The sequence below is a fragment of the Peromyscus leucopus genome, chromosome 3, assembly GCF_004664715.2.
Source record: "Peromyscus leucopus breed LL Stock chromosome 3, UCI_PerLeu_2.1, whole genome shotgun sequence".
Taxonomy (NCBI): Eukaryota; Metazoa; Chordata; class Mammalia; order Rodentia; family Cricetidae; genus Peromyscus; species Peromyscus leucopus.
In genome coordinates, this window is record NC_051065.1 from 132817450 (window position 1) to 132889538 (window position 72089).

The 72089-nt window shown below is 43.1% G+C and overlaps 1 protein-coding gene across 2 annotated transcripts; it reads right to left on the reverse strand.

Moving 5' to 3' along the window:
• Positions 1-8875: 8875 nt before the first annotated feature.
• On the reverse strand, positions 8876-51050 carry Aebp2 (AE binding protein 2). 2 transcript variants are annotated; one of them, XM_028872230.2, is made up of 8 exons: positions 50329-51050; positions 39018-39225; positions 24991-25098; positions 18252-18438; positions 15602-15646; positions 15118-15242; positions 11041-11108; positions 8876-9563 (listed from the first exon to the last, which is right to left on the reverse strand). In XM_028872230.2, the coding sequence occupies exons 1-8, from the start codon at positions 51000-51002 to the stop codon at positions 9446-9448; spliced, it is 1533 nt and encodes a 510-aa protein (XP_028728063.1). In that variant the 5' UTR covers positions 51003-51050; the 3' UTR covers positions 8876-9445. The 2 variants fall into 2 exon arrangements, with proteins under 2 accessions (XP_028728063.1, XP_028728064.1); XM_028872231.2 differs by lacking the exon at positions 15602-15646 and having other exon boundaries at positions 8880-9563; positions 50329-51048.
• Between the last annotated feature and the right edge of the window lie 21039 nt (positions 51051-72089).

The window sequence follows — 72089 nt, forward strand, 5'->3', positions numbered from 1 at the left end:
ACATTACAGCCTAAAATGTCCAAAGTTACTATCCAATCAGATTTGAATGTTTAAATATGTATACATACAAGTTATAAAACTATCTTGCTTTACTTCATATTCTTTTCGGTGTGCTAGTAACAGTGTCAAACCCAAGTCACACCAGAAGTAAAGGGACCAGGAACAACTGAGTACTCCAAGGCTAATCAACAAGCAGCAATGTGGATGTTTTTGACATCTAAAGGTTTCTATACAGTGACAATGACCAATTTGTTATCTGTACACCTACAGAAAACGTTGGATGTGTATTTATTTCCAGATGTCATCTTAAAAAATTAAATTGAATTGTTACAATTTGAAGCTAAATGTGATTTGTTTTGTTTTATTAGAAAAAATATTCAAGCAAAGTCTACAATCATCGGTCAATTAAGAATGACTTACAAGAACATGAGACAGTAAAATAAAAATACAGGTACAAACTCTATGTCTGAAACACTTCTATTTGGCAATGTTATAACAAACCAAAATTTAAAAGAAACAAAGGAGATTGCAGAGTACTTCGCAGGTATAGAATAAAACAAATGATGAAGTGCTTAAGCAAAGGAAAAAAAGATTAAGAACACACTGCTTTTCTTCTTTTGAAAATAGATTCCGTTTGCTACGAGCACATCAGCCACGTGTCCATTCCAGATGTTGGTCTCTCTATTGCATTGCTTTCCTCTTGTCCCTTCACGTCCATTGACTCACTCCTGTGTGTCCTTCTGCTTACCCCCTGCTTTCACTCCCACACATGCTCTGTTCACTTCAATGCTCAGTACCTTCTCTGTGTGTGGTTTCTCTTTTTTAAACAAAAGAGAAATGATCTATGCATCATGGAACCTTTCCCATTTTGGAACCAAAGGTTTAGTTTTATATTTTTGTCTATCTTTCTTTAAAAAATTTTCAGTGTAAAAACTCGCTGGCTTTTCCTGTCATGAGTAAGTGAGAAACTCCCTGTGTGTCTAGAGTGCTTTTTTATGCCAGTCTGACTGCACATGTTCAAGCACATGCTTTCCAGATGTGCTCCCAACAGTAAGGAACAACTACTCAGTCACTGTCAGCAGTGTGTGGTTCAATAAACTTCCATTACGGTCTAGTGTTCCTCCCTCAAAGAACTATCCTGAGAAGGATGATCTCAATGCTTTGTTCTTAGACTAACATAGTATCACAGTCCTTCATGTCTGAACAAAGACATTTCTCTTGATTAAAGGTGCTTTTAGTCTAATCCTCTGACAGAAACTCTTAGTGAGTTACAATTTACCTGTCAATAGTATTTCTACCATAATATATACATGACTTGTCATGCCTCCTAGAAAAGCATCTACAGACAGTTTCATAGAGAAAAATATATTAAAATCGCGAATTATTTACAACAACACTCTATATCTCTATTTTGCGACATTGTCTTGACTGCCACAGTCAACTGACAGTTTGCACATATTATCCATTTGCTGCTAAAGTAAAAAATCCAATGCTATCTTGACGGCAACAAAAAGAAATTATAGTCTATTACTCGTACAAAAATAAATATACACTATGGTAAACACTCTTCTCACACTCGATTTAAGGTGTTTTTCCTGCAAATAAAAAGTAATACTTCCCTTGCCTCATATTGATATTAATGATATATTGGTCAACAAGTGATACTATAATAAACTAAATACAATATACAATTCTATTGCTTCTATTTCACCATCAACAAAAATAAATATGCCTCTAAAAAGATATATCCGCAAGGACACTTGGGTAATTTCGCAAGATGGAAAAAAATAAAGCTTACCACAGTGCCTGCAAGTATCTGAACAACTGAGATCAGTTAAGAGAAGTTATACCTATAGTGCGATAAGAGAGAGAGGTCCAATGAAATTGTTATGATTGTTTGAAGGTTCATGTACACAAACACCCTATGTAGCCCACTCTGTTTACATACTAAATGACTAAATGGGGATTCAACAGGGCTGATTTATCTAGCTATACATTCGAGCTAGAGACTAAGCCCTAAGAAGAGACTACGGACAAGTCGCAACTCCTGCTCGACTCATGACATAAGATCACCTGCTGGTATTAATGCTCCCTAGTCTACGGAGACTGAGAAAGACGATCAAACACAGAAGTAAAACCGGTACATTAATAATGTCTGAGTTTTTTTAAGGCGACGTTGAACTACATAAGTCTACACATAGTTAAACTAACAATGCAGAAGCAGCCCACAACAATAGTGTCTGATTAGTAAGGAGGTTGATAGGACAGGTATAAGCGATGATGCACAACTATGCTGTCACTACGGATTAACGCGCTAGTATGACAGTTAAATGCTCATAGTCCAACATGCGGTAGGAGCATGAAGCTCAGCGAAGTCAAGACATGCACGCTCGAGCTCGGAACATGCAATACAAAATCGATCGACGATTCAAGAATTCACAGTTCTGTCTGATAGATTGGCAGTCAACTGTGACCAGGGCCAACCGAAAAGATTGTCTCAGTCACGCACGAACGCGGGGAGCTGTGGTCATAAGACATGCTAAGAGTGGCAAAGCACCAGCTTGTCTGTGACTCATGATGTCCACAGCCCATCCCATATTGCTTGAGTGGAGTATGGCTCGTAACGGATATATAATGCCTCCCATGATTTAACGATTGCCAATACAGGCGATATAGATAGTATATTACTCTAACTCACAGGACCTGTTCTCCTCAAGCAAAAAGTATATATAAAAACAATGCTTGAACTGAATAACAAGACCCCGAAGGTGTAGAATCCTGTCCTCATTTGGAAAAACTTGAACTGACTGAAGTCACCTAAGCGAGTTCATGTTTATCCATAAGATACAAGGGCTCATGAGACCTTTGACTTTTATAAGTATAAAGTTAAATAAGTATTTCTTGAATTACTATTACTATTTCAGGCAATTACCGAGGTCAAAGATACCTCTCTCACCACAAATTTCCTTTACAGCCTGGAACATCATACCTGGTCAATCACAGCGTTCCTCGCAGAAATCAGGAGATGCATGCTCGCTAGTCCTCGGTTGTACCCCCGGACACCAAGGCGGCCCCCTAGTTCTTCCACCACCCAGACAGACTACCCCGAAGACCTCCCTCTACTGAGATACTTCATTAACCCTCATCCATCCTAGACGCAGACAACGATAAGCAACCGCTGCACCCTCGATAATAAACATTCCAACACTCTAGATTGCCCGTATTAGAGAACGATCCAAGCAAATTATATCACACACTACTGATATCTCCCGAAGATTGACCACTATGAACCAGTTATCAAATATATTCAGTGATGAGCTCGAAACCCATCGGGAGAATTGATTTGCGTGCGAGTGGTCTTCAGACAGAACTCGCCATATACCGAGCTAAAGAAACGGTGACAGACACTGTCAGAAGAGGCCCCACGGGAGGCAGTCCCTCGTGCTTGGACAACGACTGCGGGAGACAACATGTATGGGACAGTGGTATTGCACTGACAGAGAGAACAGTTGCCAGTGACCAGACTGGCTGGGTTATAACCGCACACCCAACGCTCGCGTCTCGTCTAAGAAGTCATGGCTGGTGTTCAGAAGGTTATATGAGGTGTGATAAAGAATGTGATAGTTGTTAATTACCCAATGTGTCTTGTCAAAATATCGTACTTCGGTCATGAAAAATGTCGAGAGACAGCATTCCATCGTAAAAAAGAGGATATAGACGGTAAGGATAAAAAAGAACAAGGATAAATATTAGTGTCGTATAATTCAGCTTCTGATCCATAAAAAACCACTGAGTAAGGCAAAAGAACCTGATAAAAGTGATCCCGTATTAAGATAAAATTTATTTGAACAATAACATTTTGATAGAGTAATATCTGTCTTTATGGATGACTTGCTCTACATGTACACCTGGCATTGCCAGAAGAGGTGCAATTACCATCCTAGTATAGATGGTTCGGTGAGTTCACTTACTGTGGTTGCTGGGGTGAACATTCAGAACTCAGAACCATGCTGAGCCCAAGAGCTTCATCTCAGTGTATTACACTAATAACAGCACTAGTATTACATCTCTGCTACAAGTCGCCACTAGATAACAATTCTTAAATCTACACTTAGCTCTTGATCACAATATAAGTCTAGCCCAACTTACCTCACTCATAGTACCACATAGTGCTACGTGAAATGCGCTTATAAAACACCAATCAAACTCATCTAAGTACTGGTGCGAGTTACCCAGAATATACATGACCCACATTAAAATTTACTATGGAAACTTTAACACATCTTATAGAAAATACAGAGAAATAACGCCTGGGTCACATTAAGAAACCCAGATGCCGCCTATTTCTTTGTATTGACCTCATGCGAAGAGCCAAACAACATTGCAGATTACTCGAGATCCCTGACTACATGAATCTAGGAGCCCATCCACATATGAATAAAGAAGCATATGACTTCACAATCCATATGATCTGTTATAGCTGTGCTTATACGAACTACTACAGCGCTAGGCTCTACTCTCTTTTAGATCTAGAGACAGACTGCAAAAAAATCTGGCCAGATCATAAACATCTCATAATTTGCCTTCAAAGGAGTTCACAGCTGGTAGAAACAATAGCAATTGTTCTCAAACTTTCACATACTACTTTGATTTAACAAATAGTGGTCTATATGTACTATAAGAAGTTATAATGGAGATATCATTAGGCGAGTCTGTGCAGATCTCTGTGCAATTTAACATGTGGAGACAACAGTAGAATTGTATCTCCATGGAAACTCACAAGATTATATGGTAGCCTCAATACATGCTAATACGAGGCTGACTATGAGTAATATAGATACAATATGGCGAATCATATCTTTACCATATGCACAATTCAAAAAGCCAGCCATACATTCCTTTCACCAAATACAAGACAACAACCCGAGCGACGAAATAACCAGAGCTACACAATCATTCACCAGATCTCACAACATACACATCAATCTCTAGGCACCTATCCTCAGACAGTTCTGTTCTTTAGTACGCAACCTTAATGATCATACACCCAAGGAAATAACAGCATTTCAATCGTGAAGGCGCAATTTAGAACCTGGGGTGCCGATACCCTATGTGAAGAAAAAAACCCTAATGTACCCGAAAAAGGCCAAGTTAAGACAAAAGTTCGAGATCGTCTTGCATAGAGTGTGCGACAAGAGAGTCGCCCATGTTCATGAGCCAAGTACTTAAACCTCCTGATTGCTTGAGCAAGTCAAAACATAGAAAAGGGCAGAAAACCCTGAAAGGCCGTCCCAGAGGACAATGTCGGCAGGGCAGGGTGGTGATCCCGCGCCCAAACCCACACCCCGACGAGCGCACTGAATCCAGCCAAGCTCCTCAGAAGCATGCCTCCAAGATCAGATGCAAGATTCCACGGCAACTGAGATTGCATGTGGTATTTATACAGCTGTATAAAAGTATTGGAGGCAGAAAGTAATCCAAGAGGCCTTTGTGAGCGCGTCCAGTCAACATCATGCTGTAGAGCACCATTAGAGGAAACATACTCGTAGGCTCCGTACTGTCCCACTAAAGAAAGCCCTAATTTTGAAACTCAAAAGCTATGGAAGTTAATATAACCTTAGATTCAGAATTAAAAGACTCATAGCACCTCAGAGTGCTAAGCCGCTAGACATTGGTGGGGAACTGCAAAGAGGACCAAACCTCGTCTAATATATTGTACAAGAGTCACCCCTAACTAGAATATAAGACGAAGCAATTAATCTCAGAGATGTAGTGCGGAGCATGAGAACCTAGAAGAGATCACACACACACCTTTACTGATAAAACACTACGCTTACTCAATTGTGAACGAGACTGCATCTTTACTCTAACCATAAAACCTCAAAATCCTCCGAAATCTATGCCACATACAGGCGAAACGAATAAACTACGCACGGCAGGAGAACCCATTACGCTCATACTTTTGCGCCCAGATTCCCTCAGCTGACATCCCTGCACTCTATGTGCAGAGCAATATTTCATCGAGGGGATATACGATAAGCACTCCTCGTGAGTGGACCTTAGACGGAGGAATCAAAATCCCTTGCTAACTGTAAGATCATGCTATAGCATCAAGACAATACCTAGCAAGGAGGACCAGGCCCAAGCACTCTGACCGTTCCTTCAGAATGAGATACTTATCTCTCACCAGTATCATCGTGTAATCCCCTCCACATATACCCTCGATAGCTGTCTGTGTCTCTCACTGCTACTCCCAAGCAATGCTGCCTCTAACCCCATCCAGCATACAAAAATAAGTAACCACTATGCCACCATAGAGTGGACGCAACGCCTAATACTCAATCATGACTTTACCTTAATAAGGAAGTAGAAGGCGCAAGAGTCCAAGATCCTATCTTAGGCCTAAGGCATACGGGGTCACACACAAAGCACCCAAACGACTGCATGAGAGAGAGCAGATATAACATCATCATCATCAACCGAAGAATTCTTAACGAGTGAATTTCTTCCTCCCTTATGGACGCTCGCGGTTGCGCTTGTTCCGGCTCGGCTTAACGGCCATCCACTCCTCGCTCGTGCCACTCTCTGCACTCCTGTATTTGATGACAAGAGCTAAGGCCTCACGCTCATTCAAAGAACTTCCACTTAGCAAGACAAATAGGTGCTCTTGGTCTCACTAGTGCTAGCTTCCATTAAGTGCGCACAGATTATAAAAAGAGCTCTCCAGATGAGGAATTAGTCAACCGCTTCCAACACTATTTTGTCCTCTAATGTGTCTACCAATATCTCTACATAGCGTATAAAAATTAACATTAGAGTAAATAGAAGCATAGTAATATATCGCCATAAATATACGAATGATATATAGTCAATTATAGAGGATAAATCCATATGCCGAGATTACTGCACAGGTCTCTACCTTGCAGAACTATCATGCACCACAAACCGTGAGACATGGATCGAAAATTCTCGCAGTAAGACATTTAGACCTGAAGCCTGACGTATGCTCCCTTGCATGGGCTGATATGACTACCAAAGCACCGAAGATTGATACACAACTGCTCTAAAGGAATTAAGGATCAAAGACTAGTGCCCTAGAGGAGTAGTGAGCGCGCAAGTACTCGCCCTTAAGGCAAGTCCCACATACCCTGTCCTCAGTATGCGGTCCCGTACCATCCAGGAAGGTGACCCTAAGCGAACGACTTCACCCTTCATATTAGATTAATCTTCAGCATCTAGCTAGCCGAATGAAAAAAAATCTTTCTCCACGGCTCACAGAAATTGCTCATCAACAGCAGCGCTATTTCCCATCTCTAACATACAAATATGAGGAAAAATGAACACAAGGATTTCTATAAAGAGGGAAAAGCACACACACGGTAGGGTTAAGGGCGGAAAGAGTACATTGAGATACAAGTATTAAAGAACATACTACTGTTCTGCACTGTACTCATTCATGACGAGAACTGCAGTTCCCTATGCACCAAGTGTTAACATTTATAACACCTTCGCAATGTACTGGTTAGTCTTCCTAAATAAGACGATGCAGTCGATCCTCCAGGTTAATCATCCTTATAGCCCCAATGGATGCAGATGTATGGACCACAAGCTGGACTCTCCGACAACAAAAACAAGAAGCCACATGAGCCATAGACGAGTGTGCAGTGTTTATTTGTGAATACACTATCTTAATCATCCCTCCAGGATTATTTTCTCTTGTACCATGTCCCACGGAACTTTCGTCGATCGTCTCATCTGAGAGAAATATCAACTAATTTCTAGTTTACGACACTACTCTAAAAGTATCCTATAAATTGCTGAGGAGAGGTTTATTCCCCTACTATGTTAATACATCTCGAATATAGTAAATATTAGACAAAACACATGATAAACTGCAAACCTATAATGACGTGTATTTCGCATTCAAACATAGAGAGATGAGCAATCTGATGCACCGTGCCATCTTGAACGTTAGCAAACGTTAGACTACTCGAGCGATTATACAACCAGAGCATAGCCAGTAGAGTACTATTTCGTAATTCACACGCACCCTAATGATGGTATCCCTTCATGCGAGACATTCCTCAGCTATGGGTCGATATGAAGCAATCACACAATCAAGTGACTGCAGATCTATACTTCGATAGGAGTACAAAATATATGGTCTCGATATATATCTCCGCATAACCAGATACACAGCTGATAGACCTCGATCTCAAATAGCTGGTGCATCTTATAGACAACACGAATGTTGGCATATCCATGTACACAAAAGCTATGCTTTTCAGTGAAATTCTCACCTTATCAAGAACATGCGATAAAGGATAATTAACTTAAACAAAAGACCAGGCACTATGCTGTACGTCTATAACAGTCATATACGTTGAAGTGACTTTAGTAAAAGATTACCACTATCCGTTCTGCCATGTACAGTATTAGTATTGTACAATGTTATCTCGAGCTACCCCTAGATCTGGTATATTGTAGGATACCACAAGTGTATCTCCCTTGGTCTGACTCTCTATCTCAAGCCCCTCCGAAGTATCTTTCCCATTTTAATATTAACACAAGTAAATAACGCAATGCCTTATCTGTGAAACAAGAAATCTCATAGAAATAGTGCAATCACGTGTCAAGAGCCCCTGGTCCTCTAAGGCTCCTCTCACAAAGTGCATACATATGTATGCAGCATTTGAGTTCACACATATCATAACCTTCTCCTGATGGAGCGCTCTGACTGGAATGAATAGCACAATGTGTACTGGTGCCTATGAAGCCAGGAAGTGTCAGATCCCCTATAGCTAGAGTTACAAGCTCATGTGGGTGCTCAGAACTAACCTCAGGTCCTCTGCAAAAGCAGCAAGTACTCTTAACTCCCAAGCCATTTCTCCAGCCTCAGAATCACATTTTAAAATAATTTAAAAATATTGGTGTTTCATAATTTAAGCAATCCAAAATAAATCTAGAACTAAACTTGCATATAAACTTTATCAAATATTGTTTCTGTATCCTAAGACTTTTAAAAAGCATCGAGTGCCAATGTGCTCTAATGCCCCAAACCCGCATGGTCAGGCAGCACTGACCACACAGCAAGTCTGGGTAACTTGAGCTACAGAAGATCCTGTTCCCATAAGCCCCTCAAAACAAAAAACAAACAAACAAAACAAAAACAATTTCTAGAAAGTCTACTGGACAGAGAAATCCAGCACAAGTTGATTGTCTCAAGTCCAGCAATCTAGGTAATTCTGAAGGTAGAATCAACATGATTTTGAGCATTCTGATCAAGAATGTTGAATTAGTCATGTCTAGGCAAAAACAAAACAAAAACCCAGCATTTTGGATAAAGAGTAGTCAATATGTACTGAAAAATAAATCCCAACTTACCCAAAATTTAGAAAATTTTAAGATAGCAATCAAAATGTAAAATATACTGTCATGAAATAAATTACCTGTAAATGTTTGGGTCCAACAGCAAGGCAGTATCTTTGGGTAGCTTTGATAAATGAACTACTTTAGTTTTTAACTGATGTCGTTCACTTTCATTCACCCACACATCTGGCAGACTATGAATTAAAGAAAAGAAAAGCCAAGAATTTATAGTTATCCTCGACTTGTTGTTCCCGTTCACACTCCCCAGCCTTCTCTGACAGGACACCTGTACGCTTCTGCAAAGACAGATATGTCAGGCAGTCTATTCCGGAGCCAGACACAGACTGTAGCACATGTTCAATTTGGGGTGTGGGGTGGACTGGGAATTTGTATAGCCTGGCTTCTAACTAAGTGAAATTAACGAAAAGCTAACTTTCTTCACTAGCAAAGGGAAACTCTATCAATCCATGAGCTCTGGAATACAATGAATACCAAGAGTACCAAGGAGGGGCCTCTCATGCAACTGAGCCCACATGAAAGGAAAGAAAATAAAATGCATGTATGTGACCAAATTCTGAATTTGAAGATATTTAATCCTACAGAACATTCAAAGTACTTTGATATATCTGTATTGGACAATTTCCACAATATTGGGATTACAAAGGCATTTAAATTTGACGTTCTTTTAAAGATTTGTTTTTTATTTTATGTGCATGAGTGTTCTATCTGAATGTATGTCTGTGTACTATGCATGTGCCTGGTGCCCTAAGAGACCAAAAGAGGGTGTCTGGAGTTATAAACAGTGTGAGGTGCCATGTGGGTGTTGGGAATCAACATCTCCTCAAAGATCAAAATCAACAAAGAATAAATTTTGAAATATATTTTTTAAAATCAGTATCAAGCAAGGAATGGTACTACAAGTCTTGACACAGAAAACCGAAGAATTGGAACTCAAAATCTGCCTGGGCTCCATGAAACCTGGTCTCAAAATCCCTACCCTCCTTCAAAAAAAATTAGTGTAAGACAGACATAGTAGCTCACATCTATAATCCCATCAATCCCAGAGGTGGAGGCAGGAAGATTATGAGTTCACACATTGGGTTATATGAAGAAACCTCATCTAAAACAAAATCTTCCCTCATAGCATGGGTGTTATCCAGGTAGCAGCTTTCTAAACGAACTTAAGACCCAGTCCACAAAGACAGTCATGCTGGCTTCATAGCACGACCAAGCAACCATGGCAGGTCAGAGGCTGCTACCATTTACTGAAGGGGCATCTATCAAGCTGCCCCTGAAGTTACACACATTGACGAGTGCTCCTCTCAGCCCTCACCAGAAGCTTCCTGATGAGGTAAGGGCAGTTAAAAAGTATAAAAAGCTCCTAGAACGTTCAGTTGCCAGGTTGACAACTCAAAGCACAGTACAGTACAACTGTATGTACTGTACTCTTATGATTTAATAAGTTAAATAATTTTTACACTCAAGACTTTAAGGGACAGGGTTTCTCTGTGTAACAGCCCTGGTTGTCCTGGAACTCGCTTTGTAGACCATGCTGGCCTTGAACTCACAGAGATCTCCCTGTCTCTACCTCCCAAGTGCTGGAATTAAAGGTGTACACCACTAACGCCTGGCAAAATAAAATTTCTTACACACAGTATTTCAAATACTTACATGTCTTCAGGCATCCAATGAAGCAAAAGCTTTATCTTTCCAGATTCTTCTTTTCTCTTAGCTATTACCTATTAACATTACAAAAGAAAGGAAGGATAAAAAACTATAAAACACCATTTTTCTATACTATTAAGAACCTGAAATGGCCATACCCTACACAGGAAGGGCACTGTTACCCCAAAATTCATACCGTTCCTGCTTTGCAGACTCCACCCTCTTCCCACTACATTGAAATCGCCACATGGCCTGCACTTACTTGAAAATACCAAACATATACTCATAATTAAAAAACAAACAAACAAACAAATAAATAAATAAATAAATCTTGTTAAAACGTTAGAGCAACTAATGGCTGTCAAGATGGGTCAGCTGTTAAAAGCACTTTCTACAAAGGCTGAGTTTGACACTTGATCTCCATGGAAGAAAGAGAACCAACTCCCAAGTGCTTTCTGATCTCTCTCTACATGTGTGGACAGATAGAACAAAGAAGAAACAAACAATAAGTAAAGCCAGAAACCAGGCTGCCCTATAATCCCAGGCAGGAGGGTCAAGGAGTTCAATTATATCCTTGATTACATGATTAGCTCCTAAATAACCCAGGCTATAGGAGACCCAAAACCGCTGCAAAGAAAAAGATCTACTTCACAATTGAGACATCTGTCTGCCTGGGTTTCTACTGCTGTACTTGGTGGGCCAATTCATCTTTAGGACTACCTATCAGTGCATCAAACCACTGTTATGTTAGCAGTCTGAAAACCAAGGTGACACCTGGTGTTGAATAGCTCTCCAACATCCACTCTGACATTGATGCTTTAGTGTGCTGTCAATCTCTGTACCATGTACCAAATTCAAGTTACAAATTCCCAAATAAATACGGTAATGTTATTCTGAAAACATACCACAACTAAAAACAGAACTTGAAACAAAAAAATTACTTCCTCTGTTATATACAAGCTTGTAGTTGAATAAATGCCCTAATTTTAGACTTGGCAATTAATGATAAAACTCAAAAAAGTAGATTTGGGGATACTAAAACCCTACAAATGGCAGAACAAGCAGGCACAGTAACCAAACTGGAAACTGGGGTTCTGCTGACCTCTTCTGGAGAAAACTTCTTTTAAGACATGCATTAGCATATCATGTAAGCAGTCTAAACTGTTTCATGACCATTGAGGTTATTTCCTTCAACAGTTAACAATAGGCAAACTTACATTTACAGTTTGTATTAAGCATTTCTGCTTAAAGTAGGTGTTTAAGATATGTTTCGAGATAGCTATCTCACTATGTACACCTGGCTGACCCACTTGCCTCTGTCTCCTTAATGCTGAGATTAAATGTGTGCTACAATAAGATTGGTGCAAGCCTGCATGCGTGTGTGTTTTAGCAGGAAGCTGAAGCCTGGAGTTTGAAGCCAGCCTGTGTAGACTGTGTCCCAAACTTTTTTTTTTTTAACCATTATTTAAAGGTTGATTGTACTTAACATAACCTGGTGTCCATCTAAGGTACCTGGCTGACCTCCTCTCTAACTCACTTGGCTTTCCCAGGCAAGGTTCCCTCAGCTTACCCCTGTCCATCATCCTCTTCTCGGTCTAGGCCCTTCTGCTCATGTACTTAATGGTTTGTATCACTCGTTCCTTAATCACTAAGCATACAACGTACACTAGAATGTCCTTAATTTTCCCACATTCTTAACCTTATTTCTTTTCTTTTGAAGAAGGAAGACTTATATTTTCTTCTATAGTGAGCCTAAATATTATCAACAAAATGATAGGGATACTTCATTTAATCTAATCGGGGTTACTTACACACACAATGCATATTGGGAAAAAAAAACCCATTAACTGAAGGGGGGAAAAAAGAAAAAACAATGGAGGCATGCATGTGTTCAACACCACACACCTCACACACACTCAATATACGGTCTCTTCCTCAACTGCTTACCATATTATTTCTAAATAATTTTTTAAGGTCAGGCTTGGTGAAGCACAACTTTTTTATTGTTGTTTTTGTCAGGTTGTCAAGCACCTTTAGTGAACCATCTTACTGACCCCAAGTTCCTTTTCTCCCCTTACAATCCTTACAATCAGCATATAAACCAAAGTTATAAATCTACACAAATTAAAAAAAAAAAAAATTAAGTGGGGCAGTGGTGGCACACTGGGGATGCAGAGGCAGGCGGATCTCTGTGAGTGAGGCCAGCCTGGTCTACAGAGCTAATTCCAGGTCAGCCAGGGCTATACAGAGAAACTCTGTCTCCAAAAACAAAAACCAGTAGATTCCATAGGATGGGCACAAAAGCACGGGTGAATCAGAAAGGTGACATGTTCTGGCGATGGTTTCATTGCGTAGTTACATCACTTGGTGAGTACTCAACCTCACTGACTTTCCCACTTGCCTCTCGTGTCCTGTATCTGACTTCATCCCCTCCGTTTATACTCACTACCTGAAATACTAAAAACAAAGTGTTTTCCTTACTTAACCTCTCAAAAAACTGAAAGCAAGGAATCTCATTATAAGAGATGACGTGAGATGCCAATCTATGATCAATTCCAACAATGAATACTTCAAACCTCCATTTTGTTGAAATAGAAAGCAAAATTTCTTATTTCAATAGCATATTTCATATTTAAAAATGAAAACTAGGCTAGAGAAATGGCAACTGGTAAAGACACTTGCTGCATAAGCCTGGAGATCTGAATCCCTAGAAACCATAAGGGTGGAGCAAAGAACTGACCCCAAAGTTGTACTCTAACCTCCTCACATGCATCACAGCACGTGCACTCATACACATATATCATGACTCTGCACAATCAAGATTTGTGTGTGTGTGTGTGTGTGTGAGAGAGAGAGAGAGAATGAATGAATGCCCACAGAGAGAGAGAGAGAGAGAGAGAGAGAGAGAGAGAGAGAGAGAGAGAGAGAGAGAGAGAGAATGAATGCCCACAAAGCACAAGAGGGTGTTGGCTCCCACAGAGTTGGGAGTTCCAGATGGCTATGAGCCACCTGACATGGTGCCAGGTCCTCCACAAGATCAACAAGCATTCTTAACTACTGAGCCATCTCTCCAGCACCAATAATAATTTTAAAAGCCAAAACTACACATTCGTTTTCCCGAGAATTCAAAATGCCAGAAGTCTTATCTAGAGACTTCTTTGCAAAACTACACCAATTTAAAAGTGACTGGAAAAGGACTAGAGAGCGTCTTTGGCTACTGGCTCAGTGGTTAAGAGTGTTTGCTGCCCTTAAAGAGAACCTGAGTTCAGATACGAACAACCAGGTGTCAGTCACAACTGTTTGTAAATCTAGTTTCAGGATATCTGAACTTCTCAGACACCACATACACATGGTGCAGAGATGTACATGCAGATGCACACACATACACATGGAAGGAAGGAAGGAAGGAAGGAAGGAAGGAAGGAAGGAAGGAAGGAAGGAAGGAAGGAAGGAAGGAAGGAAGGAAGGAAGGAAGGAAGGAAGGAAGGACAATAAAATGAGTTCCTAGCTAACCACAAACTAAACTGATCTTATAGCTTTGCTTTTCCAAACCGGCTGGCATTCAGCTTGTTCTGGGTTGAAAACCTAGCCCCAAGAAATAACGGCTCTCTATAGTGTGGTGGCCAGCCACAGTTCTAGAAAACTGGGTTATACTTGTGAAACAAAGCACATTTAAGTATCTCTTCCCGCCTCACGGTGATTTGATGACCTCCATTATACCCTCACCCCCAACCCTGCCTGTTTTTTTGGCTTTTGGTACTAGGGACTGAGGATTGAATATAGGGCCTCATGTATGTTAGAAACATGTTCTATCACTGAGCTATATATATCCCTATTCTTCATTTTGAGTAACTCTGCTGCCTGGCCTGGTGTTATACTTACTCTATAGCCCAGGCAGACTTTGATCCTCCTGCTTTAGCCTGCAGTGTTGGAATCATAAGCATGCATTACCACATCTAACAAATTTTGTGACGGTAACAAAATTTCCTAAACTTTGAGCAATTTAGAAATATAATCGTGAAAACAAACATATACTCTTTTTCCCCAAATCTATATAATTTGAAAGAAAACCAGAATACTTACAGTACTATGAAAAACAACACTGTGTCCCTTCCCTAAACTTTCTATATGAGCCGAGAGGTTAAAGCATATGGCTCGGTGTCTTATGGCATCCAGTGTTTGTGCATCGAAGAAATCATGTGGTCGTGCTAAAAGTCAACAACAAAAAGAAAAGTTAAGGACCGTTTAGAAAACTTCAACAGTCTGTCAAATGCTCAGGTATTTCCCAAACCCAGGAGAGCAGTGCTTTAACTGGAGGGATTAGCAAGTCCTGCCCAGTGTCTAACTGCATGTGCCTTTGTGTTCAAGGTAGAGCTCTGATAAGGTGAGGACAGGCAAAATTCCAATTATCAATGAACACAACAACTCCATTATCCCAGCTTTTTAGCCTCACACTCCACCATTCCACACTCCAGCAGCTTTACTTTTTCATAAAAATCCCCAAAACCAACTTGGATATCCAGCAATGACCATCTCCACCTGTGCAACAAGGAGACTTCAAACTTACCATGTGATTTCATGAACATTCTATTTTTATTTGCTATAACTCCACCTGTGCAATAAGGAGATTTCAAACTTACCACGTGATTTCATGAACATTCTATTTTTATTTGCTATTAAAATCTTTCCAAATTTGCAACAGAGGCAATATTATGCCCAAGCTTTCAACCAGTATTTTCTTGATTACAAATAAATGTCCTAAGTTTACGAACAATTTAAGAAAAAATTGCACACAAAAATTTAGGGTGGCACCTATGCTGCCAGTCAAGTCTTCAATGCCGGAGGGCTCAAATAATCCTTTCCCATCAGTCAGACACAAGCCACTGCACTCACGTAACTAAAATCCTAGAGGTTGACGCCAGAGCCTCCCATATGTAAGACAAGACCTATCCCATCAATACATTTCTAAATAACAATTATTCCATCACAGTCCCAACCAGTTCTCAACTGTGGAACTGTACACATGACTTAACCTTCACTAGATTGCTCCTTTCTCTTTTTGTCTTTAATTTCTGAGATAGTCTCACTGTATAGCCCAGGCTGTCCTGAAATGTCTTACATGGCCCAAACTGGCCTCAAACTCACAAAATAAAACCACAGTTAAGCCAGGTTCAGCAGCTCACTCTAAGCTCTTGGGAAGAATGAGCACATAGTCAGGAGTTCAGGGCCAGCCCAGGGATTGTACCAAGATCTAGTCTCCAGACACCCACAAGTGGTGGTCTCTAAGCAGTATCTCAGCATTGTGGGGAGACAACCCTATTTCTCATCCAGCCTTGACTGGATGAGGAGAAAAGGAATGAAGTTACGCTGTAGTTCTACTTAAAAACCTACGGTGAATGAAGTAAAATGACTGAAATGAGTAAAATGCTAACTAACTAAGGATTGCTCAGTAGTTCAGTATCCATGTACAGGCCACACATTTTACAGGAAAAATGGAATTCAAACCACAGCACTGTTTGTCTGAACAATGGTTCCCAAAATTGCATGTTTTAAAGTTTCGAGAACAACATGCATTCATTCTCTTCAAACAAGCAAACAAAACACAAAACAGTAAGCAGTGCTCCTTCCATCCACACCTGTCACTGGTACTCAACCCATCTCAGCAGCTGGCCTTAACAGAAACTGCAGGTCAGAGCAGTTTCTCCTCAAGCAGCAGATATGCCAATCCTAAACAGGACTGGAAACTAAACTGCATCCACCTTTACTTTCTAAGAATGCTGAGCAGGGAGGAAATGGAATCAGGAGATCAAGTGTTTGAGGCCACCATGGGCTAGGCTGAGAATGCCTTAAAAAGAAGCAGAAAAAGGGACCTGGATTGGTGACACACACCTATAATCCCAGCACTGGGGATCTCTGTGAGTTCTAGGCCAGCCTGGTTTACAGTGAGACCTTGTCTAAAACAGAGTAGCAAATTGTGTAAGCATTGCTAAGTAACAGGAACAGTGAATAGATTTAAATGATGATACAGTGTGAAATGAGTAGGCAAGCTCCCCTGGGTTTCCAGTACAATATAAAGTAAGCAGTTTTCTTTTTTTCATTCTTTTACATTCATGGCAGAGGGAGGTACATATCATTGCTTCGGTGCATGTAGAGGTCAGAGAAGTCTAATTAATTCTCTCCTTCCACCATGTGGGCTCCAGGGATCAAACTTATACCATCAAACTGGTAGCAGGATGACCTCTGCATTAGCTCCTGTCTCCAGGTTACTGGCCTAACTTCTCTCAGTGACAAACTGTGTTATGAAACTGTAAGTGGAAATAAGTTCTTCACCAAGTAATTTATGGTCGTGGTGTTTAGAACCGAACTAAGACAGCATGCAAAGATATTTTTACTTTAACAGTAGAAAACAATTTAGTAAAAACAATTTTTTTTTCCTTTGTGTTCAATTCATTTGTTGAGTCTAACTTTGTACTAACGGAACTATTTCAGTGTTTTAGAGACCAGCTTATGGGCTGACACTTGCATCTGCCTTTTTTTCTATACCCCAATCAACCAAGAATAAAGTGAGGAGAACTCACTGGCTTCCTATTTCACCCTTGCAGGACTCCCTTTCACAGCAATATTCCTTCATTCCTTCCTTCGCTCACTCACTCACCCAATGCACTCCACCCACATTTCATCAGTCCAGATTTATCGACCAGTAGACCCAAAGAATCAAGCATGGTGCCCTACAGTCTCCATAGTTTCAAGGTTAATTCCTACCTTCAGTACCGTATGACTATCATCTAATTATTTTAACCCTAAATATCAAAGGAGTATTTTATAACCCAGTAACCAAGAATATAATCTTCATGTTCATGCTGCAAACATACAGTTCACACATATTCTACACTTTGGTTGATATTTACTTCTGACATGCTCAAAATTTTCTAAAGTATTTGTAGAAACAAATATTGTCATGTTTTAAACTTTCTTAATTTATAACAAATCAAAGTACCCCTAGTATCTAATTCTCTAAACATATAGTTTATAATCTAAGATCACATACACTTAATACTCTTTTAGCTTCTACAAACATTTCTCACTAGATACTCGTGCTGACAGGCAGGTGCCGTATATTATTTCCCATAGATATCAACAAGCCAAACTCAATACTAGTAAAACTGGTCTTGCTGAAAGCCCTTTTCTACACAGACGCTTTCCAAGTGAACACTTACGTAATGAGCGCCGTCTTTTGTTCTTTAGTTTCCTCCTCTTGTTCATTCCAGCTTTAGAAGGAGATTCTTCTTTGGCCTTTGGCTGGCTAGAAACTTTTGAAGAGTTCTGCTGACTGAAGTGTGTGGGCACATGGCGAGCTAGCCCTCCCTGAGAAGCAAAGCTGGCATTGCAGCCACCAACTACACACTAAAGAAGAAAAAAAGGCTGTCAGGTTACCACATAGACATGATCAGAACTGAAGGCCAAGGATGTTTTCAGCAGTAAATTGCGGCACAACAGAACTACTGATTCTAGACAAGATACATGAAACATTTCTTTTACAAGTTCACTTTAAAAACAAATTATCCAACAAGTACACCACTTAGCAGTGGCTTGGCTGTTTCCAAATTTAATTTCACTGCTTTCTCCACTATACCAAGACAAAACCTAAGGGATCATCTTCCAACAAGAAATGATTTTGAATAAGCCATGTTTATAAAAGCAGGGCAGGAAACTGTCTGACTCCCTAGTGGTTACTCCAATTTCTAGATACTGTTATTTATACTGGATCTCCCTATGAAGCCCTAGCTGGACTAGAACTTACTATTAATATTAAGACCAGGTTGGCCTCAAATTCAGAGATCCTCCTGCCTCTCCCACCAGAGCACCAGGATTAAAGCCATGCAACATCATCAAATATATAAACTAACCATCTGGGCGGCGGTGGCACACGCCTTTAATCCCAACACTTGAGGAAGGATGGTCTCTGATGGATATATATATATATCTCCACAGAATCTTCAGATGCCTCCCTACTTTTCTATACTGTTTTAACAAGTAGAAACGACATTTAAAAATAGAATTTTAAAGGCTTTATGCATTTGTAGACTTCTAGATCTCTGTTGGAGAACATTCTCATAGATCCAATCTCCTTAGTTTTTTACTTGAAAATAAACTACAAATATGCAATTAGTAAAGTTCAATGCTAAACATCCAAAGTAGCACCCTACATGCCTCCAGGCTCTTCTATCCAATATACTACCAACCCTAACTTCGGAAAAAATTCAGCACAATCTCCTAATTTCCTTCACAAAGTACCAAGATGTGTTCTCACCTGGGCCTGCCATCATACCTTCAGTGCGTACATACCCCAATTCACACTTTCAATGTCTCCTGGAAATATGAATACCCTTATGCATATATATTAAGCCCAGAACATCTTGTGAACCACAGACATATCTGTGTACAGTAGTGGGAATGAGCAGATGAGTACTTACAGAGTCTATAAAATTAGGGGCAGCCCAAACATTCAACAAGCTACCTATACAGTGCTAATAAGAATGGCACCTAGTGTTATCATAGGAGTCTACACTCACTTTCTGGGTGCTCAGTAAGTGAGAAAGAAGATATCAGTGCAAACACATCCCAGGATCCACAATCATACAAGGTACAAGAACAGGGACGAATAAAAACCAACTTCCAGGCCCAGAAAGGAGATCTATGAATTCAGCAAGACACACAAAAAAGTGATAACCAACAACAGCAGAGCCACATTCATGTAATGGGCTGGGTGTATAGGTCAGTGATAGATCCAAGCACAAAAGCTTTGAGTTCTACCCTCAATGTTGCAAAAAGAAAATAAAACCAGCCTGGCAGGAGTGGCCCACGCCGTTAATCCCAGCACTTGGGAGGTATAGGCAAGCAGATCTCTGAGTTCAAGAGAGCCTGGTCTACAGAGCTAGTTCCAGGACAGCCAGAGCTACACAGAAAAACTCTTTGTCTCGAAAAACTAAAAAAGGAAAAAACAAAATAAAATAAAATAAATACATAAAAATAGTAGAACAATCTTATCAATTAGTAAATTTAAATTTTCAAAGGTGTCAACAACATATAATTAAAAAAAAAAATAGCATGGAGCTGGAGAGGTGGCTCAGTGGTTAAAAGCACTGGCTACTCTTCCAGGAGCCAGGTTCAATTCCCAGCACCTACATGACAGCTCACAACTGTTTGTAACTCCGGTTCCAGAGGATCTATCTGACACCCCCACAGACATACATGCAGGCAAAACACCAATGCACATAAAATAAAAAAAATTATAAAGAGAGAGAGAGAGAGAGAGAGAGAGAGAGAGAGAGAGAGAAAGAAAGAAAAGAAAAACTAACCTATTCAACATATGATTTTAGCAAAGCAGAATATTCACTTGCAGAAGAATGAAATTAGGCCAGATGTCTTCCCTGGCAAAAATTCAAAAGACCTTCATTTACACCTGAAATTCAAAACTGCTAGGAGAAAGCACTTCAAAATAAGCATGGGAGGTGAAAAGGTGGATCAGTTGGTTAAATCTGACTACACAAGCATGAAGACCTCAGTTTAGACCCTGGCCCACCGATACATACCAGGCATGAAGGCATTTATCTATAATCCTAACATGGAGACACAGACAAAAGGATCCCTGGAGCTCATGGAGCAGAGTAACCAAACTGGTGGGATGAGGTTCAATAAGAGACCCTAGGTGGATGGAGACTTACGGATGTAGCTCAGTAAGCAGAGTGGTTACACTGCACACACAAGGCCTTGGTTCAACCCCTAGCATCTAACTTCTAAAAGAGAAGCAGGATCAGGCATTCAAGGTCACCAGAACTAGGAGTTCTGAGCTACAACTGAGCTATGAGACACTAACTCAAGGAAGAAGTGGGGATGAAAAAAGCAATCAAGGAAACACCCATTGTCAACCTCTGGCCTAGATATGAACATATATGCCCCTCACCCACACACATATATGATATAGGCAGAGTCATTTTTTTTTCTGAACAAGACTCTAACACAGGATATAAACTATAAAAATTAAACACCACCATGTGGTGGAGGTGCATGCCTTTAATCTCAGGCAGAGACAGGCAGAGATCTCTTTGAGTCCAAGCCCAGCCTGGTCTACAGAGCGAGTTCCAGGACAGGCTCCAAAGACACTAAGAAACCCTGTCTGGAAAAATAAAAACCCTGACAATCAGGAAAATAAGATAATAAACTATATCCTCCACACATGCTCTAGCCTGTACACACAGACATACTTATATACACATAAAATTTTAAAAATGTTCCTGTCTGGAGAGATGTCTCAATGCAACAACTGACTAGCACCCACATTGGAGAGCTTCAAGAGATCCAATGTCCTCTTCTGGCCTCCACAGGAACCTATAGGCAAGTGCATGGGTGTAGCCACAGACAATAAAAATAATAAACACAAAGCTTTAGTGAGGCTTGGTGGTACATGCTTTTAATCCTAGCACTTGAGGTTAGAAGAAGGAGCAGCTCTATGAATTTGAGGACAACCTGATTTTATAGAGTTCCAGGCCATCCAGGGCTACACAGCAAGACCCCATCTCAATAATAATCTCAGAGTGGCCTCAATCTTATGCTGATTTTCCTGTTTTCAGCTTCAAAATGATGAAGTACAGAAGTGAGCCACTGTAGCTGACTCAGTAATTTTACACATTAATTAATAAACCACCTAATAAAAATCAACAAAATTTTTAAATGGCTAAAGACTTAAACAGGACAGAGACAGAGCACATGCAAATACTCAGTAGCATCACTCATGGGAAATGAAGAGAGCCAGACTTGCCTCACGCGCACAGGTCATGGGGTCATACCTCTGCAAAGATCAAAATTTAAAGCTACAATGAGGTAAGATTACTCAAACTTCTTAGCCAAATCACAAATGGTGGTAATATCAAGATACTGTGTAGCAAAAACAAAAACCAAGTGCATGTGTAAAATCCAAAGGTGGGTAGAAGATGTCCATAGGCAGCTTAATTAATAGCAAGTAAAGATCAGAAACAATCTACAGACAATGAGAAACAGGAACAAACAGAAACACTGTAGTTTAACCCTTCTGTGGAACCTAACACAACAATTTTAAAGAAAGAAAAAAAATGCTGCTTCATACAGTTTCAATTAATCTTACCAATAACTGACTAAATGAAAGAAAAGAAAATAACTAAATAAAAGCCGAGGGCTCATACAACTGTGGCACGTTAGCAGACACCACAATAGGACAATGACCTAGGACAGGTGACAAACCGCAGAAAGAGAACAGAGTTTGGTGGTTAAGAGTGGAATTTCGCTCTCAACATCTGTACCTAGAGCTCCTGGGGAAATCCAACTCCTTCTGGTCTCCAAGGGCACTGATTTTACATACATACATACATACATACATACACACACACACACACACACACACACACACACACACACACACACACACACACCGGGGAGATATGGTGGCACATGCCTTTAATCCTAGCACTCAGGAGGCAGAAGCAGACAGATCTCCGAGTTAAGAGGTCAACCTGCTCTACATGGAGACTATCTCACAAAACACAAAATAATAACAATAATTTTTTAAAAGGCCAATTTCCTGAAGGGGACAATCTGTTCTTCCTTATTCACCTTTCTTCACAGTGCCTGGTATATGCACTATCTAGATAGCACTGTTTTACTTGTTTATAGAATTCCTAAGGAAGGACCAGGAAAAGAGCTTGATTTGATGAGTATATGCTATCTACATGTGTTTAATTATCAAACTGAACTCAATCAACAGAGAATATACTATAATAAAGAAAATACAGATTTCTGTAACACAGGAAAACTTCAAGTTATACTCTATATAACACATTCCTAACACCTTTAAAAACAGCACCTTAGCCAGGTCATGGTAGTGTGTCCCTTTCACACATTTAATCCCAGACCTTGGGAGGCAGAGGCAGACAGATCTCAGTGAGTTTGAGGCAAGCCTGGTCTACAAAGTGAATTCCAGGACAGCCAGGGCTGTTATACAGAAACACTGTAGTGTGTGTGTGTGTGTGTGTGTGTGTGTGTGTGTGTGTGTGTTTGTCTTGAAAAACCAAAGAAAAAAAAAAAAATAAATAAAATAAAAATAAAAACAGCACCTTGCCTACCTCCAGTGAGAGTTGGGCATGGTGGCACATGCCAATCAGATCTCTTGTGAGTTCAAGGCCAGCTTAGTCTACATACCAAGTTTCAAGCCAGCCAGTTATATGGTAAGACCATTTAAAAAAGTCATTAATAAATAACCATTTCCCAATCAAAAGAGACATACATTAACATAATATAGGATATTAATAGGATAAGTTTGTTACAGCACAAATTAGAACACTATTTAAAACAGCTCAGAAGAAAAAAAATATATAGTTCATACTCAATTTTCTGTAAGGGCAAGGCATGGAGTACATGCCTGTTATTGACATTCAGGCTGAGGCAGGAGTTTTGAGAGCAGCCTGGACCTTATTGGGAGTTTCAGGTCAATGGACTATATATCACGACCCACTCACAAAAAGTAGAAGGGGAGGAGGGAAGGAATCTCATTTACCTGTTCTTCCACTAAAAAAAAAAAAGCTGAATTTTTGAGACATTAATGAAACAATACTAGATAACACAGCCAGGACAGGAGGAGGGGTCCTCACCATGTTGCCCAGACTACTAGCTTCAAATTCCTAGGTTCCACATAACACTTCTGCTTCTTCCTCCCAATTCCCCAGGCCTACAAACATGTGCCTCTGGCTCTGAATGTTTCTAATACCTTCAACTTATTCATGATTCTCTTTTTAAAATAACTCAAGAATGACTACATTCTTTGACAAAACTCAAAGGAAATTTCTTGCATGATACTCACTTTCATTCTGGTTTTAACAATTAACCTTAATAGTGATCCTTTTAATTCTGTGACATATGCATACCATAATTAGAAAACAAAGTATTTTGTTATATTTCACAAGTCAAAAGAATTCTTCCAGAAACTTAACTCTTTAAAGATATCCCAGAACATGCCAGGTGGTACTGGTGCATACCTTTAATTCCAGGCAGAGACAGGAGGATGGATATCTGTGAGTTAAGAGGCCAGCCTGATCTACAGAATGAGTTCCAGAACAGCTAGGGCTATAATGAAACCCTGTCTCAAGAGAAAAACAATGATTTCCTAGAATACATCTTTTTGACAATGATTTTCAATCTCAAAACTGAATTTTAAAAAATCCATTTATATTCTAGTTTCTTTATTCCATAATAGTATTATCTTGCTAATAAGGTTTATGCCTCTGACTAAGAGACAACAGTCAGACCACAAGATGTAGTTGGCTATATTCATGGCTTAACATTATCTGGCATTTGCTGTTTTACACTAGGGGTTTGTTTGTTTGAGACAGGGTTTCTCTGTGTAGTTTTGGTGCCTGTCCTGGAGAGATCCACCTGGCTCTGCCTCCAAAGTGCTGGAATTAAAATAGGGTTGCACCTCCACCGAATTTGCTGTTTTAAAGGACCCTCACCTAACAGTGAATTTGCTGTTCTTCAAACTGAATTTTGTTAACTTTATCTCCAGCTACTTTTGGTATCTAAGCATCAATAAAAATGTTAAAACAAAGGGATCTTTTTCATTCTTTAGAAGACACTGGGGACAAGTCTGTGGGAAAACGCTTGCAGAACCCTGTGTTTGTACCTCAGCACTGAAAAGCAATGTTTAGAAGGGTCAAAACATGCTCATTATACAGATCAGCCAGGCATGGTGGCTCAGCCTATAATCCCAAAACCTGGAGGCCAAGGCAGCAGGGTTGCCACCGTCAAAGCCAGCTTGGCCTACATTAGGAATTCCAGGATCATAAGAGCTAAGATTATAGTGAGCCCTTACCTATAAAAAGAAGGGAGATGAGTTCCCAGTGTGGCCTTATGAGGCTCGCGCACACATACCTTGAAAGGTTTGTCTCCACTGTGTGTCAGCATGTGCCGCTGCAACCAACTCTGACTGGTTGACGGGGTGTTATACACCTTACAACCTTTCCACAAGCAAACAAACACCTGTTAAAAGGAGAACAACGGTCACTCATAATTTCAAATATCATGAAAATCTTCAACTGATAAAGTCACTGACTGTGCACTCAATTGAACAATTCAACTCTAGTTTCCCAACAGGGAGTAGTTCTGCCCCACTCTCAATGCTGGGTCCTTTTCCCTCAGTAAGAAACTAACAGACTCCTCAGGATGAAGACACATAAGATGACAATCTCCACCTTACTTACGTTTCTATAAAGAATTTGCTACTTCTCAATACTAGGAAAACATGAAAATGGTCAATAGACATTAACTAGTAGATGATAAGCTTTTAACATCAAAAGAACAAGTCAAAAATTACACTTTACACTTACAAAAATTACACTTTAAGTCACATTCAACTTTCTGGGTTTTTTGTTTTTGTTTTTCGAGACAGGGTTTCTCTGTGTAGCTTTTGGAGCCTGTCCTGGATCTCACTCTGTAGACCAGGCTAGCCTTGAACTCAGAGATTCGCCTAGCTCTGCCTCCCAAGTGCTGGGATTAAAGGTGTTCAACTTTTGGAGCTGGAGAGATGGCTCAGAGGTTAAGAGCACCGACTGCTCTTCCAGAGGTCCTGAGTTCAATTCCCAGCAACCACATGGTGGCTCACAACCATCTGTAATGAGATCTGGCACCCTCTTCTGTATACATAATAAATAAATAAATCTTTAAAAAAAATAAATAAATAAAGGTGTTCAACTTTTAAAAGAAACAAAAATTTTGTTATCAAGTGTTTCTACTCATGGATTCCTGTTCTCAGATGCTTATTAACATCCTGTATTCTTAGACTGTTCTTCCTATTGAAGAGTATTTTCAGCTATCTTACTTCTGAAGTGATCACAAGAGCTAAGGGTTAAAAAAAGACTGATTATCACTGTAAGAAGTACATTCTCAGCCTCAGGAAACCAAATCTGACCAGGTCTGGAAAGGTCCAGCACTAGCAGACTATTCTTCCCTTACTTAGTGTGATTTCTGAGTATTCCAAACACTGGCAACTGTCCCACACATTGCAGGCTTCCCCTGAAAGAACTGGCACACCTTGCCTGAAAACAAAAACAGCAATGAAGCTACTTTTGAGAATCTTCTTCCTAAGAACAATTACATACAGAATCACTTCAGTACTACAGAGTCCTACATATAGAACACACCAAAAATACATGCAGACTGAAGAAAAGACATTAAGTGCTGAGAATGCTGCTCTGCAGAGTGCTTGCCTATCATGCACAATGCCTGGGGCTGAATCCCAAGGAGCACCAAGAAAATAAACGAAAACATAAAACACAGGCTGGAGAGACAGTTCAGTGTCCAAGAGCACTGGCACTCTTGCAGAGACCAGCCTTAAATTCACAGCATCTACTTGGTAGCTCCAGGGAATGTGACATTTTCTTCTAGCCTTCTTGGGAACCAAGCATGAATTTAACATCCAGTGTGCAGCAAGCATCTCTGACTATGAACTAATAACAGAAGTCAGAATGGACTCTGTGATCCACTCTGGCTTTTGGTTTTTTTCAGATGGAGTTGAGTGCCAATTCTAATGCAAGCTGGACCTAGTGACACAAGCCTAACCCCAGCTCCTTCGCAGATATTGCAAGGTCTGGGACTGCTGTGTGACCCAGCAGTTGGTAGAGTACTTGCCTAACATTCACAAAACCTGGAGAAACTAGGCTTAATGACCCATGCCTGTAATCTCAGCAACTGAGAGATAGGGGATTTGAAATGCAAAGTCATTCTTGGCTACAGAGCAAATCTGAGGCCAGCCTGGACTACATAAGATCTGATCTCAAAACAGAACTTACTCTAACAAGGCAGCATCATTGATGACGATCTAAATGATCTAGCCAATGGAATGCACATAAATGTCAGTTAGGCAGACACCGCATTTCAAAAACACTTCCTCTTCCTCCACTGATTCCTGGCCCTTGCATACTCATCCTATATTCACCCTATGTTTCATAGTCCAAGTTTTAAAAGCTATTAAACCGGCCTGGCAGAGCAGGCCTGTAATCGCAGCTGTTCCGCAAGATGAAGCAGGAAGATGAGTGCAAAGCCTGCTTGGGCTACAATCAAAGTTCAAGAAGTAAATCACAGAGGACTCACATTCAATACACTCACCACAAAAAACGTTTCCAAGATTACTTTTCGGTGAGGTGGCTCAGTAAGTAAAGGCACTTGCTGCCAAGCCTGAAAACCTGAGTTCAATCCCAGACACACATAGTGGAAAAGCGAATTCTGGCAAACTGGCCTCTGATCTCTACATACACACACACACACACACACTAAACAGTGGATAAATTTAATATAAACATATTTAAACAGATATATAAAAGGTTACTTAAAGAAAATAAATCTACTGAGTATATAGTGAGTGGCATGCCTTTAAACCCATCACTGAAGAGGCAGAAGCAGGTAGATCTGTGAATTTAAGGCCAGCCTGGTCTACATACTGAAACCCTATCTCAAAATTGTTTGGATGGAGCCGGGTGGTGGTGACATATACCTTTAATCCCAGCACCTGGGGGGCAGAGGCAGGCCAATCTTTGTGAGTTCGAGGCCGGCCTGGTCTATAGAGTGAGATCTAGGAAAGGTGCAAAGCAACACAGAGAAACCCTGTCTCGAAAAACCAAAAAAATAAAAAATAAATTGTTTGGAAGGCTTGGTTGTTTGAGATAAGTATCCTCAATATAGCCAGGCTAACCTCCATGATCCTCCTAACTCAAGCTCTCATGTGCTAAGATTTTTACAGATCTGCTCTATTAATCTAAAATCTCAAGTGATTTATTTTTCAAGACAGGGTTTCTCTGTGTAGTTTTGGTACTTGTCCTGGAACTCACTTTGTAGACCAGACTGGCCTCAAACTCACAGAGATGGCCTGCCTCTGCCTCCCGAGTGCTAAATTAAAAAAGGCGTGCACCACCACCACCCAGCCTCAAGTGACTACTCTTAATTAAAAGAAATGTAGGGCTTTTAGAGGGACCCTGTCTCAAAACAAGGAATCAGGACAGGGGAAGAGGAGGGAGAAGAATGAGACACAAAAGAAAAGGACAAGGCAGAACCTAGGATTTTGGACACACAACTGTAGCTGTTCATGCATGGCTATGGTTTGCTTTGTTATTCTTTAGTACTCTTTTCACCTAAATCTGTCTGTGCACCACACCACATCCATATATTGCCTTTAGAGGGCAGAAATGAGCACTGGATGCCCTTGAACCTGGAGTTACAGACAGATGCTAGCCGCCAAGTTAAGTGCTAGGATGAGAACCTGAGTCCTCCAGAAGAGCAGCCTGTGCTCTCAATCACTGAGACCCCTCTCCAGCCCAGTTATTTGGTTTGGAGATAAGGTCTCACCTGTAACCTCAGAACCTAACTAGGCGTCATCCTGTCTCGGCCTCCCGAGCAGGCAAATGCCATTTTCTGACCTTGAGAAACATTTTTATACTTGATTTTTAGAAACACTTCTAGTATAAAATGATTTTATTTTTCTGTGGTTGTTGTTCTGAAGCAGGGTCTCACCATGTAGCCTTGGCTGGAACTTGCTATGCAGACAAGGCTGACCTCACATTCACAAAGATCCAACTCTCACTGCCTCCCCAGTGCTGGGATTAAAGGTTTGCCTCACCATATTCAACAATGGGTCCTATAAATCAATTAAGGTTTAACTATTTTAATAAATTCATGGTCCAGTCTCATGTGATATGGAGAAGCGTATGTATTATTAGGGAATACTGGACAAAACAAATATAGTAACCAACTAATCTGTGGTACATGCCTATATTCTCAGAATTCAGGAGACAAGAAGGGAAGAAAGTGCCACAAAGTCAAGGGCAGCATGATAAACCAAAAAGTTCTAGGCCACTATCTCAAAAAAACACCCATGCCACTATGGAGAATCCAAAGTACAGACACAATGTATTGTATGTAATATGAAAGTTTCACCGCTCTTTTTTTAATTATACAGAACATTCTCATGTTTTGTTTTGCTTTGTTTTTTTAATCGTTGTTATTCTTTGATACTAATAGTCCAGGGCAGCCTAGATATCCCTACCTCAGCCTGAGTGGTAGGATTATATAACCTCAGGTTGCCACATAACTCTCTAAAGTATACTCATAATCCATTGTTTAAGTAATTTAATCTCTCATATGCTCAACCACACTTACATATGAAAAGGTCAGGACGGGTGCTGAACAGATGGCTCAGTAGTTAAGAGCACTCGTTTCTCTTCCAGAAGACCCCGAGTTCAATTCCCAGCACTCAAATGGCAGCTCACAGCTGTCTATATCTCCAGTCTCTGCAGGCACCAGGCATGCACAGAGTGCAACAGCAAAACACCCAAACACATAAAAATAATCATTTTAAGGGGGTTGGACAGATGGCTCAGCAGTTAAGAATACTTGCTACTCTTGCAGAGGACCTGGTTTTAGTTCCCAGCACCCACATGGTGAGTAACAACCATCATGGGCATGCACAAAATATGCATAGATACATAAGCAAAACATCCATACGAATAAAATAAATCTTTAATTTTGGGGGGTTTTGTTTTGGAAACAGGGTTTCTCTGTGTAACAGCTCTGTTCTGGAACTCACAGGTTGGCCTCAAACTCAGAGATCCACCTCCTCTGCCTCCCACATGCTGGGATCAAAAGTATGCATCACCAATGCCCGGCTTAAAAACAGTTTTTAAAAAAGAAAATGTAAGGAAAAGATACTGTTCAATAGCCAACTAAAATTAAATCTCACATGGACATGACAATACAGACAACTTGAAGCTGGTAGAGGTGGTGATGTCTCTACACTATCCATGGGCTCTTACTTCTCCCAGGGTAAGGATTACAAAGGAAGAGAAAAAAAGAACAAGTGATAATTTAGTATTTAGATCCTGCTAACTTACTGCTCCAGTAAAACTCATCTTTTTCTGTCTCATGATGGCATTTTAATATTTAAAGAAACAAGAAATCTAAAAACATTATTAGGCAGTCAAAGTCAGGTATTTCCCTTGTACTCATGAGGCTATAGGCTCAGTGTCAAGTTTCTTGTTAAGTATGCACAAAGACCTAGGTTCTAGTTCCAGCACTGGAAGAAAACAGAAGTCCTCCTTGTAGAAGATATGTAGACAACTTCGATACAGGAAGTGGTCACCAAAACAGCTATCCACTGAATCGGGGGTGATCTCAAGGGGTCCAGACTGCATCTTGAGATGATAATGGAAAAGCTATAGAGACAGACAATGAAAACTACACAGTGGTGTAAATTTACAGGGTGCCACTGAATTAAACACTTGAAAACAGTTAAAAGTTTCCTGAGGCTGGAGATAAGGCTCCCCAGGTAGGAACACTGGGAAACGGCAGTTATGGCTCATGCCTTTAATCCCAGCATTCGGGAGGCCAGCCTGGTCTACAGAGTGAGCTCCAGGACAGCCAGGGCTACACAGAATTTCTGTTTCAAAAGAAAAAAAAAAACAAACAACCAATCAACCAACAACCAAAGAACACTGAGGGCTCTTCCAGAGTACCTGGGCTCAATTCCTAGCACCCACTTGGCTCACAATCATCTGTAACCCCCCCAGAGTCTCAGGGGGTCAGATGCCTTCTTCTGGTCTCCATGGGACACTGCACACATATGATTCACAGACTTACATGAAGACAAAACACATACATAAACTTAGTTAAAATGGTTTATGTTACCCTTATTTCAACCAACAAGTATTCATTCTTTAAGACACAAACTCAACCAAAAAAGCTCAGACAGACCAAGACTTGATTCCAGAACTAAACAGGCTGAGGAAGGATAACTGCAAAGAGTTTGAGACCAGCCTGGGCTTCATGGTGCCAGATCAAGACATTTGTGAGGGGTCAAGGAGATGGACAGCGCACGTGCTCTCTCTTGAGAGATAGATAGATACAGATATATAGTATAAATTATAAATGTATATTAATTATATTTATATACTTTACTTATGAGTGCTCTGCATGTATATTCATGCCAGAAGAGGGCACCAGATCTCACTACAGATGGTTGTGAGCCATCATGTGGTTGCCGGCAATTGAACTCAGGACCTCTGGAGGAGCAGTCAGTGCTCTTAACCCGAGTCATCTCTCTAGCACCGGGGAAGGATAGTCACAGAATATTCTCAGAGAGCACAAAATATATAGTAAGACCCCGTTCCTAAAGGAAAAAAAAATTTTCTCTTTTGTCTCTTAATTCCAAGGACCAAGTTCTTGTACTTTTTTATGACCCAGAGCTTAGGCAACAGCCTGGTGCTTGTATTGGTCTGACATACATCAGTCCCAGACTTCACCCTAGGACAATCCAACATAATTTCCTGAATTAATAAAAGTTTATGGGCTGGAGAGATGGCTCAGAGGTTAAGAACACTGGCTATTCTTCCAGAGGTCCTGAGTTCAATTCCTGGCACCCACATGGTGGCTCACAACCATCTGTAATGAGATCTGGCTCCCTCTTCTGGCCTGCATAAATACATGCAAAACAGAACATTGTATACATAACAAATAAATAAATCTTAAAAAAAAAAAATGTCTGCCGGGTGGTGGTGGTGGTGGTGGTGGTGGTGGTGGTGCTGCTGCTGCTGCTGCTGCTGCTGCTGCTGCTGCTGCTGCTGCACACCTTTAATCCCAGCACTCGGAAAACAGAGGCAGGCGGATCTCTGTGAGTTCAAGGCCAGCCTGGGCTACACAGTGAGTTCCAGGACAGGCTCCAAAGCTACACAGAGAAACCCTGTCTTTAAAAAACCAAATGAATGAATGAATGAATGCTTATACACCAATGACTGGTATGCAAAACCATGATGTACATTTCTACAGTTCTTTAATCCTTTCATTTAGCATAGCAACTAACAATTCCTCAGAGATCAGTACATCTTTTTTGTTCAAAACAGTATCACTCCTTTTTTGGCAACAGGACAAAAGGTGGGGTGGGGTGGGGTAGGATGGTGCTGAGGATTAAACCTAGTGCCTTTCACATTCTGGACAAGGATTCTACATTGTAAAAACCATAGTAGCACTGGTTCTCAATCTGTAGGTTGGGGACTGAATATTAGATATTTACATACATATGGTTGGGGGTCACCACAATATGAGGAACTACTGTATTAAAAAGTTGTAGCATTGGGAAGATTTTATGTAGTGGTATTTGCTCTGCCCTGACTTTGGGCTATTAGGGCCCAAAGGAGGCTGTTCTTCCTGCCATTGTAGGTGACCTCTTACAAGGGAAGGAAGGGTCACATGCCTTTTCTCCCTGCCCCTTCCTGGGATTCCCTCCTGGTCAGATGGAGGACTACCTCAGCTGTCTACTCCATTCTGCATTCGTGAGTGTATTTCTTCAATTTATATCTTAATAAATTCTGTTACCCATTTAATAGATTCACATGGATTGATCGTAAGTGGCACCCAATGTAATTGGCAAGAATTTCCATCCAAAACCTGAGAAAGCTTTTTAAAAGGGTTCTAAAATGGAGCCAAGAGCAGCTTCCTACTTGTTTCTCTTAGGCAAGCCGTGATACAGGCGCCACGGCATGCAGGCTTGAGCTACAGTATGGTGGTGGGTTCAGTGTGGGGGCTTTACCTACAACATGGCTGATTCCTGCCACAATACACGAAGGTGTTTCCAAGCCATGCAGCATACTGTATAGTGGATTTAACTTTTGCTAGTACAAAAAAAAAAAGTGCTGGGGCTACACAATGCTGGGTGGAGGCATAAGCCCACCGCTTCCCAGACTCAGCCGTGAGCATGGACTCCAGAGCTGGTGGTAAACATACCTCCACCATGTTGGGAAGCTTGGGGTGGGGGGCAGGGGAGGTCAACAGCCAAAGTCACCAAGCAGCTTAATAGTTAGCTTAACAGTTTAAAATCTCTCCTGGTCAGAGAGATTTTATTCACAATAAAACAGATTCAGATAGAATAAAACTCTAAACGGTTTACACTGTGTGTGAAAAAGTATAAAAAATATATAATAAGCCACATAAAGACGGAAATTACACAGTCTGGATTGTGTTGTCTTTGGGATTTGTTGTTGTTGTTTTGTTTTTTAATATTTTTTTCTCCGGAATTGAGGACCAAACCCAGGGCCTTAAGCAAGCGCTCTACCGCTGAGCTAAATCCTCAACCCCTTGTCTTTGGGATTTTTAACTGGAGAGAGACATCTGATTGTAAAGGCTGCTGAGTTAAACCAATATGTATATTTTAAAGGTATCATGACTTCAAAATTTGTGTCTTAGGATATGTTGCTTTGGAAAAGAGGTTCTGCTTTTATTTCCACAGAAGATGAGAACCTGTGGATTGCTTCCAGGTTAATATGGTTTGATCAACCAAGACCCCCTGAAAGGTTGATAAAGCCTCACAGACTACTACAGCCAAGATTTAACGATAATTCTTCATTTTCTCAGAATCCCCACAAGATTGTCAGCCCCCCTATCAGTAGGAAGTAGCATGAGAAGCTACGCCCAAATTCCCAAAATATTGTTTATAAATGCTTTTTTCCTTTCCTTTTAAGATTTATTTATTTACTATGTATACAGTGTTCTGTCTGAACGTATCCCTGCAAGCCAGAAGAGGGCACCAGATCTCATTACAGATGGTTGTGAGCCACCATGGGGTTGCTGGGAATTGAACTCAGGACCTTTATGAAGAGCAAGCAAGTGCTCTTAACCTCTGAGCCATCTCTCCAGCCCTATAAATGCTTTTTTATTTAAGGGGGGTTGACTATAAATACAATCTCTTTTTAAAGAAGAAAAGAGGGATATTATAGATATGATACGATGAAAGGGTAGATTATTGAATCTACTTTTAAAGAGCAACAACTTGTCTAAAATGTTTCACATTTCTATAGATTTTAGTTTATTACAAATTTAAAGTTAACTTTGTTATATGTATATTTCTACTCTTGTTTAAGGTATTATATTTATATAGCTCATTTAAAATTGTAATATATATAATTAAATACATTTTAATAGTCATCTAGGATAATCAAACCTAGTCATGTTAGTTAAGCTTCTTAGGTATATAAAGGTATATTTCAAGCCAGGCGGTGGTGGCGCCCACCACCCAGCACTAGGGAGGCAGAGGCAGGCAGATCTCTGTGAGTTCGAGGCCAGCCTGGTCTACCAAGTGAGTTCCAGGAAAGGCGCAAAGCTACACAGAGAAACCCTGTCTTGGGGAAAAAAAAAAAAAAAAAAAAAGGTATATTTCGATTAGGTAGGTAATCTTCAAACACTTCAAAGACTGACAGAATACGAGAATACGGCATTTAAAATGTTTTTAAAACTTAGACTTTCTAGACAATGAGACACGTCTGCTCCCAGCAGCACCAATTTACTTCAAAGAGGAAGACAGGCATCAAAGACATTTCCATTTGGAAATTTGTCGTCTTTTTGGCACAAAATGGCCTGCTGGGCAAAGAACTGCCCTTGCCTCAACTGCTGACAGTATGAATGCTGTCATTTCAGGACAAGCAGGATACAAGGAAAAGCAACTACTAAACCTTGCCAAGAGAGGATAAGATGGTCTTTCAAAATTCCTGCTTCTGAAAATGGTCTGTCAGATATCCTGTAGCCAAATTAGATGCCCCAACAGTGCTGAGTAACTTTTAGGTAACTGTCCAATCCTTGCAAGAATTTCGGAATTGCTGCTTGCATTTTCCGTTTTCTCAGGTATCATTATTTTGCTTCTTAGGTTTTTGATGGAGTTGAAGACTAGATAGTTATGGTTACAATCTTATCTTAGCTAGAACATATTAGTACTAGACTTAGAATCTTCAAAGACAGGACAGCTACTGGAATAATCTCTGTAATTTGCCATTTACCCATGTTCTGGATATTTCTGGACATTTAGCATGTCTTTCTTGTTTGATGTTATTCTTGTTGGTTGTAGTTCCACTTCTGTTTATAATACTACCCTTTGTTTTTCCTGGACAATACTTGATAATTATTCTTATTGTATACAATCTGCATTAAGTTTAGAACCAATGTAGTGGTATTTGCTCCACCCATGACCTTGGACTACATGGCCAAAGGAGGCAGTGCTTCCTGCTGTTGGTATGGTGACCTCTTAACAAGGGAAGGGAGAAGGGTCGCATGCCTTCTCCCTGCTCCTGCCTGCGATGTGGATTTACTCCTGGTCAGATCAGAAGATGACTTCAACTCTCTACTCCAATCTGTATTTGTGAGTGTATTTCCTCAATTTGTATCTTAATAATAAATCGTTACCCATTAAATACTCACATGGATTGATCGTTTAATACTCTTATCTATAATAAAGTAATATACCAAGTCAGGTTCATTTTACTAAGATTAAGGAAATTCCAAGGTTTCGTGACAAACTCTGTAATACCATTAAGACACCTGTACCAACAACTGTCATGAAAAGATATATCAAGTGAACATATTAGAAAGCTCCATCTAATGAGAGAGCTACAGAGATGGCTCAAGAGATAAGAGTGTTTTCTGGCTCCTGTAGAAGACCTGAATTCTGTTCTCAACACATGGTACACATACATACTTTCAGGCCAAACACTCCTACATATATAAAATAAATCTTTAAAAAAAAAAGCCGGGCAGTGGTGGTGTACATCTTTAATCTTAGCACTCAGGAGGCAGAGGCAGGTGCATCTCTTTGAGTTTAAGGCCACCCTGATCTCACAGCAAGTTCCAGGACAGCCAAGGAGAAACCCTGTCTCAAAACAAACAAACTAATAATAATAATAATAATAATAATGAATAAAAATGAAACATCTTGAGCCACTAAAATTTATATATATGGCTACTGTTAAGAAACTCAGGCCTCGGGGCTGGAGAGATGGCTCAGGTTAAGAGAACTGGCTGTTCTTCCAAAGGTCCTGAGTTCCATTCCCAGAAACCACATGGTGGCTCACAACCATCTATAATGAGATCAGGTGCCCTCTTCTGGCCTGTAGACAAAACTCTTCATACACAATAAATAAATATTAAAAAAAAAAAAAAAAAAAAAAACACCTCAAGCCTCCCATATCTATATCTATCGTTATTCCTTTTTCCCTTCCCCTCCTTATTGGAAGTCCACACCCAAGTAGTATGCACTGTTTCTTTAAGGAACTCTACCTCTATTCCTGCTTTAACTTTATTCCCTCTCTCGCTCTCTCTGTCTGTGTGTGTTTGACAAGCATGAAGATAATTGTGCAGTCAGCCCTTCCACCTTTGCCCAAAATCTTTGGATTTGTACACAGGTAGTTAGGCTCATGATTGGTCACTACTTCTCTTCTTTACTGCATGTGTTTAAGTCTATACTAAAACTGCTGTTTTTTACGCTTATTTTACGTGTTTAAGTGTCTTCTCTATGCATATGTCTGTGTACTACTTGTACATCCGGTTCCTGTAGTCAGAAGAGGGTGCTGGATCCTCTGAAACTGGAGTTATTGATGGGCATGAACACTATGTGTCTTGGGGATCAAACCTAGGTCCACTGGAAAAGCAACAAACACTCTTACCCACTAAGCCAACTCTCCAGTCCCAAAACTCTTTAAATTATTATTATTAGCCAGGCAGTGGTGGCACACGCCTTTAGTCCCAGTACTTGGGAGGCAGAGACAGGCAGATCTCTGTGAGTTCGAGGCCAGCCTGGGCTACAGAGTAAGTTCTAGGAAAGGGTCCAAAGCCACACAGAGAAAGCCTGTGTGTATGTGTATATGTGTGTGTGTGTACCTACCTATTGTTTATTTTTTAGATTTTATTTACTTTTATCATATGTGCATTAATGTTTTGCATTCATACATGTATGTGCACCATGTGCATGCCTGGTACCCTCAGAGGTCAGAAGAAGGCATTTTGCTTGGCTGTGGGCCACCATGTAGTGCTGGGAACTAAACCCAGGTCCTTCACAAGAGCAGTCAGTGTTCTTAACCACTGAGTCATCTCTCCAGCCCTGTTTAAATTATTATTGTGTGGTATGTGGGCTTTTGAGACACAACATTCATGAGGAGGACACAGGACAACTTTGTTGAGCAAGCCCCTTCACCAGTCATTTCACCAGCACACAGAACATTTTAATGATAAACTTCAACTTTGTTCCATAAAAAGGAAACTTAGTCTAACTTCATTTTTTCTACATGCCTTTAAATAGCTGAGAATATTCACATAGGATGTATGCCAATTTAATTCATAGGATCCAAGATTCAATCTTTCAAACCTACTATGAAATGCCAAGTGATCTCTATGTAAACATTGATCCTAATCCTATATATAGTAGCTAAGTCAAGTGCCAAAAAAGCTTATGCCACAGTAGAATGTAAGTAGCATCAGGCACAAGCTCACAAAAGGCAGTATGGTGGTACCCAACTGCAATTTGAGCATAAAGTTAAGGCAGGATTGTAAATTAAAGAGAGCCTGGGCTACACAGTGAGACTTGTGTCTTAAAAATGGCATCTGTAACAGGAAACCAATATGGTTAAAATATGGTAAGATACTAGTATCTGCTTTACTGGCTGGGGGAGTGGAGGATTTCACTCTAGTGAAAGAAGTAAGGTGAACAGAGTTCACCAGTAGACCAAGTGGAAGTATGCAACTTGACTGGCTACTCAGACATATGAAACTTAAGACAACCATTTACTCCTCAGGTATAAGAAAAGACTGCTGACACATTGCATCATTTTAAGGACAATTACTTCTTAAAGATATTTTGATTGGTGGGGTTTGTTGTTGTTTTTTGACAGAGTATCACTGTGTAGTTCTGGCTGTCCTAAAACACATTATGTAGACCAGGCAGGCCTCAAACTCAGAAATCAGTCTGCCTCTGTCTCCCAAATGCTGGGATTAAAGGTGTGCCACTGTACCCAGCTTTAAAGGAAAGTTGAAAGGCAACCCCACTGATCAAAATGATAAAAACACTTCCACAGTTGCCTATTCTAGTCCCTGCGAATCAACACAGGATCAGTCTCCTGCATCCTACCCAAGCATTCTCTCACAGAATGCATACTGCATCCAGTATTTTAAGTAGCAATCTGACTCCAGAAAGTTTAACTCGCTTAAACTATATATGGCAATTTTAACCAGATTAGCATCAGTCTACCTCCACAGTGAAGATATTAGCAGGCTCTAGGCCAGCCAGAGATACACAGTGAAGGAAACCCTGTCTCAAACAAACAAAAACAGTGAAGGCATGGCCTAGTGCTATCTGTATTTACAAGGTAATATTAGTTTCTGAAAAATGTACTAACTATGGTCAACTAGATACAGTTAAGAATAAATAATTCTCAGGAAGGCTATCCTGGGCTACAGAGTAAGACCCTACATGAAAACAAAACAATAGTTGATGTACTTTGACTGACCTAACTTGGTTGGCTCTAGATATTACATCACATGATATTAGATGACAAAATTAAGTGAGCTCCAGGAAAGGCTCCAAAGTGAGCCTTTTACTAAGCCAAGTCTGCAAGGGTATAGGTTAACACTGACTAATCAAAACATCTTACATGAACTTCTGACCCTAGGAAAGATGTCCAGTCATTGATCATAAATGATGAGCTCCCTTTGCATTCATTACAGGAGCCACATGTACCAACCCTGGCACCATCTCTGAGGCTGGCCAAGTGCGTCATGGTAACTGAGGATTCACCAAGAGTCATAGGGATGCTGCCCATTCCCAGATGCTTTCCCCTTCAGTGCCAGAACCTGGGAACTCACTGTGTCCATTTATATTTCTAAGACCTACAGCTTTAAAGGGCTCATTTCTTCAAAATATTATCTAGGAGCAAACTGAAACCCAAAAAATTAGATATCCTACTTTCATATAATCCTAGCAAGTAGACAGGAAGAGAACAGAAAATGAGGGGGAATTCTCCAATTCCTTTCATGAAGAGAAAAATAAAATACTAGCAATTATAAATGAATATAACCAAAACAGAATGAAAAAAAATGGTAAAACCAACCCCTCCGCGCTGACCATCTACGTGTATGGAACGGATGTGGTCTGCCAGGTCTGGGCTAGAGTTGAAGCACGCCTGGCACTGGTCCCAACAACAATTATAGGCAATGTGTTTGCTTGAAGAAGTAGTGCTCCCTTGTCCATTCATCATTGCTGGAGTTGAACGCCCACTGGAAATTGTGCTGTCTACGTCCATTAGAGTACTGCTTATGCTACAAGAGAAGAAAAAGGCTGTTACTCCTAGAAATTTACCAATGTAAGTATGATCTTACAAATACTGAATTACATATGATAATCTGATCTATACAAATAATGTATACTGACCAAAATTCTCCATTCAATTGCATTGCTTTGAAATTAGCTGGCAATGAAGTACAAGGTAAAAACACACCATGGCCTCAAATTCAAATACAAAGCTGGGTGCCATGGGTACTAACCACAATCCTAGCACTTGGAAGGCTAAGGCAGGACTGCAAGAATTTGAGGACAGCTTGGGAGAGTGAGAATGAGATCCACTGTGAATAAATCTTAAAGGAGTCAACTGAACTCATGAATCCAGGGACTCATTCTCTGCTTTGACACCTGGGTACCAAGACAAGGATGGTATGGCAGATAACCAAGCCCTAAAGATTTTTTAATCTCTAGGGAAGGCATCCATTACACTTGCAGAAATGCATCCTAGGGGGCTCCACCTGAGTGATTTCTGCCTGTCGGCACTGACCAGCAAAATCAGATGGAGGTGAGCAGTAGCAATACTGGCCTTTTCCCTGGTCACCTGTAGACCAGGCTAGCTATCAGATCAATATGTAGTACAGCATGACCTTAAAATTAAACTTTTCATGTCGGGCGGTGGTGGCGCACGCCTTTAGTCCCAGCACTCGGGAGGCAGAGCCAGGCAGATCTCTGTGAGTTCGAGGCCAGCCTGGTCTCCAAAGCGAGTTCCAGGAAAGGCGCAAAGCTACACAGAGAAACCCTGTCTCGGGAAGAAAAAAAAAAAAAAAGATTTATTTATATTTATTTATTATGTATACAGTGTTGTTTGTATATATGTCTGCACACCAGAAGAGGGCACCAGATCTCATTACAGATGGTTGTGAGCCACCATGTGGTTGCTGGGAATTGAACTCAGGAAGATCAGTCAGTGCTCTTAACCTCTGAGCCATCTCTCCAGCCCCCATCACACCTTTTCTTTTTTTTTCTTTTTCTCTTTTACTGTATGCAAGTGTTTTTTATTTTTTGCCTGTCTGTGCACCACTTGGTGCCCAAGGACACTACTGGAGGGAACTAGAGTTACAGGTGGTTGTAAGTTACTATGTTGGTCCTGAGAACTGAACCAGGTCCTCTAAGAGTACAAACAAATGCTCTTAACTGTTTAAGAGCATTGGTTTTTAGTCCCTTTTTAAATTTTGATTTTTGCCAGGCAGCAGTGGGAGGCACTTTGGGAAGCAGAGGCAGGTGGATCTGAGTTCCGAGCCAGCATGGTCTACAGAGCAAGTTCCAGGACAGTCATAGCTACAGAGAGAGCAAGTTCCAGGACAGTCATAGCTACAGAGAAACCGTGTCGGGGTAAGTAAATTTTGTTTTTGTTTTCTGATATAAGGTCTAACTCTGCAACCAGTCTGACCTGTAACTCAGAAGCCATCCTATCTCAGTCTCCCTGGTGTTGAGATTAACTAGCTTTTGCCTCTAGGGATGGAGATTTATTTACCACTCATTTTGTGCCTGTAGCATGTTTTTTGGTTTTGTTTTTCAGGCTGAGTTCCATGCCCATCACTCCCAGATAGTCTATGTCTTTTGAAGTGACTTCTTAGATCTCTGAATGGCAGGTACTCCAATGAAGGCATTGATAGAAACAATACACATTTACTTGCAGGGTTGTTTCTGTCCTCCCACCAGCTCCATCATCAGCTTGGGGGAGGCACTTTCACCTGCTGAGCCATCTTGACACCCTCCATCCAACTGAGACAGTCTTGTCATGCTACCCAGGCTGGTGCTGATTAGAGATTAAAATGAAAGTCATCAGCACCAAAAAGACAACAAAAAGACTGAAATGCCCTTCAATTTTCCTTTGTGAGATCTTGCTAGGTAGCTCAAGCTCTTCTGCCTCAGAATTACAGGTATATACTACCATACCCAGCCTAGTCACAACTTTTAAGGTATATGTTTTCAGTTTGTGGGTAGTGGTAACTGGTTTTGTTTTGAGATGGTCTTATTGGCCCAGGCCTTGAACTTATGCCCCTCCTCTGAGTGCTAGGATTCCAGGTACACCATCACACCTGGTTCCTCACATTTTTATTATAAAAAAGCTCAAAATGGGTTATAGAAGCACTTGCCACCAAACCTGATGACCTGAGTTCAATCCCAGGACCCACATGGTAGAGAGAACCAACTCCAGCAAGTTGTCACTCTGACCTCGCTCCACATTCGTGCCCACACACCCAAGCATGCTAGTACATATGCATGCATACACAAACGTGTATGTGAATGCACACAACACACACATGCGTACACACGCGTGTACACGTGCGCGCACGCGCACACACAGGCACATTCACAAAATAAAATGTAATAATTTTTTAAGGAAAAGAATGGGAGAATGGTGGTGGCATACACCTTTAATCCTAGCACTTGGGACAGAGACAGAAGGATCTCTGTGAGTTCGAGGTCAACCTGGTCTAGAGAGTGAGTTCTGGGGGAGCCAGGGCCTGCTTCAAAGTGAAGCCCAGTTTGGAGAGAAAGAAAAAAAAGAGCTAGGGGCACACTAAGATGGCTTACCTAGCACGCACAGAACTCCTGGGTTCAATCTCTAGCACCACATAAAATCAACATGGTGGTATGCCTATAATCTCAGTACTTGGAAGGTGAAGGCAGGAAGATACGAAAGCAAGATCACCCTCAGATCCAAAAGAAACACTCATTTTGGAACTGGGCACGGTAGTTTACATCTCTGATCCCCACACTAAGAGGCTGAGGAGAGGATCACCGTGAGTTCATGGCCAACCTGGGTTATAATCTGAGACTGTCTCAAAAGCCAAACAACAAACTACGTCAAGACCCACCCATCCCACTCTTGGGCATATACCCAAGGAATGCTGATTGATACCATAAAGATACATGCTCAGCTATGTTCATAGCAGCACTATTTGTAATAGCCAGAACCTGGAAACAACCTAGATGCCCATCAACAGAAGAATGGATGGAAAAAATGTGGTACATATATACAATGGAGTACTATTCAGCAGAGAAAAACAATGAAAGCATGAAATTTGCAGGCAAATGGATGGAACTAGAAAAAATCATCCTGAGTGAGGTAACCCAAACCCAGAAAGACAGTCATGGTATGTACTCACTCATAAGTGGATTCTGGATATAAAATAAAGAACAATCAGACCACAGCCCATAGAACCATAGGGGCTATATATATAGTATGGAGGTCCCTAGGACGACGGTGGCTTATAATAAATTTCGGTTCTACTCAAAAAAAAAAAAAAAAAAAAAAAAAAAAAAAAAAAAAAAAAAAAAAAAGCCAAACAAAGCAACAATGATAGAGCTAAGAGGGGTAGAACTCAGTGAGGAGGCACTCTCTTCAGCATGCTCAAGACCTACCATGAGAGAGAGAACAGACTCCTGCAAAGCTGTTCTGACCTCCACACCCATGCCTTGACATGCATGCCTACATACACATGAAATAAATTAAAATGTAACATAAATAAATTTAAAGACTGCCTCCCCAATCAATTCTAATCAAATACCATTTTAACTTTTATGTGTATATAAAATTTCATCTGAGGAAAAAATTTCAACCACTACTAGAAATTCTTAATTTTTTTAAAAATTTTGATCAATACATAGCTGTCTGTACAAACTTACAGGGTAAAGTGATGTTTCAATAACTGTACAATGGATGATGAGTAAACTAGGCTAATGAACATCCCATAACCTTAAACATTTATCATCTGTTGTAGTACACCCAAAACTCTCCTAGCTATTCTGTTATTTACAATAACTGCCCTACTGGGCAGAAGAGAACACCAGAATTTATTCTAACTGCAGCTTGTACCCTGTAAATTGTTTTTAAATTCTATTTTCTCAACAACAGACATCAAAATGTCCACTACTGTGATAACAGCACTTTTCTATTAAAGGGCTGGAAACCACTGAGCTCTTAGCTCCTAACAGGAAAGGATTAAGGTACCATTCACTAAGAGAATGCACACTCCCAACCCTTCAAGAAATGAAGGTTCTGATTTGAGGCTTCCCATAAGAACTTCCCTAATCTCTACCAGATCAGGTTCTTCCCCTTATTAATGAAAAACAGGATCTTTAGGACCTCTTCAAGTCACCTAATTATTACAAACCCCTCATGGCTGTAGGGAGTTAGGGACAGAACCTGAGGACTCATGCATGTATGGTACTTCTATAGCCTATAAAACAAGTATTCCAAAATTCTCATTTTTTCAGGATAGACGATGGGCCAGTCACCTGGTGTGACATGTCTGTAACCCTCAGGAGGATTTTGACCTAGCAGCACTAAGTGGTCGGTCTCAAGACGCCAGGAGTATGGCTCACACCTGGGAACCCTGAGCTTCAGAGGGAGGCAGGAAGATTGCACAATGTTCAAGGGTAGGCTCCTAGTTAGCTTCTGCTATCTACTGGATACAACCTCAAGATCCCTGAGGGAATCTCAACTGGGGACAGCAGCTTGATCCACAGTCAATTCCAGGATAGTTTGAGCAAACAAAAGGGAGAGGAGAGATAAACAGAAAGAAACACAAACATGACCATACATGTAGAATGAAAACTGCTTAAAATGGAGGGGAAAATGTAGCTCTAAGAGAATTTAATAGGATCACAGTGAACAATATAACCTTGAGTTTCTGGCTGGGTTGGGTTGGGTTGTTTTTTACTCACGGTCTTGCTATGTTTCCCAGGCTGGCTCTGAGATTACAAAATGATGAGCCATGTCTAGAAAACCTTCAACTTTGTGAGTAATAAAGAGTAACCTATTTTGCAAATTGTTGATGATCTTAAGATCATACAAAAAATTGAATTTAACTGTAAACAATAACAGGTGGTTCTCTTTCCACCTATTAATACTGCCACTTACTAGAAGAATTGCTCTAGCTAGGCATGGTGGTGCAAGCCTTTAATATCAGCACTTGGGAGACAGGCAGACAGATCCCTGTGAGTTCCAAGCCAGCCCGAGGTACATAGTGTGACCCCATCTCAAAAAAAAAAAAATTGATTAAAAACTCGGGATGAGGGATTGGAGAGATAGCTTAAGGTAAGTAAAAAACATGACTCTGTCACAGAGCTGATTACAAAAAATTAGAGGCACATTAAAAATCATTAACCAAAACCAAGATAGTATTACTATTATTACCCTAATTACAACTCATTATCACAGTAAACCAAACAGTCAAAATGGGTTTTTCTAATCAAAATTAAAAAAAGTTTACTGTCTATCCCCACAATGACTTCTCTAGAGAAAGACAAAGGACTTTTCTCCCCAAGACCCAGCAGCATTCACTAAATTGGTCAAAAGGGACTTTATGCAACAATGATGAAATGCAGTCTGTGGAAAACAAGCAAGCTACTTTATTCTATGGCCACTCTCACTCCACATTTCACACTGGGTTTGATTCTGAAGTACACAGCCCTTCAGCATTACTCCATCCACAGTTCTCATCTAGTTGGAGACAGAAGCGATCATAATCATGCTCCGACTAACAGAATAAACACCTAACTTTAATACAATTATACAATAAAGTGTGACCTTTGACTTTGTTAAAAACATTTCCAGGGGGCTGAAGACAGCTCTTGCATAGGACCCAAGTGAGTGACTGGTCCACAAGAAACTCCAAGGGATCTACCTGATGTCCCTGGCCTCTCAGCACCTACACTCACACAGACCCAACACAGATACAAACACACAAACAAAAACAAAATTATTTTTATAATTTCCAGGAAAAAAAAATGTAATCCAAATTGACATTTAAAAAAAAAAGTCAGATCTATGCGAATTGTAGGCTAACCTAGTCTAGAAATGGAGTTCCTGGACAGACAGGGCTACAGAGAGAAACACTGTGTGTGTGTGTGTGTGGGGGGGGGGGGAATCTACAGGCCAGTGACATGGCTTAGAGGGTAAACACTCCCAAAGCCTGGATACCTGAGTTCCATCCCCAAACCACATGAAAGTTAATCTCCACACACAAACATATAAAAAAGCAAAAAGAAGCCGGGCAGTGGTGGCACAAGCCTTTAATCCCAGCACTTGGGAGGCAGAGGCAGGCGGATCTCAGTGAGTTCAAGGCCAGCCTGGGCTACAGAGTGAGTTCCAGGACAGGCACCAAAGCTACACAGAGAAACCCTGTCTCGAAAATCCATTTAAAAAAAAAAGAAAAAAGAAAAAAAAAATCCCTTTAAAAACTGCTACCAAGTGTAAGTGATATGCCTATGATCCCAGCAACCAATTTGAGGCCAGCCTAGTCTACAAAGTGAGTTCCAGGTTAGCTTTGACTAGATGAGAAATTGGCTTTTTTAAAAAAAAAAAAAAAAGGGAGGGGAGGGGAGGGGACTGGCTCGGCAGTGAAAATGATCCAGGTTCAAATCCCATCATCCACATAGTGTCTTACAACTGCATATAACATCAGGTTTCAGGGGATCCAGATGAGTTCAATCCCAAGTACTAACATGATGGAAGGAAAAACCCAACTCCCACAAGCTGTCCTCTGAGCGCGCGCGCGCACACACACACACACACACACACACACACACACACACACACCCCAAAATAAATAAACAAATAAATGTAGTGGAAAAAATGTAAGGGAGCGGTAGCTGATGCCTGTGATTCCAGCATAAGGGAGGCCAAGGCAGGTGGATCAACATGGGTTCAAGGGTAGCCTGAGCTAAAGAGTAAGTTCCAGGCCACCCCAAAGCACATACACACCCCAAAGTGGCCAGAAAAGGAGTAATTGTTATGTTTGCATTTGGTTTCATTGGGTGACTTGTTTTGAGACAAGATCTGGATATAAGCCTTGGCTGGCCTGAAACTCATGTAGGATAAGATAAGCCAACCTCATACTTGCCGGTCATGATCTTCCTGCTTCTGCCTATCAGTGAAGAGATTACAGGACGGCACCACACTCCCCAGGTAACCTGTAGAGTTTTGAGGGTTTAAAGGCTTGTTTCACTCATAAGTGAACGAGCAATTAAATGTATCAGAGACTAAAATAGAAACAGAAAAAGCTTAGAGGAGCTGCAGATCATTCGGTTGGTAAGAACAAGAGCTATTCTTCCATAGGACCTGGGTTCAATTCCCAAAACCACATGGTGTCTCAGAGCCATCTATAACTCTAGTTCCAGAGCTTCCAATGGCACCAAGCACACACATGTACAGACATAACTGCAGACAAAACACCAATACATAAACCAAATAAAACACTTATCAGAGGTCTATCTGGGTCAAAGAACTCTGTGGCTTTCCCTCTGCTCCTTCCCAGACCAATCTAGGTAAAACTATTGAGTCTACACTGATGCCATACAAACTGTCCTATGGAAGTGTTAAGGCCCTGAGCTAACCGAAGCTCCTGCCAAACTGCCTAAGTGACCCATGCTGAAATGGCACTTACAGTCCACTGCACTACCATCAAATTCTCCACTGCAACTTCAACCGTAACAAATGTGGCAGGCAAAGTATAAAATCTAACATTTTTCACTTTTGATTAATCAGGTTCGCTGAGCTGTGTGTGTAGGACTTGCTACCATAAGTCTCAACCTTTAAAATGACTTTTAAACTATCATACCTTTCCATCCATTACAAAACTCCCTTCCATGAAATCAACTGAGTCCACAGACTGGTGCAATCTAAGGAGGAAATCAAGAACTTTGGATGTAAGGCAGCATGATAGCTCACCTGTAATCCCAACATTTAGGAGACTAAAGTTAAAGCAGGAAAACTGCCATGAGTTGGAGACTAAGTGCCTAGGTTACACAGTGAGCACCAGGCCAGTCTAAACCAGTCAGACTGTCAAAACCAAAAGTGGATCTTTTCCAAACTTAAACCAACTCTGAAATATAAAACTCAAAGCCAACAGGGTGTATTTCAAAACCATCAAGGCTACAATCCAATTTCACTAATAAGGATTCCTCACACAGGTGATAAAGCTACTACCCTGAAATGATCACCACAATAGCATTTTTTTCAGTCGCCAATGCTTAAAAGCACTATGAAAGTAAGAATGGTCAATGAGGTAGCTCAGGAGGTAAATGAATTTGCTGAAAGCCAGCTGACCTGAGTTTGATTCCCACAGATCATACAAGATGGAAGGAGAGAACTGGCAAGTCCTCCTTAAACTCCACAAGTGCCTCATGGTATACATGCATACATACACACCCACACCCACCAATGTTGAAAAAAGGAAAAAGGAAGTATGTTTGATTATTGTTTTAACTTTATCTGGTCTTTTGATGGCAATGTTACTCTTCACTGAGTTATAGAACAAAAATTTGATATTCACAATACCAAATGAAACTTGAGCAGAAATTCCCTGTCACCTGAAAGGAATGGGGAGGGCAGCGACACCTCTAAGACACTATAACACCACTCCAGCCACACCTTCCTGAGCCATGATGGACTTTATTCCCAACTCCCACAAATTATGGATGGACAGCTCCCTCGGGAACATCTCTATCTAAGGTCTAACAGTCCTTGTGAACCAATCCAGGCATTCTCTCAGCCAAGTGTTGTCCAGTGGAAAGACACTTGAGTTTGAGGCCGGCCTGGTCTACATAGAGTTCCAAGACATCCAGGACTACACAGAGACCTTGTCTAAAAAACAAACGAACCCACAGACTCTTCTCAGACCCAATCTCATAGCATGAACATATTGTGACCAGCCAGCTTCCTCTTGGGCCCCAATGCCTTCCCTGCACGCTGCCTTGTATTCCCTGCCATGATGAGTTGTATCACCCCCCAGAACTGCAAGCCAAAAAAATCTTTCTTCCTTAAAAACTAAAAAAGTGAATTATTCCAACTCTTGTGGGGAGAAAGAGTTGCGAACCTTGTTTCACATCCAGCTGCACCTTCAAATACTGTTTTCAGTGAGACACTCAATTTGCTTCCCCATCTGCTAAATGGAAGTTAAAATAACCCCTCTTGTGCATCATAAATGGGAGAATGAAATGGGAACATGGAAACATGAATGTGCACATGTGTGCACTAAAAGCAAAGAGATGGTAGATGTCATCAATGAAACATACACAACAGTGAATAATAGCACATGCTTCATTGTGTAGTTTGAATCAACTAGTGTTTCTCAAGGGCAGACAAGTTTTTACCGAGTAACAGCTTCCTGCAGCAGAGAGCAACCCCAAAATAGGCTGGCCCACATGAACTTCTAATTTTTTTTGAAGATGATATCTCCAACCACATGCACCCAGTTTAGCACAATTTTCTACGTTTTCCTAAGGAGCAGTCTGTTTTACACCCATTCAAGATCCATTTCTTGAGCTACATCTATAGTGGTTCATGCATTTGGGAGACCGAGGATTTTTGTGAATTCCAGACTATCCTGGGCTACAGAATGAAACCCTGTTGTAAAGAATGTTGGAGGAGAGAGAACAAGTATTTACCTGTCTAGGTTTTAAAGTGTCAAAAAGAATTCCTGAAATTTTTTTTCAGAATATTCCCAATCATTAACTATAACATGTTCATCTTTAGTAGTTAGCAACCAGAATTCCTGAAGACTTCAGAATGCTTAAACTTAAAATCAAATCAAAATCCAGGCATGCTGGTGGGTGTGAACCCAGTATTCAGAGGCTAAGGTCGGTAGAAAAGATTGGATTCTCAAGTGACAGCAACTGGGTTAATGTTATTAACCAGACAACGCCTCCCAGCCCCCCAAAATACAACCCAAGGAGAGAAATCACTATGGACTTATAAATCCCTCATCAAAACACTAGCAGATGAGCAAGCTAATGTACTTTAGGAACATAATGAACATGAGATTCTTTTAAAAGTACATTAAAAATCGACCACTTCGATTATGAAATTCTACAAAGCAATCAAAAATTAGAGCAGCAACCGAAGCATACTGCATTTCTTAAATATTCTATCTAGAAAAATAGTAGTGCATTGTTACTTCTAACAAGCTCTAGAAAAGAGCTAATTCCTCCAGACACCTCCCCTATACGTGACTTTAAAAAAAAAATTGTCAAGGGGGGACATAACTTCCACAAAGTATCACTATGTAGTGCCGTTTTAAAAGCCACATCCTAATTTTTTAAAATGTTCGTGGCTGTATCTTGTGACTCCAATTCTTTCTGATTCAGCAAAGTTACTGTAAAGGGCATCGACTCACACTGTTCCTTTTCACAATGGTTTTTCTGTGTTTTAAACTTTCGCTCAGATTTGATGACCAAGATTCAAATCCCCTTAGAGATGATACAACTGACATACATGAGGGATTTGGGGAGCAGTGAGTACATATAACAAACCAACAGTCTTTTTAAAAGTAAAGAAAAGCCAGGGTTGGGGTCTCCTCCCTGCACAAGTTAGTTCTGCGAGATCCAGGAGACCAGCCATATTGGAAAACACTTGTCAATTACAGTTCTGACAAGTGTTCCCGAACACCGATGCACGAAGCTAACCTTGTGTACCGAGGTGTACATCAAGGGCCTCTGGAGCTCGGCTGGAGCGTCTGGGCCACTTTGGGGGGCTGTCTCCGGGATAGAGTCGTCCTTCGATCCGAAAGGAGAGCCGCGCCGAGGGAAGGAGGGTGGGGAAAGGAGAGTTGAGGGGGGATGGTGAGGAGTTGGAAGCCGCTCAGTGGTGGAGAGGGGCGCGGCGGCCGCCAGGGATTTCCGAGTTGAGATCTGGGGGAGGGGCTGAGAATTCAGGGGGCGAGAGATCGCGGAGGGAAAGTATTCCGGGTCTGGGGTCCCAGTGTCAGGGGGCAAGGGAGATCGCGACCAAGACGTTCCCAGGCGAGCGGGGTGTGGAAGGAGGGGCAAGGAACGGAAAGGACTGCGGCGAGAAAGTCCCCTCGGGCCCCTCGGCGGAGCCGGGGAGTCTAGATAGGACGAAGGGTCGCCGCAACGAGGGCCCCAGGCTGGGCCGTGGGTCCAGGAGGTGGGAGGGGATCGGGCAAGGGAGCCGCCCCGAGGGGGTCCGGGAGGAGTCCCCTAGACGGGATCCACGCAGAGTCCCCTCGAGAGAGAGTCAGGAAGGAGTCCCCCGAGTCCCCTCGACGGGGTCCGGGAAGAGTCCCCTCGGTCAGGTCCCGGAGGAGTCCCCTTGGCGGCGCACTGACCTGTCCTCCGAGTCCATGCGGCTCAGCGGTTCCCCGTCGGACGACATCTCCAGGCTGCCCCGCCGGCCCCCGGAGGTCGCGCTGCTCCCGCCTCCCCCGGTGCCATAGCCCTCGTCGCCGCCGCTCGACACCACGCTACTGCTGCTACTCCCGCCGCCACTGCCCGGGCCGCCCGGGCCGCCCCGCGGTCCCTTGGGCTCCTCCAGGCCCTCCTTCCCGTCCCCATCGCCGCTGCTGCTGCTCGCCGCGCCCGGGCTCAGCGAGCGCGTCTCGTCGCCGCTGCAGCCGCCGCTGCTGCTGCCCACCAGGCTCTCGGCGCTGCTCTCCTCCTCCGCGCCGCCGCTGCTGCTGCCCCCGTCCTCGTCGTCCTCCTCCTCGTCGTCCTCGTCCCCGCCCGCCTGGCTGGCGCTCTCGGGGCTCGGCTCCGACATGGTCTCCGCCTCGCCGCCCCCCGCGCCGCCGCCGCCTCCGCCGCCGCCCGCTCCGCCGCCCGCTCCGCCGTTCAGCAGCAGCGCGGCCACCGCCTCCGCCTCCGCCTCGTCGTCGTCGTCCTCCTCCTCCTCCTCGGGCGGCTCGGCGCGGCCCCGCGCCGCGGGCCCGGGGCTGCCGGGGGGCAGCGGGCTGAGGCGGGAGAGCTCCTCCAGGTCGGCCATGTCGGTGAGCGCCGCGGCCATGGCGGCGCCTGCTGCTCCTCCGCCTCCTCTCGCCGCCGCCTCCTCTCGCGGCGCGCCGCCTCGCCTCGCCTCCCCCCGCCCGCTCGCCCGCTCGCCCGCACGCCCGCCCCGAACTCCTCTCGGCCGCGGCCGCCGCAGAGCGGGAGGAGGGCCCGCGGGGCTGCGTCAGGCGGCACACGCGCTACGGAGCCCGCGCGGGGACACGCGCCGGGGCGCGCGCGCACTCACGCGGCGGCGGCGGCAGCGCGCCTGCGCGGCGGCCCGCGGCGGCCACGCCCCCTGCCCGCCCGGGCCCTCCGGAGTTTCTCGCGGCCTTCCCACGCCTTCCCGAGCCCGGTGGCGGCGGGGCGAGCCACCGAAACCCCAAGTCGGTGGCGGGGGATTTTCGCAGCCCTGTACTTCTCTAGAGAAAAACCACCCTCTCAGGGAGTCTGGGGCGAGTGTCCTGGAGAAGGGAGCCATAAAGGGAGCGAGTGTCTGGCCGTCTGAGCGCTTGCCGTACTCAGAGACAGCCCACGAAAATGTGCAGAAAGTGAAATAAATCAGTTTTGCGTTTGTCTGGTTTGGTTTTTCGAGACAGGGTTTCTCTGCGTAGCTTCGGCGCCTTTCCTGGATCTCACTCTGTAGCCCAGGCTGGCCTCGAACTCAAAAGAGATCCGCCTGCCTCTGCCTCCCGAGTGCTGGGATTAAAGGTGTGCGCCACCATCGCCCGGCAGTTTTTTGATTGTTAGTTTTTGTTTTCTTTTGTTTGAGGGATCGAGCCCGCGTACACAACAGGGTGCCCCAGGCCTCACCCTCAGCCCGGCCTGCTTACCTGTCCCAATGTCCCAACGTTCCAAGGAGGGCAGCTCCGACCTAGTAGGCAGAGGTTTGGCTCAAGGTCCTCGGAGTCTTGAGTTCAGGAGCCGCTGATAAAACTTCAGGTGAGACTGTCCGCGAGCTGTGACTTCTGGCGGGTGGAGCGATGGTTCCGCCGCTCAGAGCTGCGGCCGCTCTTCACGCGGTTGCCAGCACCCACATGGCGGCTCACAACTGTCTAAATCCACTCCCTAGAAGAGCCGACGCCCTCTCCGGGGCTGGGTCTCCAGTCACGTGGTTGGTGCACATCCGTACCTGCCGGCGAACACTGACATCAAATGGGTGCGCCTCTGATCCCAGCCCTGGGTTGGGAGAGGCGGGAGGGTCTCTGAGTCCAGCCTGGTCTACACAGTGAGTTCGAGGTTGGCAGTGATACACCGTGAAACCCTGTCTCAAAAACAGAAGAGGAGGGTGTGAAGAAGAAGAAAGAAAGAAAGCCTGGAAGGAAAGATTACCAGGCAAACTAGGGGAAAGGCTCTTCCGCTTGCTGGGCCAAGAGTCCCTTTGGTTAGCGCGGAAGGGCTTTAAGGGATACACTGCACCTTCCCAACATGGTCATTAACTGTAGGAGGAAGGCACATCTCCTGATGCTCTGCAGAAGGGAGGCATTCTCAAAGACAATGAGCATTCCCTGCGACATTCTTAGCTCCTCCCACACCTCCGGGACAGCTCTCTCAGGTAGAGCACGTTCACTTTTCTAGAATTCACTGTGCTAATAAAAAAAAAAAAAAAAAAAGCCGGGTGGTGGCGGCGGCGGCGCACACCTTTAATCCCAGCACTCAGGAGGCAGAGCCAGGCGGGTCTCTGTGAGTTCGAGGCCAGCCTGGACTACAGAGGGAGTTCCAGGAAAGTCGCAAAGCTGTACAGAGAAAGCCTGTCTGGGGGGGCGGGGGGGGGGGGGGAGAAACCGGAAGTACCGGAAGTAACACGTAGCCTACCAAGGTATCCGCAGCACTCAAGTGTGAGACAGGAGGATTACTGCAATTTTAAGGCCAACTAGTGTGGGCCACAAGGTAAACGCCTACATTGCCACAAATACCCCATTATTATGGCCGCAGTCCTAACCTTTGGATACTATTATATGTAATGTGTTCATGCCAAAAGTGTTCTCCCAGTGGAAGGAAACATCCTCAAAAAATATTGCCTCAAGGGAAAGCAAAAAATAAAATAGTAATAGGGGACACATGGTTTCTAAATGCTTCTACAGTGCATACAGTTAGTGTATGTGCCAGTTGCTCTGTCCCACATTGGAGATCAGGATTCATTGTGGCTGACAGAGAAAATTCAAATCTTTTTCTCTCCCCCACCTTCTAAGAACTTTATGTGAATATTTTAATCCTCCTCACTCAATAAGACCTGCGTTTGTTTTTTTTTTTTTTTTTTTTTTAGATTTATTTATTTATTATGTATACAGTATTCTGCCTGCATGTGTCCCTGCAGGCCAGAAGAGGGCACCAGATCTCATTACAAGTGGTTGTGAGCCACCATGTGGTTGCTGGGAATTGAACTCAGGACCTCTGGAAGAACAGTCGGTGCTCTTAACCACTGAGCCATCTCTCCAGCCCAAGACCTGCGTTTGTATGAAGCTCTATTCTAGGAATTTGATGGCCTGGAGCTGTCATCCTTTTCTCCTGGGTGCAGTGACTGCCTTCCTCAGTTTCCTGTGTTGTGAATTTTTTTCAGATTAGCCAGTTGAATAAGATAGTGAGGTCAGACCCCAGCCAATGAGGAAAAGCCACAGCCACCACCTGAGTTAGAATAAAAACCAAATGTACTTCTTGTCTCCTTGTGCTTGACCTCATGAGCACACCCCCTTGATCAAAGGTGGTTGCCTAATCCAATCCCTTCTGTTACAATGGTGTTCTCTTGCTTTGTGACCCCAAACTTCTAACAAGCATAATTATGAATTGCCCCATAGCACACCACTTCATAAGATACATTGGATTAGGCACTGTATTCAAACACCAACCACAGTACAAATGGGGTCCAGTTAGTATCACTGGCTTGGATCTCACTGATTCTCCTACCCCTAGCACCTAAATTAAGACACTGTGGGACCCTTGGGGTGAAGGCTGTGGAAAGTCTCCTAACGCTCCATCCCATTGCCTTCCCACACTTGACTGCTGTTCTAGGCACCAACCTACCATGATCTGAAAGGCAAACCAAACAGGCAAAGCCAGGGTATACTCTGGAGAAACTGAGATAACTATGTTGACCAGCACTGTTAGGGGAACCTGGAGTGGGCTGCTGTGCCCAGTGTGCCAGGCTTTCTGTGAAACCCGGCTTTCTGCTTTTGCTCTGAGTTCTGCTTCCTTTAGAGACCTGGATAGGTTTTCATGGGCCTAGACTTGCAACAGATTTGAGTCACAGCTAGCCCAAGCTGCATTTATGACTCTCCACCGAGTGACTAAGTCTCTCTTACACAACTTCTCTCATTCTCTCTTAACTAAAATGAGTCCTCTTCTAAGAAGCAGCCTCCACCCTGTGTCAGTCAGCTTGTCTCTCAGTCTTGCCTCAGCAGGTCACCAGACATGCCCAGGCATGCTGACCACAGAGCGACAGACCTGCTTCGCCTATAAACTGGGATTCCTGCCACACTGCAAATTAGATGCTTCTAAAATTTCTCTAAAATTGGCAGCTGGGTTACACTTTGCACCTTGGTCTGATGTCCCTTTATTTAGTTTCTGTGTGGATACTGCCCCAGTGAGCAAGATCAATAGTTCCAGGATGACCTCATCCCCTGAGTGACTTGGCGTTGAAAAGTTGAAAGGAAATATGCATGAAGAAAGACAGCATCTTACAGATGTTAAAGCTAGAAACAATGACAAGAAGTCTGAGCCATCTTTCATATGATTATAGTTTTGGAGTTAAGTCCATCAGCATAACCTGACTACTTTGAGATTTTGAAATTCTTCCAATTTTTATTAACAAAATATTAACAAAACAGCTGTTTGTGCAGGGTTAAGAATCTGCTCACTTGTCTTATCTCCAAAGCATCTGAGTAAGAGAAACGATTTGGAGTGTCACCTAAGCAGCAACAGCAGCAGCCACCCTCCTCTGTGCCTGTCACTGCCTGGGAGCAGAGGTTGATACTGGGAACTCAGGCAGAGTCTCAAGCAGCATGCTCCCCAAACATTGAATATGTTTAGTGTCTACTATATAGCAGATACAATTTCATTTTAAACATGTCTTTATTTATTTATTTGTGTGTGTGTGTGTGTGTGTCCATCCATCCATCCATGTGCCACGGGGCACACTTGGAAGTCAGAGGTCAATTTGTGAGAGATGATTCTTTCTTTCCACCATGTGGGTCTCAGGGATTGAACTCAAGTCTGTCAGACTCGCCCAGTAAGTGCCTTTACTCACTGGTCTACGTAGACCACTCCATTCCTTTTTCCCCTAGTCTGGATACTAAACCCAGGATCTCAGTCAAGGCAGGCAAGCATCTCTGGCTGAAATGCTATCACTACAACTCTTCTCTGCGCTGGGTAAGTGGTGGTGAATAAAGCCTATACACATCTCTGCTCTCATGAAACTTCCACTTTGATCACGTGTTCACACATGCACTCAGGAAAAAGTGACAGAGTGGTGAAGACACCCTAGCCCACAAGAGATCTGGGTCACCATTCACTTCACCAGTGAAAACATTCTTCTGACGTCATTTCTGCTAATTAATGAACCTTGTGGTGTAAATTTCAATGAAGATTCTTGAAATGCTTAAGTAGCCACCTGGGGAGTATGGATTCCTGATTAGGGCACTTCAGACTATAACTAACCTCCCCTGGAGTGTGAGCTCCTAATAGAACTCTAATGGTAACTCACCTCCCCTAGAGAATAGATTAAAGTTAATTTACACATAAATACATCACACTGTTTGTAAGGAAGTATTTTAAAGTAAATTATAGCCCAGGAGCCTGACGCCAGGACAGGATATGGGGTCCCCCTAGCTCAAGGGTCACAAACCACTTTTTATTTTATTCTTTTTTTTTTTTTAACTCATTATGTTCTTGAGGATGACTTTGAACTCCTGATCCTCCTGCATCTACCTGCTCTGTTCATGGCTATATGCTACATCCACGTATTAAGGCACTAGGGATTGAACCCAGGCCTTCTGTGCACCCTAGCCAAACTCTCTAGGGGCCGAACGGTAACCCCAGTCCCTGTTTTTTAGTGTTTTGTTGTTGGGCCTACTTGTTCCTATTGTTTTTGTTTTTAGAAAGTGTCTTGTTCCAGAACCCAGTCTGTCCTGGAACTCACTATGTAATCCACCCTGGCCTCAAACTCTCGACAAGACTCCAAAAGAAGAAAATAAAATCCAAAAACAAGGGACTGGAGAGATGGCTCAAAGGATAAGTGTGCTCCCTACCACGCTTGAGCACCAGAGCTTGATCCCAAATGGTGGAAGGAGAGAAGCCCCCCCCCAAGTTAGGACTCCCTCCGAGTTACCATCTGACCTCATCTACACATGTGGGCCGTGCTCATGCCCACACACACACAAAGTAAATCAATTTTTTAAAAAAAAAATTCTTTTCAGTCTCCCAAACAAAAAACACCCTGCCTCAAAGTTTTTCATTAAAAAAGAAAGAGTGTCTGGTTTTGTATTCATTTGCTTGTTATTCAATTCTACGGATTCAATCTAGTAGGGCCTTGAAGTTATGAACTTGCTCAGTAAGTACCACTGAGTTAAATCCCCAGCCCTGAAACACCCTCTTATAACTTTGTAAATCCAAACCTACAATATTTTAGGGGCTAGAGATGGCCCAGGGGTTAGAGCACGTACTGCTCTTGCAGATGCCTGGAGTTCTGTTCACGGTATTCATGTGGCAGCTCCCAACTCCCTTCAACTCCAGCTCCTGCACTCATACGCCCACCACAGCCATAGAGACATATAATTTAAAATAAAATAGATCAGCCAGCCAGTGGTGGCCATGCCTTTGATCCCAGCACTTTGGAGGCAGAGGCAGACTAATCTCAAGTTTGAGGTCAGCCTGGTCTACAGAACTAGTTCCAGGACAGCCAGGGCTATATACACAAAGAAACCCTGGCTTGGAAAAACAATAAAATAAAAGAGATCTGTAAGAAAAAATTGAAGGGTTCACAACGCGGTTCCATTTACTGGGCGGACACTTCCGTCCAGCCACTTCCTCATCAAGAGCGTCTTTTCGTAGCTAGGATACCTGGTGGGCCCGGATGTCTCCACCCAGCAAGTTCCGGGCCAAGGGGTCTCGCGTGATCAGAGTCCTGTGGCGTTGCCCCCCAGGAGCCGAAGCGGTTCCTGACCGGGAGCCACACTGGGGCTACAACACCCAGAGTGGCTGTCTAGCCAGAGATAGGTTTATTACCTGTCTCCTGACAGGCCTCCGTAAGGCTGCCCTAAAACCAGTAAATAATTCAGGATAAGGACGAATCTGTCTCTTGTTCCCCAGACCTACCTGACTAAAACTTAAGCATCTGGAGAGCGAGGCTCCTGACCCCACAGGCAAAAGAGTCACTTGTGGCATTTAAGGTGTGCCAGGGAAGAGATAAAAGCCCGAAAACAAAATTGCCAAGTGCTGGCACTCGCTGACTTCCAAAAGCTGTTGGGTCCCTGTTTTAAATGAGGAAAAGGCCACTGGCTACCGAATGCTCTGCTAGGCCATCAACAGCCTTGTTAAAAGTGCCGCCTAGAAAGACAGAGTCAGCTGACTGCCCCCAGGCACCAAGATGCATGGGTACATCAAGCTAAGACCTCCAACAGACCTAGGCTTGGCTACAGACATGACAGGGAACCCAGAACGCAGCAGGGAAGCGATCCGTTTCTTTCCTTCTGGACACCAGAGCCATTGACTCAGTCCTGGGAGTCTTGGGATGCCACCTCTCCTTTATTGTCGGGTACAGGGGACAGCCTTATCTACCTCAGCAGACACCGCCATTTAATTGTATTTTCAGAGGCATCCCTCTCACACATACATTCTTAGTGGTGCTAAGTTGCCCTGTACCTTTAATGGGGAGGGATCTCCTAGCTAAGGTAGGAGCATCCATTTCTTTTCACTCCACACATTTGCCTCCTCCCAGACACGCCAGCAGCTCTCTTACTTCTTCTCCTAGCCACTAACTCTACAGACTCCAAATATGCTTTTCATATCCTCCTGTCCCATGCTGCTATTTGGAGGGAGCGTGGACTTCTTACAGCAAAAGGAGGATCCATATCTAACTCAGGTCAAATTATGGCCATGTTGGAGGCTTCCCACCTCCCCGGGGCTATAGGAATTGTCCACTGCCGGTCTCATCAGACTGACAGCTCCATCATCTCTAAGGGAAACAACCGGGCTGACCAGGCAGCCAGAGCAGCGGCCCTCCAGGGCCAAGTCTCACCTCAACCACCACAGGGAATCCATACAGTACAGCCTACACCCTCACAGGAAACTCCGGACACCAGACAAATTCTTTCCTATCTACACCAACTCTTTCATCCTAATAATCTTGCTCTGTCTCAATTCGTAAAAGCTCACCTGCAGCCCACCTCTGAGGACCTACAGTTTTTAAGAACAATTACTGCCTCATGTGAGATCTGCCAGAAAACAGATCCCAATACCAGGTACAGGAGTCAGCCTTTTCCCACCCACCAGGCTAGAGGTTCCCTTCCAGGGGCTGACTGGCAGCTTGATTTTACTCATATGCCCACTGTCAGGAAAGCTAAATATCTCCTGGTGATGGTGGACTCATTTTCAAACTGGGTGGAGGGTTTCCTGTGTCTAATAAGCGGGCCCAGACAGTTGCAGACCTCCTTCTCCGAGAAATTATTCCTCGGTTTGGAGTCCCTGCTTCTCTCCAGTCTGATAATGGTCCAGAGTTCACTTCCCAGGTTTCTCAGACAGTAGCTAAGGCCCTTAATATCTCATGGAATTTCCATATTCCATACCGCCCCCAGTCCTCAGGAAAGGTGGAGCGTACCAACCGGTCTTTAAAAACTATTCTCACCAAGATGTCACAGGAACTTCATCTCGACTGGGTAAGATTATTGCCTCTAGCTCTCCTCAGGCTCAGGGCTCTTCCTAAAAAGCCTCTTTCAGTCTCTCCGTTTGAACTAATGTATGGAAGGCCAGTTCTAACACCAGGTCTTTTTTCCAAGCCTCCAGCTGTTCCAGACAGTCTGTTAACCCCTCTTTTATGTCATCTAAGGTCTATTCTATGTAGCTATGCGGACTGTTCACTGCCTCAGCCATGTGACAATCCTTGCCCAGCTCCAATACACATTGGGGATCAGGTTCTTCTTTCCCCTCCGGGTCAGCGCCTTTCACCCCTTTCCCCTAAGTGGCAGGGACCCTTCAAAGTAATTCTTGTAACCCCTACAGCTGCTAAACTCGAGGGCTTTCCTCACTGGGTCCACCTGTCTCACCTAAAACCTTTTATCTCACCTCCATCCCAGAAGAATCTCTCTTCATATACAGTGAAACAGACAGGGCCTCTCACTCTCAAGCTCCAGAGGACATCAGGATCCCCTGCTTTGCCGCCAATTCCAGAGGAATAAGGTACCACCCCTTCCTTTTCCAACCAGGGCCACACAGAGCCGGAGGCAAGAAAAGGACCATCAAAAATATCCAGGCAGTAAGAAATAATGTAATACAGTAATTTATCATTGTTCAATACTCAGCAACTGATCACCTGTGGTTCCCAAGTGTTAACCTAGTAAGGGAAACAGGTATCTTAAATAAACTACCTCCAGCAAGGCTTGCCTGAGGAAAACAGGTGCCTTACATGAATTACCTCTAATGAGGCTTGTCTCAGATAGAAATTAAGCAGAGTACTAAGACCAGATCTACCTCAGGTAAATGTCACATGCCTCTATCTGGGCAGGCCAAATCTACCTCAGACAAATGCCAACTCCAAAACAAAATAATAATGATTCTTTCTTTCTAAGCTCTCTCTATGTCAACAGTATCTCGCTAAATGGGAGGCCCCAGCACCAGTACGGATGGACAGCCGACAGCCGCGGAACCAGGAGAAGGCAGAACGCCGTTCCAGGACCCCTCATCATCATTCCCGGACTTCACAAGATACCCTTCAAGAGCCAACCGACGCCCACTATTCAGCTGGAAGCAGTCTTTAAGAGAAACGTCGCCCCCGCACCCAGTCAACCACAATTTTTTCCTTTTTAAAAAGTAAAAGAGTCGGGAATGAAGGGTTCACAACGCGGTTCCATTTACTGGGCGGACACTTCCGTCCAGCCACTTCCGCATCAAGAGCGTCTTTTTGTAGCTAGGATACCCGGTGGGCCCGGATGTCTCCACCCAGCAAGTTCCGGGCCAAGGGGTCTCGCGTGATCAGAGTCCCGTGGCGTTGCATGGTGATGTAAGCGCGCAATACCACCATGTGCTCTATGCACACACGTAGAGTAGTGACGTGACCTGGCCACGCCCCCAGCCGGTTTTAAAAGTCCGGCGCCATATTCCCCCTCCCTTCTCCACGCACGTGTCTCTCCCACAGGCCTGCACTTTCTGTCCTTTGTTTCTAATAAACTCTATAAGCGGATTCTGTCGTGTTTCATGACGTTCCTTGCAGGGTAAGAACACAACGCAGCCAGAAAACTAACAAAAATAACTACAATAATTTTGAGACAGGATCTTACTATGTAGCCCAGGCTGGCCTTAAGCTCAATGCTCCCCTACCTGAGCATCTGGATGCTGAGATCACGTGTGTGCACCACCTAACCTGGCAGGCATTCAATTTTCATTGGGGAGTGGGGAGGTATGGATGTTGGAGGATCCCAAGGATCAGGCAGAATTATATAGTAAATTCTAAGCCAGACTAGACTACACAGCAATTCCGTCTTATACACACACACACACACACACACACACACACACACACACACACACACACACGAGTGCTAATTAGAACACGCTATTTTGGGCTGTCAGTGAAGATGGCTCAGTGAATAACGACCCCAGCTACCACATCTGAGGACCGAGTTGGCCCCCAGAACCCATCTGGTGGAAAGAACTAACTTCTGAATGTTGTCCTCTGACCACCACTCCACACATGCTGTGACGCACATGTACCCCTATCCTGAACATACACACAACTAAAATTTTTTTTTTCTTTTTTTAGGGGGTGTTTGGTTGGTTGGTTGGTTTTTCCCTAGACAGGGTTTCTCTGTATAACAGCCCTAGCTGTCCTGGAACTGACTTTGAAAAAAATTTCAAAAACATGCTATTTTAAAAAGAGTACTACTGCCTGGCATGGTGGCGAGTTTTGAATTGTTTTGTTTTTCGAGACAGGGTTTCTCTCTGTAGCCTCGGCTGTCCTAGAACTCTCTCTATAAACCAGGCTGGCCTCAAACTCACAGCGGTCCATCTGCCTCTGCTTCTTGAGTGCTGGGATTAAAGTTGTGCACTGTCACCACCACCAGACTTTTATTTGTTTCAGATTTATTTTATTTACCGCACGTGTGTGTGTGTGTGTGTGTGTGTGTGTGTGTGTGTGTGTGTGTGTGTTCAGGTCGAGAATCATGTTCTGGTGTCTGCTCTCTCCTTTCACTGTGTGGTTTCCAAAACTGAACTTCAGCCATCAGGTTTAGTGGCAAGTACCTTTACTCAGTGAGCCATCTCGGTAGCCCCCATTTTTGTCCTTTTGAGACATGCTCTCATCATATTGACCAGAGGTCCTTCTGCCTTTCCCTCCCAAATGCTCGGGTTGGAGGCATGTGCCACCATGCTCAGCAAATTCATGATTTCATATTCCTGGGCCCTTGGGAATCCACTGAAAGCTTTATTTGTGACTTCAAAAAGGTTCTGTCATGGGACAGATAGTCCTATGTAAGGCTGGCTAGCTCACAGCTGCCTAGCTCACAGCTGACTGGCACACGACTGGCTGGCACCTAGCCGGCTAGCTGTGTGAGCCACATCCGTCTGTAATTCTGATACACCGGAGAGGGAAGAAGTGCTCTCTTTGCCTGCTTGCACATGCCTAGCTAGAGTCCATTCCTTCACTGGCACTGGAACCTACTTCTTTGGGATTCTAGTGTACACTGAAGACCAGCTGAGACATCCAGCCTCGGGGACAACCAACTACTGGATTCTTGGACTTTCCATTCACATAGCCAGCCATTGTTGGATTAGCTGGACTGCCAACCTGTAAATCATTCTTGTAAATATCCTTTCTATCTATATAGACTGATTTATTCTATCAATTATGTTAGTGATTCTCACCCTTCCTAATGCTGTGTCCCTTAATTCAGTTCCTCATGTGGTGACCCTCAACCAAAAAATTCTTTTTTTTTTTTTTTTTGGTTTTTCGAGACAGGGTTTCTCTTGTGTAGCTTTGCACCTTTCCTGGAACTCACTTGGTAGCCCAGGCTGGCCTTGAACTCACAGAGATCTGCCTGGCTCTGCCTCCCGAATGCTGGGATTAAAGGCGTGCGCCGCCACCCGGCTCAAAAAATTATTTCTTTGCTACTGTAAAAAAAAAAAAAAAAAAAAAAAAAGAGGTGGAAGCAGGAAGATAAGGAATTCAAGGGCATCCTGTCTGTGTAAGGAGTTTGCTCCTTTTTTTTTTTTTTTATGAATGAGAAGGAATTTTTAAAAAAATATTTTTATTTTATAATTAATTTAATTATACATATCAGTCACAGATTCCTCTGTCCTCCCCGACCCCCACTCCATTCCCACATCCTCCAGGGCAAGGTCTCCCCTGGGGATTCAGCCCAGCCTGGTAGATTCAGGTGAAGCAGGTCCAGTCCCCTCCTCCCTTCACCCAGGCTGAGCAAAGTGTCTCAACATAGGCCCTAGGTTCCAAACAGCCAGCTCATGCACCAAGGACAGGTTCTGGTCCCACTGCCTGGGGTCCTCCCATACAGTTCAAGTTAATCAACTGTCTCACTTATCCAGAGGGCCTGATCCAGTTCCATGGGTGCTCCTTGGCTATTGGTTCATAGTTCATGTGTTTCCACTAGTTTGGCTATTTGTCCTTGTGTTTTTTCCAATCATGGTCTCAATATCTCTTGCTCATATAATCCCTCCTCTCTCTCGTCGATTGAACTCCTGGGGCTCCACCTGGGGCTTGGCTGTGGATCTCTGCATCTGCTTCCATCAATCACTGGATAAGAATTCTATCATGACATTTAGGGTGTTCGGCCATCCGATCACCAGAGTAGGTCAGCTCAGGCACTCTCTCAACCATTGCCAGTAGTCTATAGTGGAGGTATCTTTGTGGATTTCTGGGGACCTCTCCAGCATTCTGCTTCTTCCTATTCCCCTGGGGTCTTCATTTATTATGGTATCTCTTTCCTTGTTCTCCCACTCTGCTTCTGATCCAGCTAGGACCTCCCGCTCCCCTAAGCTCTCTTTCCCCCTGACCCTTGCCCTACACCCTCCCCACCCCCCCAGTTTGCTCATGCAGATCTCATCCATTTCTCGGTCGTTGGGTGATCCCTGTGTCTTTCTTAGGGTCCTCTTACTAGGTAGCCTCCCTAGAGTTGTGAGTTGCAGTCTGATTATCCTTTGCTTTACATCTAGTATCCACTTATGAGTACATGCCATGTTTTTTAAAAAAATGGATTTATTTTTATTTCAGGTGCATGAATGTTTTGTCTGCATTTATGTCTGTGTGAGGGAGTTGGGTGCCCTGGAACTGGAGTTACAGTTGTGAGCTGCCATGTGGGTGCTGGGAATGAAACCTAGGCAAAACCAGCCAGTATTCTTTACAGCTGAGCCATCTCTCCAGCCCTGTCATTGGTTCTTTGTGGCTATGATAAAATTACTCTGACAAGCAACCTAAGGGAGCCAGAGAGATAGCTCAGAGGGTAAAGGTCTTGCTCTGTACCCCTGACAACCCGAGTCCAACCCCAGACCCACAGAAAGGCAGAGTCAGAAAACAAACTACAAAGTTGTCCTCTGAGCCTCACATATGTGCCATAGTACACCTTACCCACCCTCCCCCACACTAATAAATAAAGTTTTAAAACAGCAATTTAAGGAAGAAAGGGTTTATCTTTAACTCACAGCTCCAGGTTGCAATCCACCATGGCAGAGAAGTCCCAACATCAGGAGCTTGAAGCAGCTGGTGACATTTCATGCTCACTCCAAAGAGAGAAATCAATGCATGCATGCCATTGCCGAACTCGATTGTCCATTCTTATATAGTCCAGAATTCCCTACCCAGGGGATGATGTCACCCATTTTAGATGGGTGTGGTGGTATTGTGTTCTCCAAAACATTGTGCACCCTAATAAATTTATCTGGGGTCAGAGAACAGAACAGCCACTAGATACAAAGGCCAGAAAATGGTGGCACTCACACCTTTAATCCTAGCATTCCAGAGGCAGAAATCCATGTGTTCAAGGATACAGCCAAGCATGGTGAGTCACACCTTTAATCCCAGAAAGTGAGCCTTTAATCCCAGGGAGTGAAGGTAGAAAGGAAAGGTATATAAGGCGTGAAGACCAGAAACTAGAAGCATTTGGCCTGGTTAAGCATTTGGCTGGTTAAGCATTTGGCTGGTTAAGCTTTTAGGTTTTGAGCAGCAGTTCAGCTGAGACCCATTCTGGATTAGGACTCAGAGGCCTCCAGTCTGAGGAAACAAGACCAGCTGAGGATCCAGCAAGGTGGGTAGCTGTGGCTTGTTCTGGTTCTCTGATCTTCCAGTTCACCCCAATACCTGGCTCAGGTTTGATTTTATTAATAAGAACTTTTTTTTGTTTTTGTTTTTGTTTTTTGAGACAGGGTTTCTCTTGTGTAGCTTTGCGCCTTTCCTGGAGCTCACTTGGTAGCCCAGGCTGGCCTCAAACTCACAGAGATCTGCCTGGCTCTGCCTCCCGAGTGCTGGGATTAAAGGCGTGCGCCACCACCGCCCGGCCAAGAACTTTTAAGATTCCTGCTACAGATGGGTTTTCTCATCTCAGTCAAACCAATCAAGATAATAATAATCCCCAACAAGAATGCCCAGAGAGAGGGCTGGAGAGATGGTTCAGCAGTTAAGAGAACTGGCTGTTCTTCTAGAGGTCCTGAGTTCAATTCTCAGTAACCACAGGGTGGCTCATAGTCATCTGTAATGAGGTCTGGTGCTCACTTCTGGCCTGCAGGCATACATGAAGGCAGAACACTACATGAATAATAAATTAATTAAAAAAAAAAAAAAAGGAATGCCCAGAGATCCATCTCCTAGATTCTAGAGTCTCTCAAGTTGTTGCAAGAAGTTGTCTCAAGTTGACAGTTAGTATTAACATTATATTAAGGCTTATATAAAAGCCCTGCTCTTGAGCCGGCGGTGGTGGTGTACGCCTTTAATCCCAGCACTCAGGAGGCAGGCAGATCTCTGTAGATGAATTTCTAAAGTCTCATTAAATAAGAAACGCAGAGCCAAATACAGAGGTAATAGCCAAAGAGATCAGAGAGCCACGACTACCTTATCTTACCACCTCACCACCGTCGCTTCCACAGAGAGAGCTTCTTCCTGTGTGACTTGTGTTTTTATCACTTTCCTGTTCTGCCTTCTCATTGGCTCTAAGCCCAGCCACATGACTTCCTCCTCACTGCCTGTCTATACAGACCTCCAGGTCTCTATGGTTGGTACTGAGATTAAAGGCTCATGTCACCACGCTTGGCTGTGTCCTTGACCACACAGAGACTCTGCCTGCCATGTGATCAGATCAAGGGCATGGGCTACCACTGCCTGACTGCTGTACCTGGCTCACTATGACCTCTGATCTCCATGTTTATTTATTAACATAGAAATAAAATCACATTTCAGCACAATTAAATATCACCACAGATCTCTGTGCTGAGTTTGAAGGCAGCCTGCTCTACAGAGTGAATTCCAGGGCAGCCAGGGTGACACATAGAAACCCTGTCTCAAAACACACACACTTGCACACACACACATTGTGGAATATTACTTTAACTATGTTAAGATCTGTTACATTTGTTTATGTTGCAGAATATTACTTTAATTATGTAAAGATGTGTTACATTTGTTTATGCTACATTTGTTTAACTATGTAAACATGTGTTACATTTGTTTAACTATGTAAACATGTGTTACATTTGTTTAAGGTACATTTGTTTAACTATGTAAACATGTGTTACATTTGTTTATGCTGCGTTTGTTTAAGGATGTAAACGTGTTGCTTTGCCTGCCTAAGGCATCTGATTGGTCTAATAAAAAGCTGAATGGCCAATAGCAAGGCAGCAGAGGGATAGGTGGGGCTGGTGAGCAGAAATAAGCAGGAGGAGGAATCTAGGCTGGAGAGGAGAGAGGGAGAAAAAGAGGGAGACTGGCCAGGCATGGAGGAAGCAGTGGAAGTAGGATGCACAGAAAGAAGGAAAGGGAAAAAGTCTTGAAGCAAAACATAGCTGAAGAGAAAAAGGTTAATAATTTAAGTTAAAGCTACCTAGAAATGAGCACAAGAAAGGCTGAGCCCCATCATAACTAATAAAAAACAGTTTCTGTGTTATGATTTGGGGGCTGACAGCCCAAGAAAGCCTGATACACACACACACACACACACACACACACACACACAGAGAGAGAGAGAGAGAGAGAGAGAGAGAGAGAGAGAGAGAGAGAGAGAGACAGAAAGAGAGACAGAAAGAGAGACAGAAAGAGACAGAGACAGCAACACTTCTATCCATGAGACTGGTTATTGGGCCAGGCTGGGCCTCTTCACAGGGTAGCAATCTGAGTACCTGCTGCCTGTCAGGGGGTTGTGTCTTGGTGTTTGTTTTTGTTTCAGAGCAAGATCTAGGAGCATAGTCCAGCCTGGCCAAATTCGAACTTGAACTTGAATTTTCTGTGGTCACCTCCTCATTTAAACATTCCCTGCTGGAGGAAGGGGAGAAGTCCATGCACCTTGCAAGATTCCCCCAAGCCCAGAGACTTAAAAGCCTCCCAAAGTTCCTCCCCAAGGTTACAGTAAGCTTAGGAGGAGACTCTCCTGTGGAGCCATCTGCAAGATGTGCAGGAATCTCCACGGCTGCAGCTTTCATGAGTTCTCACCCCTGTGCTGATGTGGATTTTCCAGTGAAGCAGCTGTCTGAGTCACATGCGTTCCTGTAAGTAACCACAGTGAACTCAGAGTCACTGAGCTAGCCTTGTATGCATCTCCCCAGAAAAACTGACACAACTTGTGGAAACCCGTATATAGCTTAGGCTGGCTTTGAACTGACAATTCTGTACCTGCTTCTCCAGAGCCGGGATTACGGACCTATGCAACACACACACACACACACACACACACACACACACACACACACACACACACACAGCCACTGAGTGACTGCTCAGGGATTACTAATTGCTCTTCCTGTCCAAAAGGTCATCCCCTCCTAAAACAGGCATTGTTCCAGGGCTATTTAGTCAACTCATGAACTGAGGTGTAACTTAACTAAAAAATTTAGTTTACTCAAAACAAACTCTCAATTTTAGCGCTTGTAAGGTAGAACAAAACTTGGCTTCCAATGCAGATTTTTACATTTTTCTTTTTTCTTTTCTTTTTCTTTTTTTTCTCTTCTTTTCTTTTTTTCCTTCTTTTTTTGGTTTTTCGTCAAGACAGAGTTTCTCTGTGCAGCTTTGGAGTCTATCCTAGAATTCACTCTGTAGACCAGGCTGGCCTCAAACTCACAGAGATCCTCCAGCCTCTGCCTCCCGAGTGCTGGGATTAAAGGGGTGTGCCACCACACCCCACAGATTTCTTAAAGGTCATGTTTTGAATATTCTTTCAGATGTTTCTAGCCCCAGAATTCTTTTTGTTTGTTTTGTTTTGGTGTTAGATAAGGTCTTAAGTAGCCCAAGCTGACCAAAAATTCAACATGTAGCTGAGGATGGTTGGAAACTCCTGACCCTCCTGTTCTCACTTCCTGAGTTGAGGGATAAAGGGACTGAATCACAGCTCAGAGCCACAGACTCACGTGGGCAGAAAGTCCTGATCTCTTCAGCATCTTGGACAACTGGACAACTGTAGCCATAGCTGGCATTTATATTTACCCCAAAGTTATTTTCTGGTCACTTGAAACTAGAGAAATGGCTTAATGGTTAAAAGCACTTACTACTCTCTTTTTAAAAAGACAAGGTTTCTCTGTGTATCTTTGGCTGCCCTGAAACTCACTCTGTAGACTCAACTGGCCTTGAACACACAGAGATCCCCCTGCCTCTGCCTCCTGAGTGCTGGGATTAAAGGTGTGCACACCACCACCACCACCACCACCACCACCACCACCACCACCACCACCACCACCACCACCACCACCAGCTCAATAGCTACTCTTAAAGAGGACCAGATATCAGTTCCTAACACCCATGCTGGGCATTTCACAACTATCTGTTGTTGTACCCAGATCGTGACTCCCAGAGAGACCACCAAAGACGAGCATGCCGGAATGCAAAAGCAAGGTTTAATTCTGGATATCCAAAAGCAATACAAGCCTAGGCAGGGACTTCGTCCAATACATCCAACGAAGTGGAGGCTGGAGGAAGTGCCTGCCTATCTGCAAGCTCAGTTTTTAAAGGAAAAAAATCACAAGGTTACATCATTTAGGGGTGCTAGTACGGGTACAATTCTGATTGGCTTGCTTCTAGGGACTTCTAGAAATTACTTCTAAGGGAGTGGTTGCCCGCCACCATTTCTCATTGGCTGCTCTCAGGTGGGGGCATTTCTGTGGTCAGTTACCCTGGAAACCAGGGTTGGAACATATTATAGTCTGGCAGTCATTACCTCCTGACTACCTTGTGACTCTGTACTTTTACACTTCCTGGTTTCTGGAATCTAGACTTCTTGTTTCAGTAACTATTGGCCTATTCCTAGAAGGAGAAATCTCAGGCCTTAGTTTTTGGGTGAAAGCATTTTGGTCTTATTTCTAAGATGGCTCATTTTGGTCTCACGCTGTAACTCTAACTTTAGGGCATCTAATAGTTTCTTCCTCTTCAGACATTCGTGGGCACAGCGACACATGTGGGTTCACATATATACATACATGCAAAATACTCAGAAACACAAAATAAACAAATCTAAAATAATAAAACAAAATCATATATATATATATATATATATATATATATATATATATATATATTAGGCATGGTGGCACACACCTTTGATCCCAGCATTTCTAAGGTAGAGAGAGACAGGAGGATCTCTGTGACTTCCAAGCCAGCCTAGTCTATATAGCGAGGTCCAGCCTAACCGGGGTTACATAGTGAGACAGTGTATAAAGAAATGAATGAGTTAATCAAACAATAAATCAATAAAACCAAACTCCTTCCCTGTGCCAAGATGTGGTGAAGAGCCCAGAAAGCTTTGGTTAGGGCTGGGGATGGTTGAATCTCTTCCATTTATGCCACTTGGCGGCCAGGAAGTCCCAGCCAGCTCTGTGTGGATTTACAGAAGGGACAAACTGCTAACATAATGAAGTGGCCTGAGGTGTGCTCACTCCAGCTTCCCTTGAACACAGAGAATGCAGTCCTGACTTTGCCTGGGCATGCTGGTGAGTGTTATGCCCAGATTGTAGGGACCCCCAAAAGACCACTACAGAGATCAAATCCTGCATGTAAAAGCAAAGATCCTTCATTTCAAGCTCCAGAGCTTGGTCCCTCTGTCTGTCCGAGGCAGCAGTGAGAGCAGAGAGCCCTGAGCTCAGGTGGGTTATCTGTAAAACAAAAAAATAGATGTGCTAGACTCAAGGACATCTGACCACCTTATCTAATGGTTGGAATGTTTGGAATGCCAGGTACTTCCTCACCCCTGGGTGGATCCCTGGGTGGGGTCAGCTAAAGGCTTTTCCTGGATCTGGGTGTTGCCTGTCACAGAAGCTGTGTCTAGGCCCCTAAGCCTGTCATGGCTGCTGGGTGGTCAAGCTACTTTGGGGCCCCTTCACAGTGGGCACTGCCTACCAGCGTGCGAGGGTTTGTTAAGCCCAACAGGGCTGCAGCTCCGTATGACAGTAAATTCTTTCACTTACGCTGACCAGGGATTAGCGTGGGGTGAGGAAAAGGAGACTCAAGATGAACATGAAGATGCTGGTCCTACTTTAGAAGGAGAGAAGACACAATCTCTGGATTGTTCCCCTCCTGACCCTGTGCATCCCCACTCCCTCGCCCGTTTCTGAAGACAGGACATAAAGGCTAGAGTCCGATAGCACGTCCCTGGGCATTTTCAGCAGTGAATCCGAGGAAACTCTAGATTTTAGAAGCTTACATCAGACAAAGGTTTGGAAAGTTTGTTCTTTAGGAGACACAACACAATTATTGCTCAGAAGAACACCTGAGTGTTACCCCAAAGGTAATTAGGTACAGAGCTCACAGAAAACGCACTCCTTACTAAACTGACTCTCTTAAACTTAGAAAAGAGCATTCCTTACACAGCGCCCCGCAGTAGGATAGTGAGAAAAACCCATCCCCTAAGCCTGGTCTGATTGACTTGGTCAAATGACAGATAAATTAAGTCCATCTGAAGAATCTGATCTCCAAATGGGATTTTTCATTTCCCTGAGACTGTAGTTTAAGAATAGCACGTGAAGTAAGAAAATAAGACTGAGATTCCCCCCCCCCCCACGGCTGGTGAACTTGGCAGCTCACATGGAAAATGAGCCAGCTCTTCCCCAGCTGAACAAATTCATTCAAAATGATTTCATAGTTTCCTTCCTCTCCCTCTAGAATTTAGGAACCATTTCCCAAGGAGTCAAATATGTGTGTGTGTGTGTGTGTGTGTGTGTGTGTGTGTGTGGTGTGGTATGTGGTGTGTGTGTGTGTGTGTGTGTGTGTGTGTGTGTGTGTGTATTTCTGAGGTTTTAACCCTTTAAGAGAGAAGCTATTTGGGCTCCAGAGAAAACGGCTCAGCAGCACGTACTGCTCTTGCCGAGAGAACCAGTTCATTCCCCGGCTTCTGTGGCAGTCAGTGGCACATAATGGTGGGTATCTCCAGCTCCACGGAATCCAAAGCCCCTTCCGGCCCCCACATAGGGCCAGAGAGATGGGTCAGTGGTTAAGTGCATTTGTTGCTCTCGCAGAGGACACAGGTTCGGTTCCCAGCGTCCACATGGTCGTTCACCACCTTCTGTAACTCTAGTTCCCGGAGATCTGATGCCCTCTTCCGACCTCTGCAGGCACCAGGCACAAATGTGGAGCATAAATATACAGGCAGGCAAAATACTCATACACATAAAGTGAAAACTAAAATTAAAAAAACTTTTTAAAAAAGGTATTTTCTCTGTTTTCTAAGAGTACGTAGGATAATGCAGTGGTGACTTTTTATGCAAATTCTGTTGGCAGAAGTCGGTTCAGCCTTACTTAATTGGAACTCAGGGGAAATGGTTGTGCCTGATATTATCTGAAGTTCAGTAATTGAACTAATATGGTTTTTCAGATACCTGCCAGGGAAATACTAATGCAGGTGGATTAAATAATACAGGGCAATTTTGTTTTTGCCTTAGTGTTGCAAAATGGAACAAATGAATTAGGAATCACTAGTTGTTAGGGAATGTTAGCCTTCAGACCCGGCCTTGGGGACCGCCCAGTGTCCTGACAACGCCTTTTTTTTTTTTTTTTTTTTTTGGTTTTTCGAGGCAGGGTTTCTCTGTGTAGCTTTGTGCCTTTCCTGGGACTCACTCAGTAGCCCAGGCTGGCCTCGAACTCACAGAGATCCGCCTGGCTTTGCCTCCCGAGTGCTGGGATTAAAGGTGTGTGCCACCACCTGGCGCCTGGCGTGACAACGCCATCTTAAATAAAGTCCTTTTTAAGAGAAAGCCTCACCCCCTTCTTCCTTCCTCTCTCCCTCTCTCTCCAGGAGGCTGCCACACACCTCCACTTTCTTCCCCCCTTTCCTCTCCCCTCCCCCTTTAATGATAAACTTTCCCCGTGGATGTTATGTCTGCATGGTGTGAGTAACTTTCCACTGTGCCACGTCGCCGCTGGCCACGTCTGCATGGCGTGTCTCCCTCACCCACCGTGGAGCACCTTGGTTCAAACCCACCAAGACCACCTCGTGCTGTTTTACAACTAGTTGAGGACTGTTTCCTGTTGTAGTCTAGTTAGAATCTTTTGGGGGTATTGTGACAGAGCGAGATAGTACAGAGTTTCCTCCGTGTTGTATTCTTGCAGAGGCCATGTTAGGCAGGTTTAACTAGAATTTGATCTCCTTGATGGGGAATCCCATGGAAAATTGCCCCTCTCTATTCTATGTCAAACTGTGTAGAATCCCCTCCAGCTAACTGCTTATCTTTTTTTTTTTTTTTTTTTTTTTTTTTTTTTTTTTTTTTTTTG

Coding starts and splice junctions, on each gene's coding strand:
- Aebp2 (XM_028872230.2), bottom strand. CDS start 51,002: ATGGCCGCGGCGCTCACCGACATGGCCGACCTGGAGGAGCTCTCCCGC. Junction 15,243..15,601: donor AATGTTCATGAAATCACATG/GTAAGTTTGAAG, acceptor GTTGACTTTTAG/CACGACCACATGATTTCTTC. Junction 11,109..15,117: donor GTGTTGTTTTTCATAGTACT/GTAAGTATTCTG, acceptor TAATGTTAATAG/GTAATAGCTAAGAGAAAAGA.